Here is a 67,324-nt window from a genome sequence, read left to right as displayed (position 1 = left end):
CATCAATTGCCCAGCCTCCCCTCCTCGCTGACCAGCCATCTCGGCCATCAGCGGCCTCGGCCATTAGCTGGCTCCTGCCTCTGGCCTGCGTTTCTTGAATCTATCTTACCTGGCAGAACCGTGCGGACCAACGGAGCCCTTTCGGGGTCTGCCTGACCCTTTTCTCAAGGGAGTCCAAGGTACCCCGTTGTGTGACCCGCAGCCCATGCCTCAGGGTGACCCCCCTCGGCACACTGCTCAGGCCGTCATTCTTCAATGACCGCTGGCCCAGTGCTCCTGGTAGATCGCGAGGCTGTGTGTTTGAGGGTGTGTATGGAAGCCTGCTTGTAGGTATGTGTGTATGGGTGGTGGGATGGCTACAGCTATGCGGTACATCCAAAAGAGTGTGTGTGTGTGTGTGAATAAGGGGTTAGGATAGCAGCTGTGCTTAAAGTCAAAGAGCATCTGAGTGTCTGGTTGTGCAAATGGGGAGTTAGGACATCAGGGGTTTTGCTCGACATGTGTGTGCATGTGTGTGCACATACGTTTGTGCTTTAATGCAGGTAGCCAGACTGTGGACAGATCTGGTCGGGTGCAGGGGGCCGCCAGAGGCCATTTCTGCCTTTGGCACGCAAGCACTGCTGTACGGGTGCCTGTTTCTCAAGTTGTCATGGGCAAGTGGAGTGTGTCTCTCCCCGACTCTGTTGCCTGTGTTTGTGAAAGTGACAGATGCTGCCTCCCTGGCTCACTGCGGCGGATTAAGTCTGAATGCCACATGAGTCTGCACCCTGGGTGGGGGAGGGTCCCCAGCCTGCTCCTACACTTCTGTGTGGGCCACAGCCCCGGGCATTGCAAGATTCTGGGCATGAGGGCTAAGGCATCCCCCTTGCTGCTTTCTGTGAAGGCGGTTGTGTCTGAGTGGACGGCAGGAGGAAGGTCTCTACGTGTGTGTGTGCATGCACACATGCACACATGAGTCCATGTTGTCCTAGACACATTAGTGCAAAATGCGCATGTGTGCATGTGATTGTACACATGATAGCTCCTGCTGCCAGCCAGACCAAGACCAAACTTCTGCAAGCAGCAGTGAGCTCTCACGGGCTGGACCCCAAATACTATGCCAACCTCTTCTCCTAGGGCCACGCCCCCACCTGGGCAGTGTCCTCCCCGCTCCTTCGGCTATCTTTACATCCTCTCGCCGCACCCCATGTCCTCCCCCCTTGTCTATACCGGAGCCTCCTCAAAGACCCGCTTCTTCAGGAAGCCTTCCCCGTCTAAAACATGCCCTCTGCCTCCAGATGCCTAGTGTAGTGACCCAGGAGCTTCCTTTGTGCTCATAGTCCAAGCACCCCAAATCTTGTCTAAAACTAAGATCAGGTCCACTTCAGAGTCCAGGTCTAAGTCAGTAACTGGTTGGTGACCAATGATCATTTCCAGTCAAGATATGACCATGCCACTATTGCCCGATTTTCTCAGGGAACTTACTACGCTTCATTCGTGTGGGGACTCACAGCACTCAATAAATACTTATTGAATGCAAGGACCTAGTGTGTGGGGCCACCACCTCCAGTCTCTTCTAAATGTGTCAGAGCCAGGATAGCTGTTAGCCCCGGTGATCTAATGAAAGGCGCGGTTTGCCGGCACATGAGGGAAGGTGCACCTGCGTCTCAAGGCCAAGTGCATCCAGAAAGGGGGCTGTGCAGCAAGAGGATCGCCAGAATGAACTAGGGGGGACCAAAAGCTTATCCGTACCTCTGTCTTTGAACAGGCCCAGCCCCTAACATTCACCTGCAGAGCAGGCTTGACCTTGTTCATTTGCTGTCTTTCCCTTCAGGATACAAAGCAAGACCCAGGTCCTCGAAGCCTTCGCCAAGCTACTTAAGGCATCCATCCACCTGACAGGTCCTGGGAGACAGGGCTGTGGATGGTCCTCTCAGGGGGCAGGAAGGAAGTGGGGGAAGGGGCAGAGCAGAGAAAGGAAACGAAGCTGGGACAGCTGAAGAGAGAGAGACGGACCTCTAAGAATAGACAAAGCTCAGTACCAGGAATCCAAAGGCCCTGGTTCTAAGCCCCAGCGTGGTTGCTTACAGGCTGAGAGAATGCTGTGGGCCTCAGAACCCTCACCTGTGAAAGGGGCATGATCAGGGCTCCCTAGAAGAGCTAGGGAGAGCCAAGGAGCATCATCATTATTATTATTAGGTCAGAAAGTGTTAGACCTGAGGGAAAAATGATGAGTGATATGTATTTAGAAGGAAGAACAGACCCAAGTCACGAGGAGACCCCACACCCACTATCTCCTCTAACAATCCTCCACACAGGGGTTTCTCAACCATTTCAATCATGAAAAAAAAGTCCTGGAAATGAACCAGCACATGCCAAAAAGGGAAATGACTCCCTTGCCCCCATCCATCTCCAAGCAGCCCCTGGTGTGGCCGCCAGCGCCCCCACCACCATCACACGGGCCATGCCCCAACCGTGTTATGACTACGCACCAGGGCTCTGACAACCTCTACCCAGCAGGGTGCTGAGGCTGGAACCTCTTGCTTGGCTGTCACCTTGGTGGGGCAAGGGCCTGGCCTGAGGCCCCCGCCAGAAAGGAGGTGACCTGGGGTGGCCACAAATGGACCCACTGGAAAAAAATCTGACCAGCATGTTGTCTAGGATGTATAGGGCAACATCTATCACGCACAGCACCAGTGCGGGCAAGCGAGTGCGCGTGCACAACACACACACACACACACACACACAGAGGCCATTTTTTCCCCCACTCCCACAGCCTCCGCCACAGCCACCCTCCATTTTCCCCCGCAAAGAGTGGCAAAAGGAAGTGAGGGCAACCAAGGCCTCCAAGGATGGCATTGCAACCTGCCAGAGGGATGGACAGCAGCCTCAGGGAAACAGGGATCTGGGCTTCTCTGACGGGCATGGATGGGCCTCCCCGTTCAGCATTACCCATAAATCAGTAGACACGGAGTTGCTGTACCAGCAACCGGAGGTCCTGCCTGCGGCCCTGCTCAACTTCCCTCCTGGCCCACCTGCCACCCCCTGACATGGGATGGTTGTCACTACGAAGGACTGGAAAAGCTTTGCGTGGGCTGGTAGACCTCAGGGAGGGGGTATCTTTTTGTGTTTTGTTTTCTTGAACCCAGTTTCAAGGTTGCTGTCCAAGCATGCTGTCAGGCCCATCCACAACCCCACCCCCGACCTCTGTGCATCAATATACCTCTCATCGCTCGACCCAGGCCCCGCTGACACGTCCGCCCACCCTCTTACTGGGACACACAGAGACACATCCTAGTACTAATGATGATAGCAGTAATAATAGTAATAATAATAGCTCTATGCCGGAAATTGTACTAGACACTTTTACACGCGGGACCTTATTTAGTGTGCACATGCCGCATTCAGACCTAGTACATGCACACCCAGAGCCTCTGCTTCCAACACACGGCACATACAGATTCACGTATCCACCACTGGAGCCTGCCTTGGCACAGAAACCGGCGCACGCGTGTCTGCTTCCACACGCGGCCAGAGAGTGTTTCCTGAGTACGCAGGCGGTGATTTGTACATAAACATCCAAGACGAGGAAAAGGCCCAGTACAAACATACACGCCAGCTCACGCTTGCACGCACATCACCCACACCCGGCCCCCTACTGAAAATCCACCTCCTGGTTCTATACCTTTGGCTCCTCACTCCACCAAGGCTCCCAACCCCTCTGCACACAGTTAGTCCTTACTGTCCGCCTCTCACAGCACACGCAGGCCTTGTACACATACACACACTGCCGCCATGGTCTGACTGTACCCACCAGACCCTACTGCGTACCTACTCTACACTCTCCCCTCATACGAGGTGGGGTGGATTCTCCTGACTGGATGGTAAGAGACTAAAAGCTACTGAGTTGACTGGCCAATTGGGTCTTTCTTGAAGTCCTGGACTGGCACCCAACTCCAAAGGCCCCAGCGTTGAGAGAAAAAGTGGGGAGTGGTCAGCAGGCCAGAGGGTTTCTCTTGGGATCTTTTTCCTGGAACTCAAAAGCTCCCAGGACCCTCTCCAATGGGACCCCCACCCCAGTGTCCTTCCCTATTCACTCCCTGATAGCCATCCCAGTCATTTTCTCCTTGTCCACACCCTTCTGCTCAGTGGGGATGAGTCCAGAGCCAGAAGCCTTCATTAAGACCTTCCCCACCCCCTTCCACAGCCCCCCTGAGCACTCAGCAGGACTTCTCTAGGGGGTTAAAAGGAGATTGGGGTGGTGCTAGGACCCCCGTGCAGACCCAGGCCCCCAGCAGGGAAAGATGAGGGGAGAAATACATGGCAGTTGGGACTAGGGTTGGCTCTGATGGGAACTTAGCCGATTCCTGCCTTTGCACAGAGCCCTTCTGCCCAGCACCCTGTTCGGGGCTGATGCTGCAAAAGTGATGAATAAACGAAACTGGGGGAGGGGGCAGAAAAGACAGGGAAATGGGGAAATGAGTGGCAGGGAGGGAAGAATGAAAGAAAAGGGAAAAAGGAGAAAAAGAAAGGAAGGGAGTGGAGAGAAGGGAAGGAGAAAAAGAAAGAGAAACTGGGGGGGGGGGTAGGAGAAAGCTTTTTTTGAGAGCAGGAAGAGACAGACAAACTGGGAAACAGGGAGAAAGGGAATCCACCAAGGGAGACAGAGATGAGGGAGAAGAGAAAGGACAAGAAAGGGGGAAGAAAAGAGAAGGGAAGACTCAGATTCCAAAAGCAAAGATCTAGGGCAGGAGGGGGCAGCACCAGGGGCTCCCCTAGTTATAGACTTTGCTCAAACAGCTGAGGGGTGTGCCCCAACTCCCCAACATCGCTGGAGCCCTGGAGCTCCGCTTCCCACCTCTCCTCCTGCCCCAGACGACACCGCCTACCTGCGCCCCATCCGGCTGCTCCCCACCGTCCACCCTTCCTCCAGTCCAAGGCACCCCGTTTCCTTCTCTCGCCCCTCATTCCTACCCCAAAGCCCTTTCTCGGTCCCTGTACCCTCTTACCTTTCCCCCCCATGCACCCTGCTTGCTTCGGAGCTTCAGGCAGCACCACCAACCAATATTCTCACCATCATCACACTAAACCAGCCCCCACACCCCCAGGAAAGGAGGGAAAAAAAAAAAAAGGCGGCACCGCCACCAGCCCTGACCCCCCTCTAGCCTCATTTTCTCCACAGTCGCACCTTCCCCAAATACAGAGTCAAAAATGGGGATCCCGCCCAGTCCGGGGAGCCTGTCCAAGGCGCCGCAGCCAGCCGGGAGCCGCTGCCGCCTCGCCTCGCTTCTCCTCCGAGCTCACCCCTTTTTGTGTACGGCGCCCTAGCTGCGATGTGTTTTATTTTCATCGTCTCTTTATTGGCATGATTTTTGTCTCTTTCTTTTTATTTTTTGCCCCGAGGGCGGCAGCGACCAAACGCGCACTCCTGGTCTCCTCGGCCAGCTCCGCGGCGGTTTCCCCGGCTTTCTCTAGTCTCCGCTCCTCTCGCCTCCCTCCTTTCTCTTCTCTGTCTCCGCTCTCGGTCCTGGCTCCTCCGTCCTTTCAGCTCCGTCCTCCGCGCGACTGCCTTCTCCCCTTCCTACCGCCTCCGCCTCCACGCTTCTCCTTTCCCCAGCCTTCTAGCCCCTTCTCCCCTTTTCTGTCCCTCTTCACCTCCACTCCGTCCCCATTTCTTCCTAGCCCTCTCTTCGTCGCCCCCCCCCCACGCACATCTCTCCTTTGGTTGCCTCGCTGCTACCGACAGCAAGCCGACCCCCCTCACCCCCAAATAAGAAAAATACCCAGCCAGGGGGCAAAGCCCCGGCGTTGGGCGCTGGGAGGGAGGCGAGAGGGCCGGGGCCGCAGCGGCGGGCAGCCGCGGAGCGCGGTGCGGAGCAAGCGGCGCCTGCCCGGCTCCTGCCCGGAGAGCTCTCTGCAATAGGCCGAGCCGGCTGCATTAAGCTTCTTGCAATCAATAAAGCGCGGGTCAGATTATGCAAAGCGCAGATATTAATATGCAAAGTTTTAAAGATTTTTAAATGGAAGGGCGAGCGCGGCGCGGGCGGGCGGGCTGGCAGGGGCTGCGAGGGGAGAGGGAGGAAGGGAGGGCGGGCGGGCGGCGCGCAGGCGAGCTGGGGAGAGGAGGAGGCTGCCCGCCGCTCGCCCGCCCGCCCGCCCGGCTGCGCCGCGCCGCCTTGCCTTACCGCTGCTCCCATCGGTAGGCGCCGCTGTCTTCGCCATGCGCGTCAGCTGCACGGCTCCGAGGGGATGGCCGAGGAGGAGCCGCCGCCGCCAACGCTACCCCCGCTCCCGCTCCCGCTCCCGCGCCCGCTCGCTGCCTGCTGCTGGCGCTGCTCTGGCCGCTGCTCCTCGCCTGAGCTGCCGGCGCGAGCCCAGGCGCGCGCCATCCCCGGCTCCCACCTTGTCCCCATGGCAACCCCGGGCCCAAGGATGCTCAGAGAGAGAGCGCGAGCAAGAGAGCGAGGGGGGAGAGAGGGAGAGGGCGGGGAGCGCAGGGGACACGGAGGCAGGGAGAGGCCCCGAGACCCACAGAGACACAGAGACAGAGAGACACAGAGATAGCAGAGACAGAGAGACACAGAGATACGTTCAGATTGAGACGGGGGGAGAGTGAGAGACAGGTGGGAAGTAAAGGGGGATGCAGAGACAAGAAGCCCTGAGACCCACAGAGACACACAGAGATGCAGAGACACACAGAGAGATTCACAGAGAGGAAAGGGAAAGAGGAGGATAGGTGGGGAGTAGAAGGGGGGCTGCAAGGCAGGCGAGGCCCTGAAACCTAGAGACTCACAGAGACACAGAGACACTCAGAGACAAAGAGACAGAGAAAAAAGGTGAGGGGAGAGAATGGGGGCACAGAGGACAGGAGATGGGAAAGACTCGTAGAGACAAGAGCCCAGAGACAGAGAGATACACAGAAATGCAAAAGAGAGCCTCCAAGGTAGGGAGAGGCCCAGAGACTCACAGAGACACCAGAAGCACAGAGATAACAGAGACAAAGAGATGGAGAGGAAAGGGAGAGGGGAGGGGCAGGAAGTAGAGAGCACACAGAGGCAGGGAGAGACAGAGACACAGAGAAACACAGACACAGGGACAGAGATAGCGGGGAAAGAGAGGGAGAAGAGTGGGGATCGGATGGGGACACAAAGGCAGAGAGAGACCCCAAGAGCCACAGAGGCACACAGAGACCAGGGAACCAGAGGGGGCGCATGCAGAGAGACAGATGTCAGGCCAGAGAAGCAGACACACAGAGACGGAGAGAGAGATACAGAGAGGGAGAAGGAAGTTGAACCCTCAGAGAGAGAGAGAGATAACCATGGATACAAGAGAGACAGACATGCAAGAGCCAGAGAGACAGAAGAACTACACACCCAGATAAAGGGGTGTAGAGACAAGACAGAGTTGGAGACATACAGAGATAGGAAGAGAGAGATACAGGCATAGAGAGATAGAAATAAGAGAGACAGACATGCAGAATCAGAGAGATAAGAAGAAAGAGCCATTGAGAGAGAGAGAAGTGCAAACCCAGAAAGACACAGAGACCAAAAAGGTAGAGAGACTGAGAGAGACAGAGAAAGGCACAGAGAAAGTCAGAGCCAGACAGAGAGATAGATGATCAGTGAGATATAGACGGACACACAGAGCAACAGACAGAGAGATTCTGAGAGAGAACCAAAGAAACAGAGACAGGAAGAAAGAAATGTACAGAGGGAGAGACGCAGAGGCCCAGGCAGAAAAAGTGACAAAAAGAAATGCGGAAGCAGAAAGCAAAGGCAGAGACTTAGAGAGGCAAAGTGATGCTGAGAAACCCAGAGACACACAGAGACAGAGTCAAGGACAGAGACTGCAAGAAGAAAGAGACAGGGAGGGAGAAATATGAGGAGGCAGAGGAGCAGACAGACACTGGAAGAGGCTTTCTGGTGGACACAGAAATCCACGGGGACAGACAGAGACAGCAAGAGATAAGTGGAGATAATCAAACAGAGAACAAGATCAGGGAAAAAGACAGGGAGGGGAGACAAAGAGACAGAGCCTAGAGTAGGAAGGGCCGGACTAGAGCAGAGACCAGGAGGGCAACCAGAGGGTATAGGGGGGCACCAAGGGGGAGAGGGCAGGTGGAAGGGGAAAAAAGAACAGCGGAGAGGGGCCAGGAGGGGAGGGAAAGGAGGAGAGCAGTGCCTGGTCACTGCGCGCCTCCCCTGTGCCAGGCATAGGAAGGAAAGGGGGGACAGGGAGAAGAGGCCCTGGGCCAGGGGAAGGTCTGCGCCCGGGTCTGGGGGGGGCACGTGCTCTCGCCCCCTACCGGCCGGGGCGCGGTGGTGCGGGGAGGAGGCTGGGGCTGTGAGTGGTACCCAGTCCGGGAAGGGAGTGTGGGGAGAGGAGCGGAAGAGGAGGGGGGCGCGGGCGCGCGCCTCCGCGGTCTCAGTGCAGCAGCCGAAGCTGCCGGTCGCTTTGTTACCCGCCCGGCTGCCCCGCGCGTACCGAGTGGGTACACGGGACCCTCGCGGCCTGTGCGTGAGAGAAGCACGGGAATCACCAACTGCCCACGTGTACAGAGCAGGCTCTGGGGACCCACACGGCAAGTACGTAACAGACAGAAATTCAGGAAACACCAAGCCCGCGGCCGTACAAAGTAAGTACACGGGACCTGCGCGCAGTGTGCATAAGAGACAGGGAACTACCTACTACCCCATATACAGAGCGAGAGGCCTCTGGGAGCCACGCCGTGTGCACAACACAAACAACTGCAACAAACTCCGACCCCATGTGCATAGCAAGCAAGTGCATCATAGACACGGAACCACTTCATGCCCCCTCTACAGAGCAGGCTTCTGGGACCCGAGCTGGGTGTGCATACCACCAGTCAGTGCCGGAAATACCTGTCCCACATGCTGATAAAGTAGGCACCAGAAACCTAATGAACCTACCTGGTGTGAACATCACAGACATGGAGCCACCATGAGCAGGTTCCTGAGACCCACAAGTGCATGTAACACAAATGAATATAGGAAACACTCACCCTGCTTGCGTACAAAGGCACACATGTCCCACTAGTAGGGAGGGAACTCACAAAGGGTGTGTGTAATGGCAATACAGGAACTGCCCACCCTGGATGGAGCAAGAAGGAACACTGGACCCACAACGAGTGTCTCCAACAGGCTTCGTACTGTATGTGTGCAATAAACCCTGTGTCTCTGCTAGAAAGGAAGTCCAGGACAGGGCAGAGGCCAAGGGCATCCTGTTCCTTGCCTTACTGCAGCACTTAGAAAGGCTTAGCACATGGTGAGGGCTCATCCTTTCTAAGACTGACCAAGTGCATGATAATTATGTATACGGTGCATATACACTAAGCACACAAGTACCAATGCCAAGGACCTCAAAAGTTAGTTGGATCCATGCTAATTCCGTATCAGATGCTTACTAGACAATATGCTGAGTGACAGTGGTAGCAGCCTACGTATTAATTATCCAGAATATACATATTAAGCAGAAGCTCACATCCCTCACATACTTACCAGAGGCAGATCCAGTAGGAGACTCAAGCAAGCCCTGGGTGACAAGTTGTCCTCAGTGATCTCCGGGGCTCCACCCAGCCCTGAAAGTCCATGGCTCCGGGAGGGTTGACACAACACGTGTGTACACATCAGGTACACGCAAAGGTATGTGTGGTACACTGCACACAACCCAGGGAAAACGTGTTTGCTCTCTCTGCTCCTGAGAACCCCACTTCCAGAAGGAACTGATTGTTCTGGGGACCACCTGTGTGCGTGCCTGAGTGGAGGGCCGCTGTCTCCGGGTATGTGTGCGCCCGGCACAGCTCTTCCAATGGGAGTGAACTTGTGTGTTTGGCCTCACTCCCTCCTTGTTCTGCCATTTGCCTTTCAGAAACCTGTGTAATCATAACACCCAAATTAAAGGATTCTGACTCAGAGCGACCCTATAGGACAGAATAGAACTGCCCCATAGGGTTTCCAAGGCTGTAAATCTTTACAGAAGCAGACTGCCACATCTTTCTCCCGTGGAGCGGCTGGTAGGTTCAAGCCGTGGACCTTTTGGTTAGCGGCTGAGCGTTTTAACCACAGCATCACCAGGGCTCCTATGTAATCATAATAGTACCTGCCATATACAAAGTGCAATACATTGTAAGCTATGGATACCCTTATTTGTGTGTGTGCATCTGAACATACCTCGAGCAAATGACCATGTTCACTAAGGCAGTGTGTCTGTTTACCCATCTGTGGCCACCTGTGTGTGTGTGTGTGTGTGTGCACGCACACACAATCTTGTGCATAGGTCAAAAGTCTTGGGTCTCCTTTACAGCTCCTGAAGATAAAGGGGGTGAGATAAGGGAAATGGAGGTGTAGAGAAGGGGCAGGAAGAAACTGGGAGAAGGAGGAGGGAGATGGCACTGGGAGAAATAGAAGAAAGACAAAAAGGAGGGAAGCTGGACCTGGAACTGGGCCTAGAGAGTGAAGAAAGGAGGCCTTGAGGGCAGAGGTGATGGGGAGAGGCCAGGTGAGGAAGGGGAGGACACGGAGAGCAGAAGAATGGGTGGTAAAGAAAGTGGGCGGGGGGGGGAAGAAGGAAGGAAGGTGAGTGAATGGTGACTGCAGAAGGGGAGAAGGGGGCAGGGTGGGGATGTCAAGAGGAGGGAAGGGGACTAGGAACTGGAGAAAGGAGATGGAGGTGGCCGGAAGGAGCTAAGAGGAAGGAACAAGAGAGAGACAGAGGTTTTTCTGGTCTGAACAAAATTTAGAGATTCCCCAAGGGCCTCCCATGGAAAGGTTTGGGGAGAGAGATGGAGAGGAATGGCAGGAAGGGGCAAAGAGGAGGGAGAATGATTTCCAGAAGAGCTCCCCAGGATGGAGCAGAAAGAAGGGGCCCTGAGACACAGAGGGAGAGCACCCCAGGCTGGGGTGTGGAGGCATCTGAAGGAAGACCAGTCCTGGAAGAGGTGGGAGGAGTCCATTGGGAGACTGGCAGAGACTCAGGGAGGAGAGGGTTCGGTGATAGGGAGACTTCCAAAGGACAGAAGGAGGCTGGAATGGGCCATGGAGGGCAGGTTGAGACCAGGATTGGGGAACAGAGGACCAGGTGGAGGGAAGGTTACGAAGGGACAAAGGAGGGAGAGCCCATTGATCAGAAATAGCTGGGGCAGCTGGAGTGCAACGCGAAGGCTGTGGGCATCTTGCAGCCGGGCCTGCTTTATGCACAGCCAGGATGCATAAACTCTCCTAGGTGGGATCCCCAAGGCATTCAGTGGGGTTGCATTTAAGAAGCATGTATTGAGAAGTACTGTAGGCTGGTACTAGGCTGTGAGCTGGAGAAACAAAGGTGAAGGAGACACGGCTCTGCCCTCCCATGACTGCCGTCCAGGGAGGAAACAGCCAATACATAAGCAGTTACTGGTGCACGTGGCAACACGGATGAACTTCACAAGCAAAGTGGAAGAAGCCAGACACAGACGACTACATCTGCAGGACTCCATTTACAGGCAACTCTACACAGGGTAAAGCAATAGTGAGAGAAAAGCACAGCAGGGGTTGCCAGGTGCTGGGGGTGGGAGGAGGGGACTTTGTGGGGTCATGGGAACATTTCCTATCATGATTGTGGTTGTAGCGGTGGTTACACCACTGTGTGTGTGTCTATGATATGCCAAAACTCAGCAAACCGCACGCTTAAAATTGGTGAATTGTCTTGGATGTAAATTATACTGCAATAAAGCTGGCTAAAAATAAATAAACAAGCACATACAAGCCAGAACATTAAAACTCAAGAGCGGGGAACGCGGGGCTCTCTAGGAGCCAAAAGGAAGTGAAGGGGGCAGAGAGGAAAGGCTTCTGGGAGGAGGTAAGGCCTGAGATAAGGCCTGAAGGATAACAGGAGTGCAAGGAGTTTCCACGAAAGAAGAAACTGTACATGGAAGCAGGAGAGAGCTGAAAAAAGTTCAGTGTGTCTTGAACACAGCACGTAAGGTAGGACTACTAAGAAATGAGAGTAGAGAAAAGCAAGGTGCAAAGCACAGGTTCCATGGCTATTGGGAGTACCATGTTGAATAAGGTTCACCTGCCTCACAAAGGCCAAAAAGAGGGAAACTGTAAAATAAGACTGGGTATATTCTAATCTGCCTCTTGTCCGCCTCAGAGAAAGGGCTTCCTTCCCACTGCCCTTCTCAGAACTTCTTCCTTGCTCCCTACAAATGGGGATGTCCCTCCCCACTAGAAAACCCCCTCTGCAATGGGCCATTTCTGAGAATCGGCTCCAAACCCCCAATCCCTGCCCCAAGCTCAGGAGAGCCTGCAGGGCCTCAGTGAATGCTTCCTACCTGGATTTCGTGTGGCTGCTGCCCCCTGGTGGCTGGATCTATGCATTACTAAGGACGAAGGGCCAGTCCCAAGACCAGGCCTGGTCTTCGCCTGGCAGAGCCCAGCTCAGGCCCTCCTATCACCAGCCTCCTCATCACTAAGTAAATCCAATAGGCGCCTTTCAGTCGTATCTGACTTGCCTCCTCTGTGGCACATAGCCACAACCATCTTTTAAAAATCCTCCTGGCATCTAAGGAATGTCACTCTCTTGGTTCTCCTCCTCGGTCTCAGCTGCTCTTCCAGGGTGAACTATTCCCTCCCACAACTGCCTTCTCTGTGCCTGTGACTCCCAAATTTGTCTCCATTTTAACTCTTTCTCCTAAGCTTCAGACCCAGATAGCCAGCTGCCTCCTGGAGGTCCCAACGTCATTGTTGTTGTTAGGTGCTGTCCAGTCGGTTCTAACTCATAGTGACCCTATGTACAACAGAATGAAACACTGCCCAGTCCTGCACCACCCTCACATTTGTTGCTATTTTCGAGCCTACTGTTACTGCTCAAAATCCGTATGTCCCATCTGAACACGCCACCTTCTCCACCATGTCCCCAGACCGGGGGTTCCCTCTCCCCATGGTGACATCTCCACCCAGTCAGGCATTCAAATCAGAAACATGGCCTCCATCCCTGACCTCTTCCTCTTTCTCCACATCCAATCAGGCTCTAAATCCCATCCAGTTTATTTGTGTCCCAATTATTAAATGAGCCATATGAAATTGCCAGCTATCAGTGGGTATTTATCTAGGAAAATGGTGATTTCATAGAGTTCAACCTAATATTTCTCAAATCCATATCCATCTCTTCGTCTCTTCCCTCCTCCCAGTGTCCTAGCTCAAGCCTCCATATCTGCTAATGGGCCAGCTTCTGCTTCCTACCTGGCCTCCCAGCCTCCAGTCTCACTCTTGCTACTCCATCCTCCACAAGCGCCACCAGAATGATCATTCTACAACATGACTCTGACCAAATCACTCCCCAGCTTCCAACTCTTTTGGGGCTCCCATTACCGACAGGACGAAACCCAAACTGCTTAGCCAGCTTTCAGGCCCTTCCCCTCCAGTCACTGCACCCTGTATTCCAACCATACCAGACCACCATCGGTTCCTTGACTCTGCTTCCTCTTACCTCCCGGCCTTTGTACATGCAGTTCCCTGTAACTAGAGTACCCTTCCTGCCCTTCTCCCCCTGCTAACTTCTATTCGACTTTAAGAACCAGCTCATATGCTACAGGAAATCTCCAGTTTATACCTTCACCCGTTCAATAGACATAGCTGGAGTACCTATTTACCTTCCACCTTCATGGAAAGTGCTGGTGACAAAAAGGGGAATAGGGTCCAATCCCTGCCCTCAAGGAGCTCACAGTCCAGTTGGAGACAAATGCATGAATATATCAAAATACAGTGTGCTGGAGCAGCCATCCAAGGCACCGCAATTGCTCTCTATTTGGAGCAAAAGAGGAAGGAGAGTCAGGAATAAGACAAGGATATAGAATGTGTGTGGCTAATTGCCTCCATGAACAACTCCCTTCTTTGCCATGAGACTAGAAAAACAGGATGGTGCCCAGCTACCAATACAGAACATTCAGACAAAAAATTCTATAGAAGAACCCTGATCAAAAGGAGGAAAATGCAGAACAGAACTTCAAATTCTCATGGACTTCACACTTTCTGGAGCCAAGCAGGCTGGATGAACCCCTGAAACTACTGCCCTGAGATAATCTTTAAAACTTAAATCAAAAATGTTCCCTGAGGACTTCTATGTCAATTGGCAAAATAATTCTATTATGAAAACATTCTGCATCCCAGTTTGAAATGTGGCATCTGGGGTCTTAAATGCTAACAAGCAGCCATCTAAGATGCATTAATTGGTCTCAACCCACCTGGATCAAAGGAGGATGAAGAACACCAAGGTCACACGATAACTAGGAGCCCAAGAGACAGAAAGGGCCACATGAAACAGAGACTTACATCATCCTGAGACCAGAAGAACTAGTGGGTGCCCGGCCACAACCGATGACTGCCCTGACAGGGAGCACAACAGAGAACTCCTGAGGGAGCAGGAGATCAGTGGGATGCAGACCACAAATTCTCACAAAAAGACCATACTTAATGGTGTGACTGAGACTAGAGGAATCCCGGCGGTCATGGTCCCCAAACCTTCTGTTGGCCCAGGACAGGAACCATTCCCGAAGACAACTCATCAGACATGGAAGGGACTGGACAGTGGGTAGGAGAGAGATGCTGATGAAGAGTGAGCTAATTATATCAGGTGGACACTTGAGACTGTGTTGGCATCTCCTGTCTGGAGAGGGGATGGGAGGATGGAGAGAGATGGAAGCTGGCAAAATTGTCACGAAAGGAGAGACTGGAAGGGCTGACTCATTAGGGGGAGAGCAAGTGGGAGTATGGAGTAAGGTGTATATAAACTTTTATGTGACAGTCTGACTTGATTTGTAAACGTCCACTTGAAGCTCAATAAGAGTTAAAGAAAAAAAAATAATGAGAGACAATAAAGGCTGTGTACATATATAAAAAAAAAATGTTCCCTGAAGTCTTCTTAAAACCAACAATATTTTAACTAGTAAAAAATATCTGCCTTGAGCATATACTCTTTTAAGAACTATTTATATGGGATCAAAGTGACAACAGCAACTCGAAAGGTTAGATAGTAAACTCAGAGGGCAGTAAGTTTATGTTAATGGGGGAGGAACAACTCAGAAAAGGAGGGTGAGAATGGTTGCACAACTCAAAGAATGTAATCAATGTCACTGAACTGTACATGTAGAAACGAGTGAATTGGTGTATGTTTTACTATGTATATTCTCAACAACAGCAACAAAATAAAATAATTAAAAAAAAAAATACTGTGTGCTGGGACATAAAACTAGTCTGGGAGGATTTAATAAAATTTTCTTGAGTTTTAGGAGTCCCTGAGTGGTGTAAATAGTTAACACGCCCACTGCTAACTGAAAGGTTGGTGGTTGGAGTCCACCTAGAGGCACCTCAGAAGAAAGGCCCGGTGATTTACTTCCAAAAAATGAGCCACTGAAAACATTATGGAGTGCAGTTTTACTCTGACATACATGGGGATAGCCATGAGTCTGAATCGACTCAACTGCAACTGGTTTTGTTTTGTTTTTTGAGTTTTAAAGCGAAAACAGTCCTGCTGAAAGCGGCGGGGGTGGGGGGGCATTCAAATCACAGAGGCCAGCAAGAACAAAAGGATACACAGGAGAAAGGGTAAGCCGTGTGCAGACAGGCAGTGTGGGGTGCTAGAACCTAATCCGGAAGACAGCAATGCTGCTGGAGAGGTTAGATGGGGCCGCATCATTCAGCATCATCTGACCACTGAGGGCTTTCCAGCAAGCGGCAGTTGTGCATTTCTGAGAGAATGTATTTATGGGGCCAAGATTGGAGGCAACAGACGGAGCGGGAGAAAAATGTAGAACAAAGAAACCAAATTCATAAGAAAAGGCCACACTCGCTAGCCTGAAAGAGATGGGAGGAACCCCAGAGATTATGGCCCTAAGATACCCCTCTGACTTGGAACTGCAGCCCTTCCCAGAAACCACCTTCCAGCCAAGCAATAGACAGGCCTGTAAAATAAACAGTAACACCCGAAAAGAGTGTGCTCCATAGAACAACTACACAGGACCAAAAGGGCAACATTTGCCCAGAAGTAAAGATGAGAAGGCAGGAAGGGGTAGGAAAACCCGAAGAAAGGAAACTGGGAACCCAGGGCAGAAATGGGGAGAGTGCTGACACAGTGTGGGGGTTGCAACCAATGTCGTGGAAAACTTTGTGTAAAATTTGTTGAATAGGAAACTAATATGCTCTGTGAATTTTCACCTAAAACACAAAAAATGTTAAAAAAAAAAAAAAAAGAGTAGAGGCAAGAGAAAACAGGAAGCTGTCACAATAGCCTAGGCGAGAAATGTGAAGGCCAATATTATGACATTGATAGTGGGGACACGGAGAAGGCAACCGATTTGAAAACCTTTAAGGTAAGTAGAGTTAGGAGGGCTTTATATTTGGATATGAGGGTGAGGGAAAGGGTGGTGTCAAGGGTGAGGGCAATGCCTCGGTGGATGGAGGTGCCATTCATTGAGCTGGGAGAAAATAGGAGGAAGCACAGAACCTGCTCAACCAAGTTCTTTTCTGAACCTCTTACATCCGAGGTACTGTCATGGAACGAATTGTCTCCACCAAAAATATCTGTCAACTTGGCTTGGCCATGATTCTCAGTATTGTGTGATTGTCCAACATTTTATATGATTTTCCTATATGTTGTAAATCCTAACACTATGATGTAATAAGATGGATTAGCAGCAGTTATATTGATGAGGTCTACAAGATTAGGTAGTGTCTTCAGCCAATCTCTTTTGAGATAGAAAAGAGAAGTGAGCAGAGAGACACGGGGACCTCATACCACCAAGAAAGCAGTGCCGGGAGCAGAGTGAGTCCTTTGGACCTGAGGTTCCTGCACTAAGATGCTCCCAGACCAAGGGAAGACTGATGACAGTGACCTTCCTCCAGAGCTGACAGAGAGAGAAAGCCTTCCCCTGAAGCTGGCGCCCTGAATTTGGACTTCCAGCTTACTGGACTATGAGAGAATAAACTTCTCTTTGTTAAATCCATCCACTTGTGGTATTTCTGTTATAGCAACACTAGATGACTAAGACAGGTGCCTATGGGTTATGCGCAGAATTCAGCAAAGAGCGATCTTAGTTCTGCAGTCTATGTTAGCATAGATCAGCGTGCAGTATCACGCAGAAAGGTCTGTGCTGAAGGTGTGGGCATCATTAGCATGCTGATGGTAGCTGAAATTATGAGAGTGGATTACATCCCCCAGGGAAGAATATGTAGAACTAGAAGCGTTATGGGTCAAGGAAGGAGCCCAGAGGAAGGGCCACATTTCAAAGGTGGGCAGAGGGAATGAAGTCCCTAAATGGACCGGAGGAGATGCTGTCAGGGAGGAAGAAGAACTAAGATGCTTCAAGTGACCCCCATCTCCTGGTTCTCATGCCCATGTGTGACCCCCTACCCTTGAGTGTGGGTTGGACCTAGGGACTCACATCTAAGGAACACAATACAGTGGAAGTGATGGGATACCAATTCCGAAATTAGGTTATAAAAAGACTGGCTTCCGTGTCTCTGTCTCTCTCTGTTGGATCACTCCACTCACCCCAGTGGAAACCCACCCCCTCCCCAACCTGAGCATTCAGAAGAGACATAGCCCCTGTCAGTAGCTTGACTGCAACCTCAGGAGAGTCCTTGAGCCAAAGTACTCAGCTAAAGCCACAGAGACCATGAGATAATAAATGTTTGTTGTGGGTTTTTTTATTATTATTAATTTTTATTGTGCTTTAAGTGAAAGTTTACAAATCATGTCAGTCTCTCATACAAAAATTTATACACACCTTGCTATACACTCCTAATTGCTCTCCCCCTAATGAGACAGCACACGCCTTCCCTCCAATCTCTCTCCTCGTGTCCATTTGGCCAGCTTCTGGCCCCCTCTGCCCTCTCATCTCCCCTCCAGGCAGGAGATGCCAACATAGTCTCATGTGTCTACTTGATCCAAGAAGCTCTTTCTTCACCCATATCACTTTCCATCCCATAGTCCAGTCCAATCCCTGTCTGAAGAGTTGGCTTTGGGAATGGCTCCTGTCCTGGGCTAACAGAAGGTCTGGGGACCATGGCCTCCGGGGTCCTTCTGGTCTCAGCCTGACCATTAAGTCTGGTCTTTTTATGAGAATTTGGGGTCTGCATCCCACTGCTCTCCTGCTCCCTCAGGGGTTCTCTGTTGTGTCCCCTGTCAGGGCAGTCATCGGTCGTGGCCAGGCACTAACTAGTTCTTCTGGTCTCAGGCTGATGTAGTCTCTGGTTTGTGTGGTCCTTTCTGTTTCTTGGGCTCATAATTACCTTGTGTCTTTGGTGTTCTTCATTATTTCTTTCTCCCGGTGGGTTGAGACCAATTGATGCATCTTAGATGGCTGCTTGCTAGCGTTTAAGACCCCAGACACCACTCTCCAAAGTGGGATACAGAATGTCTTCTTAATAGATTTTATTATGCCAGTTGACTTAGATGTCCCCTAAAACCATGGTCCCCAAACCACCGCCCCTTAAATGTTTGTTGTTTTAACATACTAAGTTTTGGGATGATTTGTTACACAGAAGCCAGGGGAGGAAAGATTTTCAAGAAAGACATACTGGTCAGTGGTGTTCAAAACTGCAGATAAAGACTGAGAAATATTCTTGGATTTGGCATTGAGAAGGTCATTAAGCACCTCATTGTGACTGGTCTCAGCGAGTTGAGGATCAAATGGATGGCAAAGGTTGGAGGCGGCAAATAGGAGCGCTCCGTCATCACAGACATCTGTTGTTTCTGCCTGCCCAGCAACCATTTCTCCATCGCCTGTAACAGCTCCCTGATTTTCCTCTGGCCCACCAGATACGTTTCCGTGAGACTGTCCGTCAGGGTGCCCAGCAGTCCACAGGCCAAGGGGTGGCCATGTGACTCCAGATGCACCAATCAGAAGCTCTCCCTGGAATTTGAATTGGGAGCTTACGTGACAGGAGGCCTGAACCTGGCTGCAGCTGATTCATGCTGCAGCCAGGGCCCTGAGGAAATGGCCATTCCTCCCTGCTACCTAGATCCCCGACACTGCCCTGGTTCCAGGCATTTCCAAGACCTGGTTCCAGGCATTTCCAAGACCTGATTCTTCAGTCTCTCCATCCATTGAGCGTTCCATCCTCATTTCCTTCTAATAAATTCCTTTCTTGCTTAAGTGAGCAAGAGTTGGTTTCTGTTGCTTGCAGCCAAAGAACCCTAACCCATTCTTTCAGGAATGTGGGATAAGGAGAACAAAAGGCACTAGAGGGAACACAGAGTAGGGGGAGGCAGAGTGTTTTGGGGAGTTAGTTTTTAGGTGGTAGAAAATTTGGATATATGTATAGGCTGAGGAGGAGGAAAGAGAAAAGGAAGGACTGTCAAAACAGAGAAAGGAAAGGTGATGAAATAATATTCTGGGGAGTCGTGACGGGCTGGGCTAGAACACAGCCTGTAGTAGTGCGGTAAACTGTGTGTGGATACATGTAGGTTTGAATAGGAAGCTGATGGAAATCATGACTGGCCTCAATTTTATTTGTTGAGTCTGAAGGGGTAGGATTGGGGGGACACTTAGGGAGGGGGACTGACCAAGAAGATGGAGTGGTACCCTTCTGCACCACTACAATATCATTTTTCTCTGAGCTAGGCTCAACCGTCTGAACCAGGATTAGGGATATGCTGGTAGACAAGGCAGAAGGCCATGTGTGTAAGGGAATCTAGAGTGTGTGCTGGTCATTTTCCATTGAGATCTTCCATCCACACGAACTGCATCACCCGAACTTCCTTGCCCTCTGACTTCTCATTGCATTCACCCTAAGGGAAGCACCAGGAGGACACTGTTGTTTGTTTTTGTTGTGTGCCATCGAGTCAATTCCGACTCATAGAAACACTATAGGACACAGTAGAGCTGCCCCATAGCATTTCCAAGGAGCAGCTGGTGGATTCGAACTGCCGACCTTTTGGTTAGCGGCCGAAAGCTTAACCACTTCATCACCAGGGCTCCGTAGGAGGACATGAGAGAGTAGGAGAAGAAAGCATTCTGGACACTTCTACTCCCAGCTCTGTCTCAGTACCTTGGTTCCTGCAGTGGCTGTACCCCTTCATGGCACCGGCTCCTCTCAGGCATGTCGCACAGCTCCAGTAATGCCATTTCCTTTCCTTACCCCTGAGACCGAAGGGTGGTCACAGCTTCCCGCTGCCTTAACCTCCCTTGTTAGTTCCCTCAACCCTACCCACACCTCTGCAAACAGTCCTTCATTAAATTATCTGCAAAATCCCAGCTGTGGTGCCTTCTGCTTCCTGCCAGAGTGCTGTTAAGAGAGATCAGATGGCCTACTACGAGGCTCTGGCTGGGCAGGGAAGGGAGAGGAGCCAGGAGGGGTCTGGCAGACTGGCAGGAAACAGAGAGATCAAGGGAGCAGAGCTCTCTATGCATTGATGCTACAGGTGTGATGGCAGTAAGGACCTGCCAGACCTGGAAGGCAGGTGCTGGGACCACAGAGCAGGATACTGGGCTTTCATGGTGGAAGACAGTACTGTGTTGTGGTTAAAACCAGGGATTTTGAATTTAGGACTGAAAATCCTGTTAGAATCGTAGCTCTGCCACTTTACTAAATGTGTCACCTAGGCATGTGACATCTACTCTCTGAATATGACTCCTTACCTGTAAAACGAGGACACTAATACCCACCTTGCAGGTTCGTGTGAGGAGGTAAATGCACGCAAGGTGTTTGGCCCAGTGCCTGGCATGTGGCTGAAGTGCTCAATAAATGTTCACAATGTATGCTACTCTTCCGGGTAGTGACTAAGTCCAAGGTGTGGTCATGGGAGTAGACAACTGGAGTGGGATAAAGATCACCAAAGATGAGGTGGAAACAGCGTGTGAGGCTAGATAATTGGAAGGATGGATCATCATATGGAAGTTAAGTATTCTAGCAGGATGGCAGGGTTTGGGGTGGAGAAGTCTGACCAAGTGCTAAAGTCTTCAGGAATGGGAGAAGTGACGAAGGAGTCAACAGATGTCAATGAGGAAGTGGGACAGAGGGTAGGAGAACCTGAGGTCATAAAAGCCTCAAGGAAGCCAGGGCTCTGTGACGCCAGGGTAGAGTCGGTGTCTGCCTCACCTGAGCATCCCCAGTGCCTCATGTGTCCCTTTGAACTACCCCCAGTGGCCATCTCCCCCACTAAGCCAGAGCTTGTCTAGTGAAAAAGTGGATCTGACCCATCCTTTAGGACCTGGAATCGGAGCATATGTTGGTAAATATTTGGTGAATGATTTACTGGGAGTAGGAAGGTGTCTATTTTGATTTACCCTTGACTTTGTTCCATTTATCTCTGTATTCTGTTTACTTTTAATGACCTAATGATTAAAAAAAAAAAACCTCTCACTCGACTCAAACAAATGGTTCCTGAAACCTTCATACATGCTGTTCCACCTGCCTGCAATACCCTTGCCAGGCAGCTATCAAGGCACAGCAACTGGTCTCTATTCACCTGGAGCAACAAAGGAAGAAAGAATCAGGAATAGGAGAAGAATATGGAATGTGCGACTAATTGCCTCCAGGAACAACTGCCTCCTTTGCCACGAGACCAGAAGAACTGGATGGCGCCCAGGTACCATTACTGAACATTTTGATCAGAGTCTATAGAAGAATCCTGATCAAAAGGGGGAAAATGCAGAACAGAATTTATAATTTTCATGGACTCCACACTTTCTGGAGTCAAGTGGGCTGGATGAACCCCCGAAACTATTGCCCTGAGATAATCTTTAAAATTAAACCAAAAATATTCCCTGAAGTCTTCTTAAAACCAAACAATAATTTAGCTTAACTATTAAAAAATGTCTGCCTTGAGAATATGATCTCTTAAGAATTATCTATATGGGATCAAAGTGACAACAGCAACTTGAAAGATTAGATAGGAATCGTAGGGGGCAGTGAGTTCATGTTAATGGGAGAGGAACAACTCAGAAAAAGAGGGTGAGAATGGTTGCACAACTCGAAGAATGTAATCAGTGTCACTGAACTGTACATGTAGAAACGGTTGAGCTGGTGTATGTTTTGCTGTGTATACTCCCAACAAAAACAACAACAAAAAAATACCCTTGCCACTTGAAGAATTCCTACTTCTCATTCAACAATGAGCAGGATGTACCTATACAATGAAATATTAACCAGCTATAAAAAGAATGAAGTGCCGTTACATGCTACAACATGGATGAACCTAGAAAACATTACACTTGTGGAAGAAGCCAACACAAAATGCCATATATTCTAGGATTCCATTTATTTGAAATGTCCAGAACAGGCAAATCCACAGGGACAGAAAGTAGGTGAGTGGTTTCCAGGGGCTGGGAGGAAGAGAGAATTGGGACTAACTGTTTATAAACCCACCGCTGTCAAGTTGATTCCCACTCATAGCAATCCTGTAGGACAGAGCAGAACTGCCCTGTAGGGTTTCCAAGGCTGTAAGTCTTTACAGAAGCAGATTGCCACATCTTTCTCCCACAGTGCAACTTGTGGGTTCGAACTACCAACTTTTCGAGCAGCCGAGTTCTTAACCACTGTGCCACCAGGGCTCCAACTGTTTATAGGCATAGGGTTTCTTTTTGGGGTGATGGAAATGTTCTAGAATTAGAAACAATGGCTGCAGAACATAGTGAATATACTAAAAACCACTGAAGTATATGCTTTAGAATGGTGAATTTTGTTATGTGAATTATATCTCAATAAAAAATGCTAAAATAAAGAAAATGAGCAGGAATTAACAGTGGAATAACAATGACATCACCACACATCCATCAGACTCACGGAATTAGAGAGGCTGACAATGCCAAACATCGGCAAGGTTATGAAGCAAAGAGAACACTCATTCAGTGTTGGTGGGAAGGTAAATTGGTACAACTTTACAAAAATAGTTAGGCTGAAAAATACTACCCCAAAGATGTCCACATCCTAATCCCTGCAGCCTACGGAAGTTACCTTATATGCCAAATAAAGGACTTTGCAGATGTGATTAAATTCAGACTCTTGGATTATCCAGGTGGGTCCTAAATGCAATCACATGTATGCGCATAAGAGGGAGGCAGAGGGAGATATGACAGAAGTGGAGAGGCAATGTGACCACGGCGGCAGACATTGGAGTGATTCAGCCACAAGCTAAGAAATGCCTGGAGCCACCAGAAACTGGAAGAGACAAGGTACAGATTCTCCCCCAGAGCTTGGAGGGAGCTCAACCGTGCTGACATCTTGATTTCAGCCCAGTGAAACTGACTTTGGACTGTGATTTTGGAAACTGATTCTGGCCTCCAGAACTGTGAGAGAAGAAGATTTTGTTGTTTTTAAGCAACCAAGTTTGTGGTAATTTGTTACCACAGCCATAGAAACTAATACGGGCAGAATTGACTAAAACTGAATGTACCCAGACCCACATCCTGAAATTCCACTTTTAGGTGTATCCCAATAGAAATATAAACATTTGTTCACCAAAAAAACATGCACAAGAATGTTCATAGCATTATTCATAATAGCCTCAAACTGGAATTCTCCAACTATGCATCAACAGTGCAATGCACAAAGCGATTGTGGAATATTCACATAAAGGAATACTACAAAAAAAAAAAAAAAACCATTGCCGTAAAGTCGATTTCAACTCAGAGCAACCCTATAAAGGAATACTATACAACAATAAAGAAGGAGTCAACTACAGATAAGTGCACCATGGAACAATCTCACCAACACCATGCTGAGCAAAAGAAACCAGACACAACAGAAAACATACTGTATGATTCCGTTTATGCCAAGGTCAAATAGAAAATTAACTATATCAGTGTGGTGGGATGGATGACTTTTTTGTGGTCTTTCTAGCCATGGTCTCGTAACTTCCACCCAAGTGAGTGAGTGGGACTGCAGGTATGGTAATTGTGGCCCACCAAAGGGATTGGTCAGTTTTGCCATCCCTCTGGGCTTGAAATGAACCATTCCAGAGATAGGAAAGAGAAGAGTCCACTACTGCCAAGGAAGGAGAGACCCGCAGGAGACAGTGCAGTGGGCTTCCTGGCCTGTGCAGCGAGAAAGCTGAGTGCCTTTGGGCAGAGACTGAGGGCCAGGGAGAGGTGTGCCTGCAAGCATGGCTGGGAAGAGGCTGTCCTGATGGGAGAACTATATCCTTGAGTGTTCCTGAGCCTGAATTGTAACCTGTTACTTCCCTAATAAACCCCATAATCATGAGTATGGTCTGTGAGTTCTGTGTAGCCATTGCAATGAATTATAGAACCCAGCAGAGAAGTACAGAGAGCCGTGGGAGGGATGGTTGGTATCAGAATTGGTACAGATGGTGGAGAGAGGAGGCATATCTGACCTCCAACTCAAAGGAATCAGGCTTGGGCTCTTAATCTTGACTCTCCTTCCCCCTTGTGAAGTTAGAGGAGGTCAGACACTCCCTCGTGCCATTTTTACAATGAGTCGATGTAAAACTAGAAAGTTAAAGAAAAAGGAATGGCCATAATTACTGTAAAAGTCAGGATAATGGTCCCAGTTAGGGAAACAGGGGGGTTGTGATCAGTAAGGAGTCTCATGACAGAAAAGTGAGTGGGTGGCTTCTGGGGTGCTGTCATGTATTTATGTGGGTGGCACAAGTGTTTTCCAACTTATCGACTGTACATTTATGTTTCACGTACTTTGCTGAATGTTATATTTCACAAATAAAATGTATCTTGGTGATGGTGGTGGTGGTATTTTTTAACAGAATGAGAAGGGAGCTTCCCAATCCATGAAGCCTTCCTGGGTCCCTCTACCCAGTGTCCTCTGGGCTCCTCCAGCCTCTGCCCCTTGTGTAGTCAAGGCTCTGACCACTCTAGGCTGTGACCCCTGTGTCCCAGTCTGGCTCACACACCAGAACAGGGGTTTTCCAGGGGGCAGTACCCTGGCTGGGGTCATCTCACAGAGCCCGGCTCAGCACCTAGCACACAGGAGGCCTCGAGGAATGTTTGCTGCCACACCCTACACACCAGGACCGCCCTCAGTTTCAACACATTATCTTGTACTGTAATTGTCAGGGCTTGGGTCTGTCACCCCCTCCCCCAGCTCCCTATGAAGAAGCAGTGGGTAGTAGCAGATGATTGCTGATAGGGGATGGCTGGCTCTGCATTGCCACTTCGTTCTCCGTCTCTCTACATCCCATTCTGGAATGTTCCCTGAGGCTTTCACAAGGGCTGTTCTCTGCCTGGAATGCCCTGTCATCCTACTCATACTTCAAGAGCCAGCCCCTGGCTCCTCTCCTGTTTGATGCCCTGGCCCTCCTTCCTCTGAGCTCCCACAGGCCCGTATCTCCCTTAGCTGTGGTCCGTCCACACCCTGCCCCACAGAATCCTGTTTCCAGACTTTTTACGCTCTTTGATCTCCGTAGGCTCTCCTCACGGCCTGGGTCTGACCCACTTCTGGCCTCGAGGGTCGATCTATTGGCAAGCCCAGGCAAGCTCCCTGGCGCATGCGCTAAGGGAAGCTCTGGCGGCTCCGCGTCCCGGCGCTGCTTCAAGGGTTCCTGCCATCAACGTTTTGGCACTCCTGTGCAGGCACGGGGGTTCCCTTGCCCTCAAGGTAAAGCTTTCTTACTTCGGGCTGGAAAGTGCTAGAGAAAAAGGCCCACCCAGCGCTGAAAGGGTGGAGGCCACAAGTGGGGTGGAGAGTTGGGGGCGCTGAGGTAGGGTTCAGGCCCGTGTTGTGGAGCTGAAGCAGGGGGAGGAGCCTGAAACTGGTCCAATAAAGAGGCGGGGCTTATGCTTGTCAGGCAGAGAGACAAGCCCCAGGGCTTGAGGAAGAGAGACGGGTTCTAGAATTTGGCAAGTAGCGGAGAGCCCAGGAGAGGCGAGGATAAGCAACAACCCCAACCCGAAGGGCAGTAAACCCCAAGTAGAGAAGAGCCCCAAATCTTGGAAGATGGTAAAAACAAAACCCACTCCGCACCAAGGGCAAGAGAGCCTCCCAGTTTGAGGGAAAGGACAGAAGGGTGCCTGGATAGGTGACAAGGGAATGCAAGCTCCTCCTCCCTCCCCACTGCAACTGCTGTCCTCCTTTTATGACAGGAGTCACTAGGGAAGAGATGCTCTCCATCAACACTTCTTCATTCTTCATGGAAGTCACTTCCTCTCTCTGAGCCCATTTCCTGTCAAAAATGGAGATAAAATTCCTGCTTCACACAGAGTGGCTAAATATTGCTGTTAATTGAGGTGGAGTCCATGGCGATCCCACGTGTGCAGAGAACTGCTCTGTAGAGTTTTCAAGGCTATGTTTCAGAAGCAGATTGCCAGGCCTATCTTCTGAGGCACTTCTGTTTGGGTTTGAACTGCCAACCTTTCGGCTGTTGTCAGGTGCCGTCAAGTTGGTTCTGACTCATAGCTTCCCCTATATACAACACTGCCCGGTCCTGTGCCATCCTCACAACTGTTATGTTTGAGCCCATTATTGCAGCCACTGTGTCCATTCATCTTGCTGAGGATCTTCCTCTTTTTTCACTGGCCTTCCACTTTCCCAAGCATGATGTCCTTTTCCAGGGACTGGTCCCTCCTGATAATATGTCCAAAGTGAGAGGAAGTCTTGCCATTCTTGCTTCCAAGGAGCACTCTGGCTGTACTTCTTCCAAGACAGATTTGTTCATTCTTCTGGCAGCCCATGGTATAGTCAGTATTCTTCACCAACACCATAATTCAAAGGCATCAATTCTTCTTCAGTTTTCCTTCACTGTCCAGCTTTTACATGCATATGAACTGACTGAAAACACCATGGGTTGGGTCACATGCACCTTAGTCCTCTAGGTGACATCTTTGCTTTTAAACACTCTAAAAAGGTCTTTTGAAACAGATTTGCCCGATGTAAAACGTCATTTTTTTTTATAATTTCTATTTTTTATTGTACTTTAGATGGCTTACAGAGCAAACTAGCTTCTTATTAAACAAATAGTACACATATTGTTTTGTGACACTGGTTACCAACCCGACAACATGTCAATGCTCTCCTTTTCTTGACCTTGGGTTCCCTATTACCAGCTTTCCTGTCCCTTCCTGCCTCTGGTCCTTGCCCCTGGGCTGGTGTGTCCCTTTAGTCTCGTTTTGTCTTATGGGCCTTGTCTAATCTTTGGCGGAAAGATGAACCTCAGGAGTGACTTCATTACTGAGCTAAAAGCATGCCGGGGGCCATACTCTCGGGGTTTCTCCAGTCTCTGTCAGGCCAGTAAGTCTGGTCTTTTTTTGGGACTTAGAATCTTGCTCTGCATTTTTCTCCAGATCTCTCTGGGACTCTCTATTGTGATCCCTGTCAGAGCGGTCAGAGGTGGTAGCTGGGCACCAGCTAGTTGTGCTGGACTCAGTCTGGTGGAAGCTGTGGTAGTTGTGATCCAGTAGTCCCTTGGACTAATCTTTCCCTTGTGTCTTTGGTTTTCTTCATTCTCCCTTACTCCAGACAGGGTGGGACCAGTGGAGTATCTTAGATGGCTGCTCACAAGCTTTTAAGACCCCAGACGCTACTCACAAAAGTAGAAATGTAGAACATTTTCTTTATAAACTATGTCGGTTGAGCTAGATGTTCCTTGAGACCATGGTCCCCACAGCCCTCAGCCCAGTAATTCGGTCCCTCAGTTATTTCTTGACTGCTGCTTCCATGGAATTTGACTGTGGCTCCAAACACTAAAGATGAAGAAACTGAAGATTTTTACCAACTTCTGTAGTCCGGAATTGATCAAACATGTCATCAAGATGCACTGATAATTACTGGTGATTGGAATGCAAAAGTTGGCAATGAACGAGGATCTGTAGTTAGAAAATATGGCCTTTGGTAATAGAAGTTATGCCAGAGACAGGATGATAAAATTTTGCAAGACGAATGACTTATTCATTAGAAATGTATTTTTTCAACAACTTTCAGCTAAAAAAGCCAAACCCATTGCTGCCCAGTCAATTCCAACCCATAGCAACCCTACGGGGCAGAGTAGAACTGCCCCATAGGGTTTCCAAGGAGTGGCTGGTGGATTCAAACTGATGACTTTTTGGTTAGCAGCCTAGCTCTTAACCATTGCACCACTAGGGCTCCACCTTTCGGCTAGTAGCTGAATGTGGAACAGATCTTGAGTAGGTGTCCAACAGAACTTAGCTCCCTCCCCAGACAAGATAAACAGTCTTGACCACACAGCAACTGGCTGGATCAGGACTTGACTCCTAGACAGGACTCAACTCTTAGACTTCCCGCTCCACCTTGTACACCACGGAATAGGTCAAGGGACCATGACAGGTGCTGAGGTGGGGACAGGATCATCCTTTCTCCCAGGCAGAGACCAGCAGTTGAGAATCTCTGCCCACCCCACCCCCAACTCCTAAGCCTGGTACACTTCCCCTTCAGGAAAGAAAATCTGGGTATTGTGTAACAAACGAGTTCCTGTGCCCTTAAACACAGCGTGGGGAAAGAGCAGGAGGTCACCTCAGCAGTAGACACACGGCAGTACAAAGCACAGAGAAGATGCAGGTTAGAAGGTGAATGTCCCATCGTGAGGGTCGGGAGCCAACTGGAGAGGGACTCTGAACAGGGAGCCCCCGATGGCCTATCCTTTCTGCGCTCTGTCAGCCTTGGGTGTAGCTGGCCCACCTCACTGCACTAAAGATACTGGGACCCCCAAAAACGTATATGAGCAAAGCATGTATGCACAGGGTTGGGAGAGTTCATGAATCTAAGCCAGTATTTCCTCCTTTGACGGACGAGAAGACAGACCCAGACAGGGCCAGCCTGGGATGGCGGCTAGCAGATGATTTACCCAGCATCCTGTCCACCCTCCAGCCGCTAACGCTGGGCCAGGAATACTCTGAGATTGGTTCTCGGCCCAGGCTCTCATCATATCCTTCCCCACCCCATAAAGAAAGAGCCTTACAGGTTCTTGGTGCCCAATTATGCCCCTTCCAGGACAGTTTTATTGGTGCCATTTGTTAAAGGCCTTTCCCATCAGTCCCCGAGCTTTGCCTTCCTTTCTTGAGAAGGCAATTGTTTTCTGATCCTGGCCCCAAGGGCAGCAGCAGACCTCGGTCTGATGCTGCTGCAACACATCTGGGTCTAGCTCTGAGGAACCAGAGGAGGCAGGAGGGCCAGGTTTGTGTGTGGAAGGCAGGCAGGGCCCCGGCTGGCTAGAAATGTGTGGGCAAGGTGAGGCAGCCCTGTGTGCACCCCAGTGCCGGTGCCCAGGGTCAGGGCGGTAAAATCAGAGATCCTGAGAGAGAAGCCCTTAGGCCAAAGAACTGTATGGGGGAGGCCAGGGCAGAGCCCAGGGAGGCTGCAGAGGGGCAGTGTGTGTGCAGATAGCCCAAGGTGGGGATCCACATGTGCGGGGGCCTTTGGTGAGTGTGTGGCTATGCCTCCTTCCCTGCGTTGATCTGCATGCCTGTGCCCCTGGCCTCCAGAGGCTGAGGAAACACACCTGGTGGGGGGCAGGGAGAGGATGGGAAGGAAACTCAACTGGAAGTGGTGGAGGCCTCAGAGCCCACATCCTGTGGGAGGGGCTGTCAAGAGGCCCGGCTGTCCTGTCAGCTGTCCTCACAGCTGCTGGAGTGACAGTCCTCTAGGGGCAGATGGTCCTCTGGGAGAAGGTGGCCCGGAGGCTAGGAGGTGGGATTGGTCTTGCCAAATCCAGGATCAGGAGGCCTGGGTTGGGCGCCGCCCCCCCTCCTCCTCCATCAGCAACAGGCGGCGCCGACCAGCCTCATAGTCGGCCTCGTCCACGCTGACCAGCAGGCGGACCGCCTCCCGGCCCACAGCCTCGCGCAGGGCCTCAGTCAGGAACACGCCCCGCAGGGCCTGCAGCAGGGCGCCACTCAGGTAGTCACCCCAGAAGGCGTCCAGATAGGAGAGCTCCGAGAACTTGATGTCACACACCACAGAGCCCAGGTCCCGTGAGCGCAGCACTGCGGTGGCCTGCCCAAACACATCCAGCTGCCGCGCCAGCGCCTGGGGCCTCCGGGACGCCACACCCTGCTCCAGGGCTGGCCCGTGCTCACAGTACTCTGCTCGCACCCGGAGCCGGATGTCTGCAGGGCAAAGAGGGACTCGTCAGGGAGGGGGTCGAGAACCCACAGACACACTGTGCAGGGGGACTGGCACCCTTCCTCCCGCAGGCTCCACCCGTGGGCTCCTCCCTCTGCCCCGTGGATTCAGCCTGCCCCCGTTGGTTCCCCCTTCCACTAACCACACCTAAGTAAGGGTGAAGACCTCCCCAAGGCCTCTGTCACCTCCCTGACCTCCCGTCCTCCTCCCCCCAGAGTGCTCCACAGCAGCCTCAGTGGCTCCTGGCTGCTCCTCCCACCACCAGGCAGGTGCAGCCTCAGCCCTGTGCCCCACCCCCACCAGGGACGCTCTTTCTCCAGGTCTCACAAGACTCTCACTCCCTCACTTCCTTCAGGTCTTTGCTCAAATGCCACCTTCCCAACCAGCCTATTTAAAGCTTTACACCGCCCTCTCCAGCATCCCCAGTTCCCTACACCCTGCTCTATTTTTCTCCAAGGTGTTTATCACCTTCGAACCTACTCTAGCCTTCGTTACTATCACGCTCATCATCTGTCTCCCCTCCTCCCCACCTCCGTGAGCTTCCTGAAGGAAGGGGTTTGGTCTGTTTTATTCACTTGTGTAACCTGTGACACACAGCAGGTGCTGAATGCATAGTTGCTCAAAGAACCAGTGAATGAACAAATAGACTTGCCTTTAGGCAACCAGTCTCACAGCCCTCCAACAATGAATTCATGTGGGGTCAACCACATCCACCCACCTACCCAAGCAAGCCCCAGTGGATGAGGGTCCCCACCAGGCCCAGGAGACTGGAACTGTGCTGGTTCTACTGGGAACCAAACACTCTCTTTCCACAGAGGCTGTTAAGATGGCGGGACATAAGCTTGGAGCTGCTGGGGGCCATTGTGCCACCAGGAGGGGAGAGAATGAAGTCTACAAAGGGTCAAGGGCAGAGGGAAAAAGGTTCCTGCATTCATTCCATGAGCCTGGATCACACCATGCCTGCATGAGTTAGAATCAATTCTCTTTTTTGCATAGGTCAGTTTGAGTGGGATTTCTATCACTTGCAACCAAATGTTCTGCCCAATACAACCCTGACCACAGCTGCCCAAATGGGGTGGCAACTCTGCACGGGGGGCAGGACGTAAGATTTCTGAGGCTACCCCTGCAGATGTGACCTGGGGCCTATCACCTCCCCTCAGGGATTACTGAGTTCCTGCCTGTGAAGTCAGGCTAGTAACAGTACCTCCTCCCGACACACAAGGCTGCCCTAAGGATCACCTGGAATGGAAACAGCAGCCAGCACTCAGAGCACTGACTACCTGCCCGGCACGATGCCCCGTGCTTGACTCAGGTGACATTTAATCCACCAGCAACCCTGTGAGGCAGGCCTGTTATCATACCCAATTTATAGATGACGAAATTACAGAGAAGTGAAGTGACTTGCCCAAGGTCACATGGCCAGGCAGTGCTTGATAAAGGTCATTTCATCTCCCATGGCCCAAAGAGCTGGCTTCTGGGTCAGAGCTGATTCCCACCCAGGAGGCTTCGGGTGCTAGCTGCGTGACCTAAGACATGACCTCTCAGAGCCAGGTCCCTGCCTAAACCTGGACAATCCCTGTTGCAGAGAGCTGCTAGGAGGATTATAGAGAACAGCTAAAAAGGAACCAGGTAGCACTGTGCCTGGCGTCCAGTGGGACCCCAAGAATGACAGCCACCAACAGCTCAGATGTGCCAAGTGTCTGAGCCTCGGGGATTCAGCAGGATCACCCAACAACCTGCGGGGCAGTGGTCACCTTCAACTCATCTGTCAGATGAGGAAACTGCAGCTCTGGGAGGGAAAGTCAGGTGTCCTGGACTCCCCTCACCTTTCACAGGTGTTAGCAGCAAAGTCCCTGCTTCCCCAGAACAATGTCTCCACACCACCCACTTCCTCCTCCCCAACTCAAACCCCAAACCCTTCCTTTTCCTGCCTCAAGGGGAGCCCCGCCCTCTCCACTTGAGGCCCAGGGAAGCCTGCCAGTCTTGGCCCCCAGGTTCTCCATCTTGAAGACAACATGACACCTCCAGGCCCACCTCCTTGACTCCTACAGTGTCTGACCACGCACGCCCTCCCTCGGGTGTGGGCCAGGGAGCAGGGGGCCGGGAGAAGCAGCACCTGTCCAAGGCCACACAGGGGCTGGGCAGCGGCAGAGGCACAGAGCCAGGTGGTGGAGTCCACAGACCTCGAGGTGAGTCCCGGCTCTGCCACTCTCTAGCTGTGGGGCCTTGGGCATGTGACCTCACCTGTCTGAGCCTCAGTTTTCCCATCTGAAAAACATAAACAGACAAACAAGAGGTCCCTGCTGCACTGTGGGGTCATGAAGATTAAATGAGGCAACTTGTAAAGTGACCCAGGGCCTATGACACAAAAAACACCCAGAAACAGGAACTGTGGTTTCAACACCCACCTCTCCCCCACAGCCCCTACCCAGGCCTTGCTCTCTCTTGCCTGGGCCCAAGCCAACCTCCTCCCTCAATCCCCACTATGTCCTCCCATAGCCTGCCCTCTAGCCACAATGGAGGTGCTTCTCTGCACAAGCCTTACTCAGGCAAGAAATGGTCTGTCCTGACAGAGACTGGAGAAACCCTGAGAATATGGCCCCTGGACACCCTTTCAGCTCCGTAATAAGGCCACTCCTGAGGTTCACCCTTCAGCCAAAGATTGAACAGGCCCATGGAACAAAACAAGACTAAGGGGTGCGCCAGCCCTGGGGCAGGGACTGGAGGCAGGAGGGAACAGAAAAGCTGGTAATAGGAAACCCAGAGTTGAGAAGGGAAAGTGTTGACATGTCATGGGGTTAAGTGATATCATACAACAATGGACATACTAATTGTTCGATGAGAAATTAGTTTGTTTTGTAAACCTGCATTTAAAGTTCGATTTAAAAAAAAGAAATGGCCTATCTACCTTCTCTGCCCAGAACGCCCTATTCACCCAAGGCCCAGCCCACAAAAGCCCACATCTCTGCCCAGCTTGCCCCTCTCAGCACAGATCCCTGTGGTCCTGTGAAGTGAACGATCTAACTGTTCACCCAGAGCGCCCACCACATGGGAGAAGGATAGATGGCAGGTGCCAGGGCAGTCATGTGCATCTCACGCTTCCATTCAATGGGTATTTACTGCACACTGAGCACACAGGGGTGGGAGGAGAAGGAGGCACATGACCCGTAGTTATGGAGTACTCCCCACACTGGGCCCCACTCAAGGCTGCCCCTCTGTGCCCACCTGATCCTCAGAGCATTTTCATTATCCCCATATTACATGTGAGGAAATCCTGTGCCGCACCACAGTCCAATCTCCCATCTGGAAACACAATCATGGTTCAGAAAGAGGACCGACAGGCTGCAATGGGGAGAGGAGAGTACGTGCCGTGTCTGACCCAGTGCTCCATCCCTGGCCCTGGATCACCTGCTTTGCACACACTCTCCCCCGCCCCTACTCCACACCATGAATTAACGACGGCTGACACTTATGCTACCCTCGCCACGGGCTGGCACAGCACTACACACGTCACAGGTACTGGCCCCCTTTTGATCCTCCCAGCAGCCTTAAGAGATGATGCTGTTATTATCCCCTTTTGGCAGATGGGGAAAAGGAAGTATGGAGATTGAGTCACCTGCCCAACGCTATACGGGTAGAAGTGGCAAAGCTGGAGTTCTGACCAAGGTGCTGGCTCCAGGGCCCGGCTCTTAAGCACCCCTATCCTGTTGGCTGCCTCTCACATACAACACGTGTACATGAAAATACATACGTACACAAACACATAATTAAGGACTTCCTGAGGGCCAGGAGAGAAAATTACACAGAGCAAGCTATGATTTAGATTGAAAGGATCAGAGACGACCTGAGGAAATGACATTTACAACGAAGCATGAAGGATACGGTTTAGACAGGAAGACACGGAAGAAGGGAAGAGCAGCATTCCCAGAAAAGAGAACAGCACATGAGAAAAGTCCAGAAGCAGAAAATGAACTTGGGCGCTCAGACTTGAGGGGCTAGTGTAGCCGGAACGTGCAGGAAGAGGAGGACACAGAAGGGCAGGGGCCAGGCCACACCCTGGTGGGCCAGGTCAGGGTCTGGTCTCAGGCAGTGGTAGGGCACCAGTTTGGAGTCTGGGGCCTCTGGAGGTTGCAACTCCCTGTACCCCAAAGGCTGCCCCTGAGGCTGCTGGATAAAGGATAACCAGTGGGGCTGTGGTGAGGATTACAGGATTGAATGCAAGTAAAGAGCTTAGGCTCTTAGTGCATCCTCCAGGTGTAGCAGCAAGGACACTACCTTCTGACTTTACCGGACATAGCTCTAGCCACTCTGCAGAAGCAGCAGGTTGATCAGGACCAAGGCCATGGCAGTCGTCGGGGAGAGCAGAAGGATGGTGGCAGCAGAGACAGAAGCAAAGGGACTGGTCCAGGAGTGGCAGTGAGGGGGAGGCAGGAAGAACGCCCAGCACCCTGTGACATGGGCTGGGAAAGCCTGAATTGTTTTCTTGGGCCAGGAACACCAAGCATCTGCTGACATCCTACTCCACTCTGGCAGCTGTGGGGAAATGCTCCTGCCCTTGGGTCACGGGTGAAGGGTCTATGCATTCATGGAGGAGGAGGGTCCTGCTTTCTGCACTCAGAGGGGCCCCAACATTCTCTTTCCCCCAGCCCCATTCCCTGTCATTCCCTCTTAGGGGTCACAATGGGATGCAGAAGGAAGGTGGGGGAGGTTCCCAAAAGGGGCCTGAAGTGCAATTAATCACTTTCGTGTATGGCCTTTCCAGCCATGGGCTTGTAACTCCCACCGAAGTGCTTGTGTGATAGGGTAACTGTGGCCTAATAAGGAGATTGGTCAGTTTTGTCTTAAAAGAGGGCCAATTTCAGAGAAGGGAGAAGGAGCCCACCACCAAGGAAGGAGAGACCAGCAGGGGAGACGCTGCAGCAGAAGACAGCGAGGCAGGCTTCCACACCCACAGAGAGAGAAAGCTGAGTGCCTTTGGGCAGGGACTGAAGCACAGTACCCAGTGAATGGGGAGAGGCTAGCCTGATGGAAGAGCTGTACCCTGAGTATTCTTGAGCCTGAATTTTAACTGTTACTTCCTTAGCAAACCCCATAATTTAGAGTTCGGTGTGGCCACTGTAATGAATTATCAAACCCCAGCAGAAAAGTAGAGAGTGCTGTGTGAGGGACGGTTGGTGTCAGAATTGGTAAAGATGGCAGAGAAAGGAGGCATGTCTGACCTCTGCCTGTAGGAATCAGCCGTGGGCTGTTGATTTTGGTTCTCCTTCCCCCTTGTGGGGTTGAAGGAGGTCAGATAACTCCCGCAAGCCATTTTCACAGGGACTATGAGCAAGATATGAGGGTGCAGGCGCTAGGCCTGGTGAGCAACCTTGTGTGTTAGATCTTGTGCTGGGTGTGGCCAGGGACTCAGTGAAGAACCTCACTCACACCTGCCCTCCAGAAGTTCCTAGTAAGGTGGGCTGGGTACAAGGAGGAACCATGTTCCCCACAGCGCTGCTGGGGAGTTTCCGGCCTTGGGATTGAGGGCAGCATGTGCTTCCACAGTAAGACATCTGCTCCTCTGCTACCACCCTAGGACCAGCTGCCACCCTCCTCTGGGCCCCTGTGGGAGCGCCTTCCTTCCCAGCCTCCTGCCTCCACTCTTGCCTTGCTCCTGTCTCTTCCTAATGGAAGAAGACAGTACTTCCTAGAAAGTGATCTTGGGGAAAAAAAGTAAAATAAAACATCACAGCTGAATCTGATCAAGCCTCTCTAGATCCAGCTACCAATTTTCAGGAAAGAGAGAGGCAGCCAGGGGAACACGTTCAATCAATCCTACTGCAGGACGCAATCAGCAAAATCCAGTTTTTGGGAAACTCCACAGGACAAGGGAAACTCCGCAGGACACCTGGTTTCAAGAAATACAATGACGATGCAGAGGAGAAAAAGCTGAGAAAAAGAGGGTAGGAGAATTCTACAGATCAGGTGAGAATAAAAGACAATATTTATGAGACAATTTCAACACTGACTAGGTATTTGATAGCAAGGGGTTGTTAATTTTTTTTTTTTTTTTGGTGTGATAATGGTTTTGTTTTGCTTTTTTCAAAAGTTTTTATCTGTTAGTGATATACAGTGAATATAGGGATGAAATAAGAAAACACCAGGAATTGACTCCCAAATGATGATCCCAAAACATGGCCAGCGGAACGAGATCAGCCCCGAGTTGACAGTTATTAAAGCATGATGATGAGACATGGGGGTTAACTATACCAGTCTATCTAGATGCTTCTGGGTATTTTCCAGAGGAAAAAAGTTGGAAGAAGGAAAAAAAAAAAAAGGAAAGCTGATCCTGTCATTCAAACCCTCCAATTGCTTTCCATCATTTAAAACAAATAGTAAACCTCTTGCCCAGGGGACAAGGCCCTGTAGGACCTGCCCCTGGCTGCTGCTCCCATTCTTACCTCCTATGAGTCACCCCCATGTTCAACTCGCTCCACTCCAGCCTCCTGGCTGTTCCCTGACCACCACTGGCCCACCCCGACCTCGGGCCTTTGCTCGGCTGGTCCCTCTATCTAGAACACTCTGCTCAGCCATCCACATAGCTTGTTCCCTCCCTTTAGGCAGTTCTCTTCCCTGGGAGGCCTTCCTAGATCATCCTAACATGAAAGCTGGGTGCACATAAAATAGCATTTTCCACCACTCCCTACTCCTGCCCTGCTTTGTCTTCTCCACAGCCGACCTCTGAAATATCTGTCTCCTGGCTTTCTCCTCTCACCAGAACACACGCTCCAGGAGGGCAGGGGCCTCTTATCCCTGCAGTGCTCAGCACATAGTAAAACCAAAACAAAACCAAACCCGCTGCCATTGAGACGATTCTGACTCATAGCGACCCTACAAGACAGAGTAGAACTGCCCCATAGGGTTTCCCAGGAATGACTGGTTAGCTGCCAAGCTCTTAAGCACCGTGCCACCAGGGCTCCAGCACATAATAGGTGCTCTATAAATACAGATGGAATGAACGCAAAAACAAAAATGGACTTTGGAAGACGAGTTTCAGCCCAGCTCTGCCTCAGCCACTCATCATCACTCAAGACTAGCAACTTCCTTTCCCTCAGCCTGTTTCCTCCTTTGCACAATGGGGACGTCACTTCTACATCAATGGCTGTCTTGAGAACTCAGTGCGGAACACACCCAAGCACAGTACCCGGTGGACGGCCCTGTGCCCAAGCCTGGTATCCCCCAACCCCCCCTTCCTCACACACTCGGGAGCTTAGTCTAGAGTTCTGTCCCCCAAGAGTGCAGCTAGCTGACACTCCCAGCTGTCACAGGTGAAGCAGGGGAAGAACAGCAGGCCCCTTTAGAGTCAGGTCAGGAGGGGCTCCTTCCAGCCTGGGGACTAGGCCTCACTAAGGGTGAGCCATCCCCACTTGTCAGAGGGGAAAACTGAGGTCCAAATGGGAGAGCCTCCCTCTAGCCCCACCCTGCCTGGTGAGTCAGCAGTCAGACCTGCTCGTCTTCCCTCCCTGCCACAAGACGCAGCCACACCCCAGTGAACCACCTCCCTGCCCCGACCCAGCCCTCAGAAAAGAGACCTGAACTCTCAGCTTGGCAGGCACTGACTCCCTTTACCCATCCAGCAGCACAGCCAACCTGGTGGCTCTGGCAATTACCGCCTGAATTGGGGAGTGTCACAATCAGGCAGCCACCCAGGAGCTGTCTGAGGACACGGGGCTAGCCCCATTGGTCTCATCCATAAAGAGGGTGTGACAATGGAAGGAGGCAGGTATGCATGCTTTGTGGGCTGGGGACTTCTGCAGATGGTCAAGGTCTTCCAGGGGACCCAAGCTGTCCACAGCCTACATCTTCCAGGCTCTAGTTAGGCATACCCCGGCCTAAGCATCCCACCTGAGCATCCCACCAGCTCTTCCTTGGTCTCCTGACCACCAGCTTCCAGGTGGGCCTCCTCCCCAGAACCCTTTCCACCTCTGCACTTACTGCTCCCTCTGCCTTCCTCCCTCTTCCCCCAAGGTGACCCCACATGCCCACCCCCACATCCTTCAGTCTCAGTCCTCCTAGAGGTGCCTTCCCAGATCTGACAGGGCACACAACTCAGTCCCCTTCCCTGGCTTCGTCTGTCTTTAGCGCACTCATCCTTGACATCACATATTGGTTCTTTTGCGGGCGATCTGCCTCCCCAACCGTAAAATGCAAACTCTTCAAGGTCAGACCAATTGTGGGTCCTCAATGCCTAGAACAATGCCTGGCACAGGCTGTTACTCCATAATAAAAATCAGGTGAAGAAACAAGTGACCCCTTCCCTGCTCCCCAGCACCCCAGAATAAAGTCCAAACTTCCACCCAGTGTTCAGGGCTGCTACCTGCCTCATCTGCCCCTTACCCCACCCACAAAGCTTGTGTTCCCAACAGACTAAACCCTGAGCACATCCTACTACCTACACTTTGCATGTGTAGCTCCCTCGGCCGGGAATGCCCTTCCCCACATCCTCATCCAGCTTCCTCCAGCAGTCCTTGAGATCACTGCTCAGGGGGTACCTCCACAGAGAAACTGAGGCTGGCCAGAGATCTCCCCTGCACACGCCAAAGCCCGCAAGCTCACACCACTCATGGCACCCATTGCCACAATGGCCCAGCCACCACTTTCCTCGTCTGTCTCCCCTGCAGCCTGGGAGCTCTGAAAGCAGGGGGACCAGATGTGATCTGTATCCCTGGGCTTGCTCAACACAAAGGAGGGGGCACCGGAAATGTGTGTGTGAGAGGAGGGGATGCAGAGAGGGGAGGAATGAGGTAGGAGGATGGAGGGAGAAGCCCAGGCATGCCTGTATCCATCCCACAAAACCAGGTGAAATTTCTTGAAGGCAAGGTCTGAGCTCCCCCACAACCCAACCCTACCTATCTGTCTGCAGCTCCAGTCAGCCCAGTATCCAAAACAGTTCCTTATTTCCTTAGTCCACTCCCGTCACCCCCTCCAATACGGCTACCCCAAGCCTGGCCTCTGTCCTCTCCTTCCTGTTGAGCTGCACGGCCTCTTCACTCATTGTCCTGCTTCCACATTATTTAACCTACCCCACACACACCTAGCTGAGCAGGTTTTATACACCAGGCACTGTTCTAAACATGTTACAAATCTTAATCACTTACTAACTAGCTTTTTAGATAGTATCACAATTCCTTTAAAAGCACGTATCAGAGCACGTCACTCCCCTGCTTTATAGTGCTTCCTGTTGCACCTGAAATAAAATTCAAACTCCCACACACGCCAGGCCTGCCAGGCCCAGCTGCTTGGTGCCTGGTCCTCTCCACCTGCTCCCTGGCCCCTCCCCACACCACTGCCCACTGGCCACACTGATCCATGTCCTTCCCCTATTCAGTCACAGTCTCCCTCCCAGGGAGGCCCTCCCTGGCCACCCACTTTTAAGGAGCACTTATTCACTCTCTCCCCCATCACCCTGTTTTATCTCCCTCACTTCACTTAGCGTTTTCTAAGTGCTCTGCTGCACAGGTCCTGTCACCCAACTACAGGCAGAAGCCTTGCCTGTGCTCTTGCTGCTGTGTCCCCTGCCCCACGTGCACTGCATGGTAACAGCGAGAATAGGAGCAAACTTTTACAGGGCACATGCCCCCTGCCAGGCACTGTCCCAAGGTTACTAGATGAGTTTTTTCTCACAACCTAGTTGAGAGGTACTGTTATCAGTCTCATTTTACAGATGTGGCAGCTCAGAGAGGTTGAGTCACTCGCCCAAGGTCAGGGAGCTTGGAAGGGCCCAGGCCAGGATGTGACTAGGCAGCCTGGTCCCAGAGTCCTCGTTCTTTACCACACCATACTCCACCATTGCAGAAGAGGTGACTGCTGAAGAGTGAGCCTCTGCAATGTTTGCTGAATAAACAAATGACACTGGAGGCAAGTGATGGTCAGAGAAAGCTTTGTAGAGAAGGTGGCACACAAATTGATCCTTCAACTATGGACAGGATGTGGACCAGCAAGATGGCAACAGAAAGGACAGGTATTCCACTGCACCATATGGGTGGGTGAGAGCTGCTGCCCACCCCCTACATGAGTCATACCCCAAACACCAGTTTCCCCCACCCTCTGACTCCACGGCCTGCCCTGGGTACTATGAATGAACTTCTCAAGACCCCCAGACACCTACCACAGGTCACTTTGCCTTCTGAGGTGGGCTGGGCCGGCTCTCGCTGCTCTTGGGAGGCAGCTGGCGGCCCTCTCCGCCGCCGTCTGGCACCACCACTGGGCCGGCCCCGACTCCGCCGCTGCCGCTTGGTTGGGGGAGAGCCTGAGGAGAGAAAGGTGGGATGGGACAGAATGAGGAGCAAGTGACAGATGGGTGCCCAGAAAAGAGCTTGAGGCTGGTCTAGGTGCTGTGAGACCACGTTAGATGAGTTCCTCTGCCTCTCTGGGCCCCAGTGGCCCTGTTACAAGATGAGGAGTGCAACCTAGCATCATCTAGAAGGGCAAAGGAGCACGCTCAACCACCCCGCAGTTCCAGTCCCAGGGCTGAGCCTAGAAAAATCCTTGCACGCTCACACCAGGAACCAGCAGGACAACAGCCACTGGGGTACCAATTATAATCACAACAACTTAAAAACAATGTAAATGTCTGACAAGAGGAATCAGCACTCTAGAGTGATTTCCAGGATAGGTTGTCTAGTGAAATAAAGCAAAAAACAAAACAAGTATCTATAGTCTGCTACACTTTGTGCAACACAGAAAGGGAAATAAGAATATATACATATATTCTGTTATTTTTGCAAAACGAAACACCGGGAAGATAAGTTAGAAGTGGGGGGCAGGGGCGGTCAATGATAAAAATGAGGCTTCTCAGAACACCTTGAAACATAGTTTAGTCTTGACTCCTGTAACTGTTTTCCATGTTAGAAAAAAATTAAAAAGAAACCATAAAACTAAACACAAAGAAAAACAAACAAACCTAATTAGATATAATTGGCAACAAGAGAAAAGAATTTTCACGTAACTTGGAAAAACATTCTGACTGTACACATTCAGTGGGATACCCTCTGAGAACAAGAAGAACCACAGAGAAATCCTAACTTTAGCTCAGATGTAGTCAACAACAATATTGAGATTGCAATTTTGAAGCTATGCTATTACACTCTAAGACAAAGCAAGTAAATATCAATGTTATTAAAAACCAGTATTTCCGGTCTACAAAGAAAATATTCTAAATTCTATTTTGATAAGGAGCATCCGCAGTCTTAAAAGCTTGTAAGTGGCCATCTAAGACACTCCACTGGTCTCACCCCCTCTGGAGCAAGGGAGAATGAAGAAAACCAAAGGCACAAGGGTAAGATTAGTCCGTAGGACTAACGGACCACAACTACCATAGCCTCCACCAGACTAAGTCCAGCACGACTAGATGATGCCTGGCTATCACCACCCCGACTACTCTGACAGGCATCACAATAGAGGGTCCAGGACTGAGCTAGAGAAAAATATAGAAAAATCTAACTCATAAAAAAAGACCACACTTACTAGCCTGACAGACACTGGAGGAACCCTGACAAAATGGCACAGGACACCATTTCAGCTCAGTGATGAAGACACTCCTGAGGTTTACCCTTCAGCCAAAGATTAGAACAGGCCCATAAAACAAAATGAAGCTAAATGGAGACACCAGCCCAGGGGTTGGGATGAGAAAGCAGGAAGGGACACGAAAGCTAGTAACAGGGAACCCCAGGTCAAGAAGGGAGAGTGCTGACATGCCATGGGGTTGGTAACCAACGTCACAGAACAGTATGTGTGCTGTTTAATGAGAAGCTAGTGTGTTCTGTAAACCTTCATCTAAATTACAATACGGTTAAAAAAGGATCTTAATAAATGTAATTCTAAGTCTTAACACTGTGTACGTTTTGTCATTAAATGTCCACCCACACTCAAAAGGAAAAAAAAAATGGTATTTTCAGCGTAACAGGAGAAAGTCCCTGAAGTGTTCATTTTGACTTGAAAATACCAATATGAACTTCTTAAAAAGCACAGTTCCTTTCTTTCACTGAGAGAATCTAGAAATAATGTGCACACTCAGCACCCAGCTCTTGGCCTCCAGAAGAAACCAGAGGTCCTCGAGAAACAGCTGGTTCTAGGGCTGGGGAAGGGAAAGTACGAGGCAAGCCCAGGACACCTTGCTGTGCCACAATGCAGGAAGCACTCAAAGAACAAGACCCAGAAGTAGCCCATTTGAACATAACAAAGAATGACTAATAAACTACAGCATAGTAAACAAACGTGGAAGTCCATAGTGATACTCAAAATGAGAGAAAAAAGGAAAACTCTTGAAAGAATTCTAGCTAATACAGGTAGAAGAAGAAATAAGAATTAGAAAATCTGTATTTTGCAAACACCAGACTGCATCACCAACAGATGTTTAACCCACTGGGTGAACAGCTGTTGGGAAACAGGATGTGCCAAAATTATCACCCCATAGATGATTTACTAATGGTTAACGGAAAGAACGTTCTTTTAAATGGACAAACATGGCAGACACCACCTTAACCAAGTGATTACACTTTCCCTCTCCCAGTGGGAAAACCAGATCTTATGTGGCTCCTGATTTCCTCCGATATGAAGTACATGGCACCTCCGATGGCGATTCCTGCCACAATGTGTAACCAGGATCTAATCAAGTCTCTAGACCCCATACCCACTTACAGGAAATACCAGGGACAGAGGAACAAGTTAAAGGACACTGTTAGGAAACAATCAGACACAGAACAATCAGGACATTCTACAAAACCACCAGCTGGTTGGATCAGTAAACAGAGGTCAAGGCGGAAAAAAAAAAAGGTACTGGGAAGCAGAGTTCTGTCCCATATTAAGAAATTATACAGACATTAACAACTGACTCAACGGCATTGGGTTTGGTTTTTTTTTGGTAACAACTGACTGCAATACACGAACTATGAATGCACTCTGAAGTTGAGACACTCTCGGGGAGACCTGAAAATAGACCATTATGATACTAAAGAATTAATACTTCTTTTCTTAGGTATGATAATGGTCTTGTGATGGTATTAGACAATATCCTTCCTCTCAAGAGTTGCCTACCGCTGATTTAGGAGTAAAGTGTCCTGATGTCTACAGCTTACTTTCAAAAAGTTCAACAGGAAAACAAAACAACAAAAATCATCCATACGTACATACACGTGTAAAGCGTTAAGTGGCAAAATGTTAAAAATTGCTGAAACTAAGCAGAAGAGATGAGCCTGTTCGCTGTACCAAACTTTCAATTTCTCTGTATGTTTGAAAGTTTTACGTTAAAAAACTGGGTGGGGGGGGAGATTGGATAAACTAATTGCGGCACAGCAATTAAAGGAAACCAATTAGAGCTACTCACATCAACATGGTAAATCTCAGAAATATGGGGAGCAAAGACAACCAAGGGCAAAATAATATCCAAAATCTGTCATTTATAAGACTATAAAACCACATGAAACAATGTTACAAGTCGCTTCGGGACACAATAAAAAACATACTTGCCCACGCACATACACACATCAATAATGAGGCAGAAGGACTCCTGGGAGCCCTTCCCTAATAGGCCAGTATGGGTGCAGATGGAGGAAGGTTCACCCGGGTTCAGAAGGAAGAGAGAGGCACTGCCCTCACGCCCAACCCACTGGGCTCACCTGTCTCCCACTGGCCCTGCTGAGAATCTGAAGAACTGTTTGATTGGCGGCGGCGGCGGCGGCAGCGGCGACGACGGCAGCTGCTCTCTGTCCTCTTTGAAGAGCTGGAGGTGCCGTAGCTGTATCGTTCTGGAGACACTGGGGAAAGAGAAGGGAAAGAAGCATTCACAGCCTCCTCCCCTCCCAAGCCCAGCCCCCAGAATTGCACCTGACTCAGTGTCTACATTCCCCCAAGAGGCCAGAGTTCAGCTACCCACTTCCTCTCAAACACCTCCTGCCCAGCCCTCGCTCAAATGCCTTCTGAGATAGAAGACTCATCACCTCTTGAGGCTATCCAACCCGTCTCTACAGGAGCTTGAACTATCAAGGTTATTCTGAAGGCAGAATCACGGTCAGGATCCCTGCTATGGCCTTCACTGATTACCCAATCTCCCAATCTAAAGTGGCCTCCCCTCACTGTGCTGTACTCCCTACTCTCTGTCTCTTCCATTACTCTATTTTAGTTTTTCCATATGCGCCTTAAAAACAAGGATGATGAGATTACATCTCACATGCTTTGAATAGGTGATCAGGAGGTATCGGTCCCTGGAGAAGGACATCATGCTTGGTAAAGTGGAGGGTCAGTGAAAAAGAGGAAGACCCTCAACAAGATGGATTGACACAGTGGCTGCAATAATGGGCTCAAGGGTAACAACTGTGAGGATGGCGCAGAACCAGGCAGTGTTTTGTTCTGTCGTACACAGGGTCCCTATGAATCAGAGCTAGCTCAATGGCACCTAACAACAACGTGGTTATCTGCTGTCAAGTCGATTCCGACTCATGGCAACCCCATGTGTTTCAGAGCAGAAATGCTCCACAGGGTTTTCAAGGATGTGACCTTTCAGAAGCAGATTACCAGGCCTGTCTTCTGAAGTGCCTTTGGTGGGTTTGAACCACCAACCTTTTGGTAACCATATCTTACAACACAATACACGTTTATCCGTTTGTCTGATTCCCCCACTACACGCAAACTTAATAGAACACCTCATCTGTCAGCCTCCCACCCTGTATCCCCATTGCCTGGAAAACAGAAAGAGCTCAATTTTTACAGGCAGGCAAGCTGTTTAACTTCTCTAAACCTGCCACTTCCCCTGTAGAGGAGTGAAGATAACAGGACTTCTTCATGGGGTTATTAGGAGAATATAAAATAATTCACATGAAAAGCTTTTTAATATATCTGGCATGAAAAAAGCCCTCTGTAAGCAGTGGCCAGGAGCCCTTGTGGTGCAGTGGTTAAGCGTTCAGCTGCTAACCAAAAGGTCAGCAGTTCGAATCCACCAGTTGCTCCTTGGAAACCCTATGGGGCAGTTCTATTCTGTCCTATAGGGTTGCTATAGGTCAGAATCAACTCCAAGGCAATGGGTTTTTTTAATAAGCAGTAGCCATAATCATTGTTACTGATGCGGCAAAATCCTACAAGCTCACCTGTTCCAGAAACATACCTCTTTCCTCTAGTGTCCTGCTGATGCTCTGGGAGGAGAAAGGAGTGGGATGGGACATAAGCTGCCTGATATGACAGGGTCCATATCAGAGCACCATGGGAACCCAGCGGGGGCGGGGCAAAGCCCTCTTCTCAACCGAAGCCAGGCAGGCCCATCTGTCACCCTCCCATTCCGCTGTACCTGGCCGGCGCCTCTTGCGTGCCAGGTGCGGCAGCAGATCGTGGCGGGCCAGCACGCGCAGGAGGTGCCTCAGCAGTCGCAGGTTGCTCTCGTCGCACTGGCCGCGGCGCTCCAGCTCCAGCAGCAGCTCCAGGCCGCTGCGCGCGCAGGACAGGCCACCGGCGGCGCCAGGAGCCTCGTCCAGCAGAAAGGCCAGCAGCTCCAGCTCGCACTCGGTCAGCTGCCCGCCCACCACCTCGAACATGCGGTGCAGCGACAGCATCCCATAGTAGTCCAGACACTCATCCTCTTCCCAGCTCGGGACCGGGGTCGGCCCGGGCAGCTCCATACCCGGGGGAGGGGACGGGAACAAGCACGGAACTCAGGCCTAGAACCCACACCGGGGGCAGAGGGCAATGGTCAGCGGCGCGGGGTCCGGACCCCACCCTGACCAGTACGCCGGCTTCACTGCGCGCAGCTCAGCAGGGCCACCCCCACACCCCAACCGTTTCAGCCTCCCCCCTCCCTCGAAAAGAAATGGTATCGCCCGAGGTCCCCTAGTAACAAGTCGAGACGCCGAACCCTACAAGTGCTCCGACCACTGGGGCCAGGTAACCCTGGACGCCCCTCCCCAGGTGGTACGTTCCAAACCAACCTCCGGAACCCACTGAGTGCTTCCGTCCGGGCACGCCTCGGGACCTCCTGGGACACCCTGCCCACTGCCTTTGACTCTGGGTACTGCTGACCGGATGTGCCCCTTGGGGTCCGTCGAGTGGTACCGTCCGACCGTGCCCCACGGCCTCACTCAAGTGGTACTATCCGAAAGTAACCCTCCGCACCCTACAAATGGGACCGACCAAGCAGCCCTTTGCTCCACACCAAGTGGTACTGTCCGAACCCGAACCCTCGCCCTGTAGGGGCCGCACCGCCTCTCCCTGGAGCCCAGGTTGGTTCCCTCTACCACCCACCTATCTCCCTTAGGCCTGTCTGGCTCCTCACCGGACTCAGCCGTCAAGACGACTCCTGGGCGACGGCCGCAGCCACTTGTTTTGGACCTTTCTGGCACCTTCTCTATTATTACGCCTGCGTCACCTCGCCCCTCCTCCTGCCCCAACTCGCGCAGGTGCGACCGCCACGCCCCTTCGGCGCACGCGCAGAGCAAGGCCCCAAGCCCCGCCCCTGCCGAGCCTCCGCCCCACCGCGAACGGAAGCGTCTTTGCCTGCCAGTGCTACGCCTGCGCAGAGCGAGAGCAGCGCCGCAACTGGGCTGGTTTTGGTATCCTGCTGCAAAGGCGCTGGATCCCTGGCGGTGCAGTGGTTACGAGCTCGGCTGCTACCCAAAAGGTCGGCAGTTCAAACCCACCGGCCATTCCTTAGAAATCCTATGGGTCAGTTCTACTCAGTTCTTGAGGGTCGCTTGAGTCGTAATAGACTGGACGGCAACGGGTTTGCAGAGGCGCTACTGCCCGCCCATGACTTAAGCCTCCGGGTCTGTATCACCCCACACAACGACCTGCTGGGAATACTCATCTCACGGACTACAACCGCCTCCTGATCCCGACCTAGACGCCCACGTTACCACTGCCCCCAGCTGCCCACTGCAGAAGACCACAATTACGATCGTTTCGGCTCCAGTAACGCTTTATAATCGGTACTAGGACACCCTTCCGTTCACCCCTCTGTTAGATTATCTCCACTCCTAATGGCAACCAGGAACCGACATCTCAGCTGTGCCTTCTCATGATGGCGACCTGAACACCTCCCACCCAACAGATATCTTCCACCTATACGTTCCTTCCCCTGATTGATACCAAGATACCCCCATCACATGTTAGGAACAGAAACCCCTCTCGATACGTCCTTCCTGATCGCAATAGGCCACTACATCCCGACTGTGCCCCTCCAGATGGCGTCTATCACCACCCATTAACGTGTTCCAATCTCTGCCCTCCAGGATCACAGGGCCACCTAGACGCCCACACCCTAACCTGCACCTACGAGTCACACTCTGGCAGGAGCGGGTTCCTGTCAGGGGAGCCGGCGTCAAGGCTCTAACGTCTGCGAATCTCCCCGCGGCCGGACCTTGGGCGTGGCGGTCGTACCGCCTCTGTCTTAGGTGACTCAAGATCAGAGCCGGCACGTGCCTTACAACAAGTCTCCTCCTCGGATCAGTTCCCACCCCCGGAGTCATCTAACCCCGAGAGGTAGAAGACGCGGGTCCTGGCACTGGCTCTGGTTGCTCTCCCTTGGCTGCAGCAGTGAGCTTGCGAGAGTCCCCTTCCCTGTCTTGGCCTCAGTTTCCCCGTCTGTAAAACACAAGGATGGCAATGATCACCTACTGGACGCACAGAAGGTGCCCAACAGCAACCATTCTTAAGTCGACTGAACAGAAAATAGAAAGCAGTTTTACAAATTGGGATTATGTCCATATTAGATAGGTTATATACTCATGGTGTATCAGGCCCTGTGCTGAGCGCTTATACGTGTGTGATCTCAACTCCTCAACAGCTTTTCAGATGGATGTGATTCAAGCCCATTTTACTGACGAGTAAAGCTGAAGCCCAGAGAAGGGAAGTATCCCAAGGATATCTGGCTCCAAAACTGTGCTCTCAGGAAGTCTGTCTCTCCAACTGTGAAATGACACGTCCGTCAAGGTCTCCCGCAGTTCGGTCCACTCCATGCGCCCTAGCACTCCAAAGGTGCCCACTTCTGTCTACGTAACTTCCAGACTTGGCAGGTAGGGAACGGCCCGGGAGAACTGCGCAGGCGCATCTCCACTCCCCGAGCCCCGACCCTGCGGGTACATTTGCATTCGTGGAGGAACTTGCCGAGCCCCTCCTGAGCGTCAACGCGCAGGCGCAAGGGCGCGTGCCCTCCGCTCCCTGCTCTGATTGGTCGTTACGGTCAAGGGCGCCGCCCAATGGGAGGTGTAGATAGTGAGGGGTCTCGCACGCCTAGGGTGGAGGGTCGGTGTCAAGAGCGCCCGGGGTCTGCAGGAGGTAAGAGTGTCCCTTGAGGGTGCTGCTGGGCGGGCGGGGGAAGAGATCGCTGGGCGTACAGGGAGCGGAGGGAGCACGAAGTGGGCTCCAGGGGTTGAAGAGCGTTGGGGCCTGCGCTAGAGTGGGAGCGGCGCGGGTTGGAACGAGAGCGCGCCTTCCTGCGTGCCCTGAGCATTGGTTGAGCGCCTGTGGTATGCAGGAACCTACTCTTGAGCTGTCTCTCACCGCCTGCTGGAAGTTCTCCCGGCTACCGAGTAGATGAGCCTGGTAGGAGAAAAAGGGTGTGCAGCGGCATAGCTTAACTTCCAGGCCCCTGGTGGAGTCTTTCCTGAAGGACTTTTATTGATCTACTTACTGTACGAAAAGCCCACATGGTCGCCAGTAGTTCACAAGCCAAGATTGGCAAGGGGGGGAATGTAGACGAAGAAATTCCAAATTTCAGGCCTCTAGGAGCAGCTTCGAGAGGATGCTTACTTTGTGCAAGCCCTGCACCAGGCACCGGGCCTGGCCCTTGGGGAGTTCTCTGATCGGAGTGGAGCTGTGAACAAGGAAAAACTGAACTCTCAGGCCCCTGGTTGGCTGTTTCCAGGAAGATCCTTTACTGAATGGCTGTTGTTGTGTGCAGGGTGGTGGCAACTCGCAAATTTTGAGGGAGTTGGAATATCATGAATAAGGGAAGTTTAACTCCTAGGCTTTTAGTGAATCATGCACTCAAGGGGCATATAATGGGCACCAGTTGAAAGCAGGGTCCTATGCTGATTGTAATTCACAGTCTAATGGAAGAATTAGGTTTGGTAGGAGAAGTGGAATGTGCACAGGACAGTTAAACTTCCAGAGCCTTGCAGGACACTTCCTGGAGGAAGCATTATTCATCCAGTAAATATCTACTGAGTGCCTACTGTGTGCTAGGCGTTGTTCTTGGCTCTAGAAATACATCAGAGATGAACAGACAAATCCTGCCCTCTGGGAACTTAATATGAGTGACTCTTGTGTGCGCAGGGCTGTAGGTTGGATTCCACCTGCCCTCTGGCACTAACAGAGAAAGAGGTGGAGAAGGTGGGGTTGGATTCAGAAGGTTAGCCCCCAGGCCTGGGAGTGGGGGAGGTATTTGCTGAAGGGCTTCTGAGCCCCTGTTGTGTGAAGGGTCCTGGGTTGAGTTGAGCCAACACTTGTAGAAGGGGAGCTGGGATGCAAAGAGAGAAGTTTGAAAGTTAAAATCCCTGTCCCTAGTCAGCGGTTGTGTTGGTCACAGTGATCCCCCACAGTGAATTGGACCAGCTCTGCCTGCGAACTGTCAATCCACTGGGGAGCACAAACAGACACCATCCCAATCCCATGATATTTGCCATAAAAGAGGGGGTATGATATACCATAGGAACTCCAAGGAGAAGGGAGTGGCCACCTCCCTGAGGATATAGAAATGTTGTCAGAGAAGGCTTCCCAAAGGAGATGCTGGGTAGAAGTTTGCCATACAAAAAGAGGAGAAAACTTTCCTGGCAGAGGGAATAGCCTCATCAAAGACTTAGGATCCAAAAATGTTTCTAGAAAACTGCAATCATAGTTATAGCTAACCTTTACCAAGTACCAGGGATTTTGTGGTCAGTACTACTTTTAGCCCCAATGTGCAGTTGAGGAAATGGTATCAGAGAGAGTAAGTAGGTGCGACAGCTCAGATCCAGGCACGGGCAGTCTCATTCCAGGGTCCGTGCTCCCAAACATCGCGATGCATCTCTGTGTGTGCACCTAGAGGGAGAAGGAAGGGTGTGGCACATAGAGAAAACTGCACAGGCCAAGGCCGGGGGCCCAAAAAGGCATGCTGTGTTCTCGGAAGGGGTGCGACTGGCACTTTGGGTAAGGAGGGCAGCATCAGAGGCCAGACTGAGGAGTGCTGTCTCCTGCAGATGCCTGGCTGCCATTGGGCACATGTAGGTTTTGGTGTGACAGGGTCGTTGAAGACTGAGGCCTAAGCATTGGGTTCAGAGTTGCTGATTGGCAGAAGCTGGTGAGTGACGGGATGCAAGGGAACTCCTGAGCTTCCCCGCTCCCTCCAGTTCCTGGTCTCTCACCAGCCCCTGCCCTTCTCTCTCCAGGCGCTGCCTTCCCCACAATGGCGGAGGTGGTGGTAGAAATGGCAGAGGTGGCCGAGGTACCAACACAGGTGTCACCAGAGGTGCTGGAGACGTCGACACAAATGTCAGGGGAGGTGATGGAGATGTCAACACAGATGTCAGCAGAGGTGACTGAGATGACACCTGGGGAGGCCCTTGCCTCGTCCCTCTTCTTCCAGCACCACCAGTTCATGTGCTCTGAGTGTGGCAGCCTCTACAACACACTGGAGGAGGTCCTCTCCCACCAGGAGCAGCATGTGCCCCCTGCCACAGAGGAGGAGGCGCTGACCACCCAGGACGAGGGCCTGGGGCCAGGTGCTGAAGATGGACCTTTCCAGTGTGGTGAGTGTAGCCAACTCATCCTCTCCCCCGGCGAGCTTCTGGCCCACCAGGATGCCCACCTCCGGGAGTCTGCAAGCCAGATCCAGTACCAGTGTGGGGACTGCCAGGAGCTGTTCCCCTCGCCTGAGCTGTGGGTGGCTCATCGCAAGGCCCAGCACCTTTCTGCAGCAGCTGCAGAGCCTCCAGCACCACCTCCTCCCCCTCCTCCACCTGAAGTCAAGATGGAGCCCTATGAGTGTCCTGAGTGCTCGACCCTCTGTGCCACCCCTGAGGAGTTCCTGGAGCATCAGGGCACCCACTTTGACTCTCTCGAGAAAGAAGAGCGCAACGGGCTAGAAGAGGAGGAGCAAGAGGAGGAAGATGAAGAAGATGAAGTCGAGACAGAGGATGAGGAGGAGGAGGCAGCAGAGGTTGGTGACGATGCTGTGGGGCACACTAAGTCCACAGCCAGCCGGGCCCAGGACTGTGGGGACTGTCCCCAACACTGGCCCTCAGCAGGGGCCCATCGGCAGCACCGGCGGGCATCTCGTGGCCCAGCGTCATCAGCGGGCCACCCCTTCCGCTGCAGCCAGTGCCAGCGCAGCTTCAGCTCAGCAAACCGGCTGCTGGCTCACGGGCGGGCCCACGTAGGCGGCACACATGAGTGCACCACCTGCTCCAAGGTCTTCAAGAAAGCCGCCTCACTAGAGCAGCACCTACAGCTGCATCGTGGCGAAGCCCGCTACCTCTGTGTGGACTGCGGCCGCGGCTTTGGCACAGAACTCACACTGGTGGCCCACCGGCGGGCCCACACTGCCAACCCACTGCATCGCTGCCGCTGTGGCAAGACTTTCAGCAACATGACCAAGTTCCTCTACCACCGGCGCACACACGCTGGCAAGAGTGGTGCCCCCCACGCAGCAGCCACGGCACCTCCAGTTCCAGCAGAGCCATCGTCCCCTGCGCCACCCCCAGCCCCACCTGCCCAGCTGCCCTGCCCACAGTGCTCCAAGTCCTTTGCCTCTGCTTCCCGACTCTCCCGGCACCGCCGGGCGGTACACGGGCCACCTGAGCGGCGGCACCGCTGCGGCGTTTGTGGCAAGGGCTTCAAGAAGCTGGTTCATGTGCGCAACCACCTGCGGACACACACGGGTGAGAGGCCCTTTCAGTGTCACTCGTGTGGCAAAACCTTTGCCTCCTTGGCCAACCTCAGCCGCCACCAGCTGACCCACACGGGCGTGCGTCCTTACCAGTGCCTGGACTGTGGCAAGCGCTTCACGCAGAGCTCCAACCTGCAGCAGCACCGGCGGCTGCACCTTCGGCCGGTGGCCTTTGCCCGCGCCCCCCGCCTCTCCATCTCCGGGCTCTACAACAAGAGCCCCTACTACTGTGGGACCTGTGGTCGCTGGTTCCGCGCCATGGCTGGCCTGCGACTGCATCAGCGGGTCCATGCCCGAGCCCGGACTGCCACTCTCCAGCCGCCCAGATCACCACCCTCCACCCCGCCACTGCCCCCCGAGCCTCAGCAGACCATCATGTGCACGGAGCTGGGGGAGACCATTGCCATCATTGAGACGTCACAGCCTCTGGCCCTTGAGGACACACTGCAGCTGTGCCAGGCTGCACTGGGGGCCAGTGAGGCAAGCGGGCTACTGCAGCTGGACACGACCTTTGTGTGACACAGCTCAAGAGCAGCAATAAAAGGGTTTGGTCACAACATCAAGTGTAGGTACTTTTGGGGGAGAAAGTTTGCCACCCCTCTGGCAAGCTGATTTGGCACCTACCATGTATCAGGGACCACCCTGGCCTCTGACCCACTGACTCCTCTGAACAGGTTTCTGTGTCACCTTGCTCTGCCTGAGGAGAAACTGAAGCTCTGAGCTGTGATTTGATCTGCCCTGGGTCACACTGCTGAGTTGCAAAGTGGGGTTTGCCAAGGCTCTTTGCGTGCATCACTCTGGTGCCCGGCAACATCAGGTAATCTTTACTGAGGACCTACTGTGCCAGGTTTGTGCTGGGCAGCCTCACATACCTCTTCAGATCCTCTATCTGCTTGCTTCCCGGCCCTAGCCTACCCTAGACTTTGGGTGCCCAAGACATGGTTCTGCCTGCTGGGGGAAGCACCTGACTGCTCTGGGGCTTCTCATTCTCAATTTTGACCACGTGGAAAGAGATCTATAGGCCCAGGGACTCGGCTCCATACTAGGTGATGCTAGAGACCCAGGAATGAGGAGACATGGCTCTTCCCTCAGGAAGCATGCATGGTCTGGTGAGAGGAACACACACAAGTACAGATGGCCTTGGTCTCTGAGTGCGTCTCATTTATTCATCCAGCCCGTGTGTTCCAAGGCTGCCCGCCCTCGTGCTGGGCAGTGCTGGGGGCAAGAGACAGTCAGGCCTGTGCCCTGCCCTGAGGGGCCGACAGACCTCGGCTTCCAGGATTCTCGGGGCCACAATGGGGAGGTGCAGAGGCAGTGGGGCCCCAGAGCAGGAAAGCAAGCTTTGTTGGGAGGTCAGGAGTCAGAGAAGACTTCGTAGAGGAGGTAGTCATTGGAGAAAAAGGATTCTGCTAGTGGAAGAGGAAAAGGACAGCACTACCTGAGGGGGAGTTGCAGTACATACAGAGACCGTCCAGTTATTCATAGCTATGAAGGAGCCCTGGTGGTACGGTACAGTGGTGCAGCGTTCAGCTGCTAACCAAAAGATCAGCAGTTTGAACCCAACAGCTGCTCCACAACAGAAAGATGTGGTAGTCTGCTTCCATAAAGATTATGGCCTTGGAAACCCTGTGGGGCAGTTCTATTCTGTCCTGTAGGGTTGCTGTGAGTCACAATCAACTGGACAGCAATGGGTTTGGGTGTGACAGTGGCCTGCCTAGCTGTGACAGACACCACACTTAGCATTGTACATGTATTAGGATCCCAACACCGAAGTAGAGCTTAGCATTATCCATGTTGTACAGATGAGGAAACAGACAGATAATGAAACCCAGGGTCTCACAGTGAGGCAGAGACGTTGCTGAGCTTCGAACCCAGGCAGCCCCTTAAGCCCATGTTCGCAACCAGTATCGTCCTGAGTGATTGAGACCTGAAACCAGTGCTGGGGCAGGTGGTCAGAGGAGCATTCCTTCTAACTGGGGTAACAGTGAGGCAACGTCATAGAGCCTTGAAGGATCAAAGGTCCCCTGGGGATGACAGTCCCTGCCTCCCTAAGCGGAAGCAGATGATTATGTCGGGCTTATGGGGCAGGCTCCTCCCAAGCCACCTGCAGTCCAAGGTGCTCAACCAGATGAGGCAGAATGTGGCCAGGGCTGTGAGTTGTCTGGGTGGGAGGCGAGGAGGCAGGAGACAGCAGAAAGCCTTGAATGCCGGGCTAAGAAGTTGAGGGCAGTGGGAGCCTAGAAGGAGATTAGAGTTGGGGTAGCAGGGTCATTACTGGGTGTTAGGTCCCTCTGGGGTCAGGGTGGGGGCAGCAGGAGGCCGGAGATGGTCCAGGAGGGAGCGGACAGGGCCAGATCTGGGGAAGAGGTTGGTGAGGGTGGGAGGAGGGTGAGGCCACCTCGGTGATTAAAGTGGCAGGACCTGATGACCAACTAGATGTGAGACAAAGGGGTCCCACAGGAGCCCGAGGCCCGCCCCCCCCCAGGACCAGTACCCCACTGTGCTTGCCTGCAGCATTCATTTTACAAGCAGCATGAAATCTGATGGTTCTGGGCAGCGTAGACGCCCCTGGGCTGCTGTAAGCACGTTGGAGGATGCAGGGGCCTCACAGGAACAGGCCCTGAACTCCCTCTGCTACAGGTTAGAAACACCACTCCCGTTTTTCTTCACAAGGGGAATCCAGTGAAGGATACATCCCCTGCTTCTCTCCAGACCCCCTGCCACTTCTGTGGCCTGCCGCTGAGCCTACTGCTTGGCACACATGTGGAGCAAATACCAGTTCCCTCTGCCTAGTGGCTTTGACCATCTGACCCCGGCATGTTTTAAGAGTGAGGGACAAACCCAAGCTCTCTGCCGAAACCTTCCCAGGGTTCCTATAACGTTCCTAAGAGGAAGGCAAAGAAATGAAGGCTTAGGGGTCTGCTGGGTTAGGGAATGCAGCTCCTCTGCCTGCAGTCCATGTCCACGTAGAGTCTATAGCCAGGCTAAGTTTGGCCTGAGTGACCCCTCAGTGCCCTATGTCCCCTCTGGCCCCTGCAGAGGCAGGCAGCTTGAGCTTTGGGACAGACAACCCTTTGTTCAAGTCTTGGCTGCCACGTACCACTGTGGCCTCTAGCTCTCTGATTCCCATTTTTCTCGGGGACCACAGGCCCTCCCTCGGCGGAAGCAGGTGACCTGTGCTAGATTTGTGGGGGAGGCTCTTCTCAAGCCTCCTGTAGCCTAAGGCTGACCCAGAGCATCCTCCTCATATTTTGCAGAGGTAAAAGCTCAGACACAGAGAAGCAGAGCCCCTGAGCCAGGGCTGGGACAGAGGCCTCTTGCTGGTCCAGCCTGGTTTCTCTGCACCCTGTCCCCTGCCTGCGATGCAGCACCCACCCTGGCCCAGACAGCCCCCTGGGCACCCCTCACCTCAGCAAAAACAGGCTGTCAGAGAGGAAGCAGGTTTTCATGCCAATAATTTATTGAACGGAGGTCTGTACACAGGCAAACCTTACAGTGGAAACTAGGACAATCAGGAGCCCTCCCTACTCCCCTGGCCCTCCAGGGTGGGCAGAGCGGGGAGGAGACCTTAAGGGCAAATGACAAGAGGGGAGACACAGCTGGGGGAGGGGGGCAGGTTGGATGGTGCGAATCAACGTTTTCTTTAAGAAAAAAATTATAACAATCTATTTACATCTGGGGGCCAGGGAAGAGCAAAGGAGGTAGGGGCTGGTCTGGTTCTATTTACAAGGGACACAGAAGGGGAGGGGGTTGGAGGAGGTGGAGACCTGGGGGCAGGAGGGGGGCCCAAGGGGTAGGAGGTCCTCATGCCCCCAACCCCGTCCTTCCTTCCTTCTCTTCCCTCCCCACAGCCAGTTAAAATCCTCTTAAAAAGCCCACCGCAGGGGTGAAGCTGGTGAGGGCGAGACTGGAGGTGAGGACAGGGATTCGTTTATCTCTGCCCCCTAGTTTAGGGGCCCAGCCAGGGCAGGAGCATGGTGGGCTGTGGTCCCCCGTCCCAGGCCCCCTTGGGGCTCCCAGTTGGGAAGGTAGCTGGTGGGCCCCTCAGGAAGAGTTAGTGAGGGTAGCTGTGGCATCGGGCGGCTGCCGGTCTGAGCCCAGCCGAGGCTCACCTAAAGCTGAAGGAGGAAAAGGTAGACAGTCAGGCTTTGCCTTTCAGACCCTCGAAGAGTAAGAATTCCATGTGAAATGCTACACTAAAAGGTAAAAGCTGTCGCTTTAGGTCCAGGGTTGCAAACTTAAATGTCAAAGGGCCAAAGGGCCTGCTTGGTAATTGAATAAATGACATCCCAGAGCCAGGACCCATAAGGGGGGGGGTTGGGGACTGGAGCTCAGCTTCAGCTGACTGCCGTCATGGGGAAAGGCAGGCCTATTGTTGCCAGATCTGATTTTCTTCCCCCAAGAGGAACAGGAAATCTAGATTTTTAGAGGAAATGGTTCCAATTTTTAAATGTACACAATTCCAACTCTTTTTGTGTGGGCCAGACACGTTTCTTCGGTTTTTCCAGGTTGCATCTTAGACACAGATGTAGGCAATACCACCTGATAAAAGTGGTCACTCGCATACTGTAAAATGTATGTATGCGTACGTAAAACCTTCACATGTATGTAAAACTAATATAGACCATCCAAATGTAAGTAACTAAAAAATACCTACAGGAGACTCAGCCTGGGAACAGCCCCACAAACCCTCAGCAGATGGCTCCAACTTACCTTGTGAGGACGGGGTGAGGGTGGCAGAGCCCGCCGGGGATCTCAAGTGAGGAGGGATGAGAATGGCATTGAGAGATGGTTGGATGGAGAGTTCTAGAGACAGGAATGGACACGTCCAGTCAGGGTAGCCTCAGGACAAGGCATCTGGAGACTCAGGGTTAGGAAGGGGCACCAGATGGGGACCCAGTTACTGGCAAGGCCAATTATTTGAACCTTTTTTAGCCACGCACCTCTTTACATAAGCCCAGCACAAGGCAGATCAGAGGAGAGTGCTGTCGTAGCAGCTTCAATTCTCCCTGAGCCCAGGCCTTCCCTACACCCCACCCTCAGCTCCCCACTCCCATCTGCACCACCAAGCCCTTCTCTACAGTCTCTGGATCCCATGCTGTGCCCTCACCACCAGGACTGAAATTGAAGAGTGGGGGAAGCGGGCGGTTGTTGGGGAGCTGGGTTCCGGGACATCTCAGTTCATCAAAGAAGCTGTGGGCGCAGGCTTCCAGCGGGGAGAGCCTCGAGGACGGTGTGTACTCCAGCAGGCTAGAGCAGAGCGCAATGGCCTCGGGTGGCGTTCGAGATTTGAACACCTGGGGGAGGAGGTACGAGGGGTCACAAGGGTAACAGATGGCAATGTTAGAACCCCGTACCTCACTCTGCCAAGGTGCCCACTACAGATATGACTGCCTGCTTCCCACAAACCCACTTTCAAAATGAGGAAACTGAGGCACAACCACTGAGGAGAGATCAGTTTGTATCCAGAGAACAGCGAGGCTGGGTTCCGTGACTTTATCATATCGACCCTGCTATAAGCCTGTTGCCTCACCACAAAAGCATGAATTCTGAATTTACTTGTGGGTCCTCAAAAACTTTAAAACCTGATGAAAGTTATTAACCCGTTCCCTAAAAAACCGTTCAAATCCTTCAAAGCCATGATTCTTTACTAGGCCCCTTAGACCAGCAGGCCTCTCAGGGCCACCCACCCCCAGCCATGCTACCTGAGCCCTTAGCCCTGCCCTACCTTTGTCCAGGGGTGGGCTTTAATCTGAGGGAACTTGAACTCTGTGTAGTTGGGGTTCATCTCTCGGATCTGTTCCCGGGTTGGTGTTCCCAGCACCTGCAGGGACAGAGCAGGGTCTGAGACAAGGCCCCTACTCCTCGACCCCGCCCCCTGCCCACCCTGGCCACACCCTCACCTTGATGATCTCCACCAGTTGGTCTACCCCGCTGTCCCCAGGAAAGATGGGCTGGCCCAGGAGGAGCTCAGCCAGTACACAGCCTGCTGACCACACATCTGAAGGGGAATGGGGAGGGTCAGGCCTAGATGAGCACAGCCACCACACCCATCCCCTCTTGGCTTTTGTTCCTCATGGCCAGCCTAAGAGGTGTCAGGAACCTCATCTAGGCTCAGGGGAAGCACCCTGCCCGAGGTCACATACAGCTCAGGAACCTGGGGGCCTAAACTTCGAACCTCCTATGCCCAACCTCACTGTACTCTCCTGTCTCCTGGCTCGGGGACCGGACATGCCCTCCTCTGGCTCTAGCCTCAGCAGACAGACTAAACCTGGCCCAAACCTGCCAACAGGCCTAGAACAGGTACCTACGGTCTCTGGATCACAGAAAGGTGAAGCTGTAAGTCCCAGGCTACCTTTCTCACCTCCTGGCCTCTGTCCTGCCCATAGGATGGATGAGCTTAGCCCGGCTTCCTTGCACTGCTGATGAATGTTCTCTCCCAAACCCTTTCACACTCACCCCCCTCATCCCTAGGAGGTGGCACTGTCATCCTCACCCGAAGGGAATAAAACGACCTGTGAGCAGGTCATGAGGGAAGCTGGTGGCAAAGCCTTCCCCTCTCAATTTCCCCCCAAGGTCACCGCCAGCCCCTCCTTGCTGGCTGAGAAGAGAGGGCTGACTGGGAGGACCCTGAGCCAGTGTGGACTCTGAAGTCAGGTCAGCTTTCAATTCCCAGCCCTGCCAAGACCCAGCTGTGTGACTATGGGCAGGTGGCCTCACCGCTCTAAGCTTTAGATTGCTTATCTGTAAAACGACATACCAGCATCAGCCTCCCAAGTTTGTGAGGACTGAGTAAAACAACAGATGTTAAGCTCTCATCTCCGAGCCTGGCATACAACGCACAGAAAGCACACTGACCCGGCCATGACTGTCAGCCCACACCCCCACCCGCCCACGACTCTGACCGATGGACGAGGTATAATCAGTGGCTCCAAAGATGAGCTCTGGGGCCCGGTAGTAGCGAGAACAGATGTAGGAGACGTTGGGCTCCCCCCGGACCAATTGCTTTGCACTGTGGGAAGAGAAGGGCAAGGGTAAATACAGACAAGGGATGGGGTTCCCCCTCACCCCTTCAGCCACCCAGCATGCCCTAAGTCAGGACTACCTACCTGCCAAAGTCGCAGAGCTTTAGAACAGCAGTGTCAGGGTCCACCAGCAGGTTCTGGGGCTTGATGTCGCGGTGACACACGCCCTGGGAGTGGATGTAGGCCAAGCTCCGGAAGAGCTGGTACATGTACACCTGGGGCAGACAGGGGACAGCAGAACTCCAGCCCACCTCTCTCCACAGCACACGCCACTGCTCCACCTTCCCGGCCTGCTCTCCCTGACTAAAACCCTCCTGCCACCCCACAGCCTCAGGGAACCCTTGATTTAAACCCTTGCTTCTCAAACTTTAGGGGACACCAGAGTCACTTGGAGGGCTTGTTAGAATAGGCACTGCTGGGCCCCACCCCCGGAGTTTCTGACTCAGCAGATTGAGGGTGGGGCCTGAGAGTGCATTTGCAACGACTTCCGGGTAAGTAGATGCTGATGCTGGTCCCCGACCCACATTTTGAGAACTATTGCTTTAATCACACATGTCAGCAGAAGCTTAATGAATAAGGAGGGCCTTGTTAAAAAGCAGGCTGGGGAGCCAGGCACTCAGTTTCCCTCACCAAAACCCACTGAATAGAGGAAGGGCTCAGTCAAAACCACCTGCAACCCAGCCCCTCTCCAGCTGGATTTTCCTGCCACTCTCCTTCCCACTGACCATGAAGGAATCTGCCAAGAGAGCAGGGACCTTTGTGTTTTGAATAGTGCTGGATCTATCAGACCCTACAACAAGGACTGGCATGCAATAATTGCTCTGTGTGTTTCTCCACCACACGCTGGGCTGCTTCTGGACCCCTCCTCCTCTTCATATCCCCCTCAGCCAAATGCCGTTTCCTTGCCACGCACCCGGTCTCCTCTGGAAGCCCTCCTTGGTCCTTCTCAACTTCAAACCAGGCAGGGCTGAATACATCCTGTTTCCACAATTTCCAGGGCTCACCTCCAGTATGGAGATTGCTAAACATTTTATAGTCCCCTGTGATGGTGCCTTTCTACCCCACCAAACTGAGTGCACACTAAGGGCACAGCCTGAATCTGGGTCAACTCAAGCCCTGGCATTGCTGAGCACTGGACCTGACACAGGCAGCCCCTGGGCATGTTCACCAACCCAGAGAACAACCTGCCCAGGAGGTGAGATCCAACAGCTGGGCCCACATCAGCTTGCCCAAGTGTGGGGTGCTTAGAGCCACCAGGAAAAGCAGCTGGCCCCCAGGCAAACCTCCAGCAAACTGGACCCACCCACACAGCTCATCATCCCTAGGCTTCGCTCATACACTCATTCATTCATTCATCCACTCAAACACTACCGGGGGTACCAGGGGATGAGACCTCACAAGCCATGGATGAAGATGCACTCCTGCCTCTGTGGGCCCGAAACCTTTCTCCAACCCTACCTTCCTTCCCACACCCCTCTGCCAAGCCCCAGAAGGCCTGGACTGTGACCTCAGTGTCTCCCTGTCTACATTTTTGGCCCCCAAGCAGGTACTGTGCAACCTCCTTGGACTCATGGTCAACCCACCTCCCTGATTCAGCCAAGCCTTGGGTTGGGCCACTCTGGTCCGTGCTAGGCAAGCTTCGCCTCTGAGGGGAATGGGGGTAAGGGCAAGGACTACAAAGCCTGTAGAGACCAACATAAACTTGGAGGACAAGGGAACCTGTAGAAGGCAGGAGGGTCCAGAGCCCCTGGCTTTGTGGGCCTGAGCCTCAGAACCTGCCTGCCTGCCCACCTTGACATAGATGATAGGGATGGTCAACTTGGCCTTGGTGAAATGGCGGGCCACCCGGTACACCGTCTCGGGCACGTATTCCAGCACCAGATTTAGGTAAAGCTCATCTTTCTGTAGAGAGTGAAGAAGTATGAGGCACCGGGAGAACAGAGAGAGGGAGGAGGAGGGGAAGGTTTGTGGGGAGTAGTGGGGGAAGGACTGGCTGTCATGGGAAAGAGAGGCAGAATAATAGGTGGGGTCAAGTGGAGGGCACGCCCCCCAGGTCTCACCTTCTCCCCACCGGAGTAGAAGAAGTATCTCAGCCTCACAATATTGCAGTGATCCAGCTTACGCATAATCTGCAGCTCTCGGTTCTTGAGGGCAAAGGGAGAGAGCCTCAGAGTACAATCAACTCTCTCTGCTTCCCTTCCCTAGCAGCACTTCACCACAGCCCCACTCCCCAACTCTGGCCACTAGATCTAGACAGCTGCTTCCTCTGTCCCAGTCCTAAGGCCCCTTTGGGGCATCCCCTAACTCCTCATCCCCAGCTCATTCCCCTCACACACAAGGTGGAGGCCTGTGGGCCAAACCTGGACCAGAGGTGTTTTCTTTGGCCACTTTTTTAAAAACTTTTAATTTATTGCTCACATTTAAAAGTCGAAAGACTTCCACACATAAACTCAGATTTCCAGCTTCTCTTGAAAAATCAGAAGATCTAGCCATACAGGGCCAACCTCTACCACGGCATAAAGCAACAGTTAACAAGTAGTAACCGTTCAGTTCACTCGGGTCCCCACCACTCCCTACTGCCTCCCTTGGAGGCATCTGGGTCTTTGAATCCTCATTTGGATCCCAAGTTCCAGACTTCAGACTTAAAATCCTCACCTCTCCAAAGGGGATCCAGGTCTCAGCTTCCTCCCAAAAAGGCCATCTCTGCATTCTCCCCCTTTCTCTAGTCCCCTCTGTGGGTCTCAGAACTCCCTGCCTCCAAATATCTCTCATTCAGGGAATCAACTCTTAGCAAATTCTGATCGACACCCTGCCCAAGAAATCCTAGGCCTTGACCATGTTCCCCTCCTAACCTACATCCAGACTAGACCAGACTCCAAAATGCCAGTCCTTTGCACACCAGTTATTCCTCTACTTTCTTCTTCTCCATCTTCTTCTAGTGCCCTGGGCCTCCACTAGCCCATTGGGCACCTTCACATGAATGAGAGAAGGGCATCCGGCAGCAAAGTGCAGGGTTTGGTGAGCGCAACTCGCCAAGCACCTGGGGCAGAGTGGACCTCCATGGCCCTGCCAGTGTCCTTTCTCCTCTGGGAAGAAATGTAACTAGAAGTTAAGGTGCAGGGCCTGGCAATCAGACAGGCCAGACTCCAACCTTAACGTAGACGCTTCCTATGCAATTCGCTTATCTGAGTCTCAGTTTCTGCCTGCTTAGAACGGGAATAAGGACAGTACCAACCCTCAGAGAATATGTAAATTAGCTAAAAGCTTGCCTATGAAGCATACGTTACACGTGTCACAGAGTAGAACAAAGCTCTGCAGGATCTTCTTGGCTGTGATCTTTAGGGAAGCAGATTGTTCGGTCTTTCTTTCTGAGGCACTGCTTAGATGGGTTCAACCACCAACCTTTCTGTTGGTAGCTGAGCGCAAACCGTTTGCACCACCCAGGAACCTCATAAAGCACTTACGCAGAATGAACGCTCAACAAATGTCAGCTCTGGTATCTCCAGGATTCAACACTTCCTGTCTTCCCTACACCTCGTTCCCTTCTTTACCCCTTTCTCCTCTGGGCCATGATTGGATCTCCTGTGGAACCCAGGCTCCATCTGTTTTGCTAGGGCTCTCGCACCAGGTTACGTCCAATGCCCAACTCTCCTCTTCCCATTCCCCCCTAAGTACCTTGAACCTCTTGTCCTGGAGAACCTTCTTGATGGCCACCAGCTCCCCGGTCTCGGCCAGCCGTGCCTGGTACACGACCCCAAAAGAGCCATTGCCAATCACCTTGATGTCTGTGTAAGCCACCTCCTGGGAGCGCTCTGGGCCCTGGCCTAGGGTGGCTACCACTGTGGTCACTTTCCCGCTGTCACCTGGGGGACAATGGGGACAGATGATCCACTGACATTTCCCCTCTGGCCACCACCCCATCCCAGGGCTGTGGGGAGGGGGCCTCTTTGTTCCTTCCCCCTCCTTGAGGCAAGGTGGATGCTGGAACCCTCCCAGTGAAACCCTAAATCCTGCCTCTTTCCATAGGGGAGCATGTTGACACCTAAATCTCTTCACTGTTCAAGAGCTGATAATACAACTTCCATTCTAGAAAGCAATAAATGGCTGGTCACTCTTGGTTGAATCCATCTACTCTGGGTTTATTGACTTTTAACGGAACGATAACCCTGAGATACTCCTATTTTGAGAAAACGCCTGCGGGGCTAGTAATTTCTAAGTTTCTCAGGTAGAGCTAGTAACTTGGTGACAAAAACGAACGACCTCTCCTCATAGAGTGGTGGTACCCTGACTCTCACTTTTGGAGGAGTTACCCCTTACCCAATTACTACGGGGTTAGAAAAGGCACTGACCTGACCTCCTCATCTGGGTAGTCCAGGGCCCCAGACTCCTACCTGACAGACAAGCACCAAATTGTGAGAATGATGAACTTAATCCCTATCATCAGGGGGCTCTCCCAGCCTCAGTTCTTTAAAGAAAAACTATGACTCCCAATCCCCATTCTCTGAAGAGCAGCAAACTTTGGAACCATTCTTAGAGAATAGTGACCCCTTTTCTTTTGAGAACTGAGGACCCAGTAACAGCGATTCTCTTTTGGAGAGAGATGACCCTACATCACTTTTTCAGACCCAGTGGCACCATACTCCAGAAAAATTACTAAGAGAATTACGACTTCAAATCCACATTCTAGGGAGGACTCTTCCCCCCCCCCATTCCATTTTTGTGAAAAAACACCCACCGATCCATGTTCTTTAAATAACAGTGGATTTGAAAGGCATGGTGACTCTCAATTCCTGTTCTGTGGGGGGCTGGTGACACCTGTCCTTATTGCTCAGATGCAATAATCAATAATTTCCACCATTGGGGGTTTAGTACTACATATTTTGGGCCGGTGATGACGCCCGACCAGGTGTTTTAAAAGGGAAGATGACCTGGTTATCAGGTTTAGAAAACCCTTGCCCTGTTCTTTGGGACACAATAACCCCAAATCCCCGTTTGTAAATGATACTGAATCCAGATCCCCAGTCTTTGAGAGACAACAAATTCGGATCTCCCTTTTTGGAGGATGGCGATCTTATTCTTGTTTTCTTAGAACACAATAATCTTAGGCCCCCATTTGCAAAGGACAGTGACCCCAAAACCTGTTCTTTAAGGGATACGAATATCCAAACTTGTTTTTAAAACTCAAAAACGCGAGACATTGGTAATGGAAGAGCACGGACTGTAGCCCGCTTCTCTAAAAGTTAATAATTCTGACTGTAAACTCTAAATAATGGTGACCCCAAAATTCATTTCTCTGAAAAGTAAAAAGCTCAAACGCCAGTTTTGGGAGGCACAATGACCTCAGGCTCTTATCTGGGTATATGAAAGAACCTGATCGACATTTGAGGGACCCCGGGAATCCCAATCTCCACCTCCCACGGGAGCAGCCAGTACTCACGGCCCAGCTTCACTCCGGGCGGCGGGAAGCTGGTGCCCGCGCCTGGGCCGCCGCTGCCTCCTCCGCCGCTGCTGTTGGGGCCACCCCCGGAGCTCGAGGTCCCCACGCCCGCACCCATGGCCCCGACCGACGCCTTCCCGCCGCCACTGCCGCCTGGACCGGAGGCCGAGCCCCCGGGGCCGCCACCGCCGCCTCCGCCTCCGCCGCCCGGTTCCGCGAACGAGCTGGTCCGCGCCCGGCCCGAGCCCCCAGGGCCGCCCCCCGAAGGCGCGCCACCGCTCATGGCGCCGAGCGCAGACCCAGGCCAAGGGGCTCGGGCTCCCCGGGCTGCCCCCGCCGCCGCTGCTGCTGCCGCCGCCTCCTCAGTGCTCCGGCCTCCTTCAGGCCGCGCCGCTCGGGCTCCGGCCCAGCGCCCGCCGCGGAGCACGTCGGGAGATGCAGTCCGCTTGCTTTGCGCGTCGGTGTCACCGCCGTCGGCCCGTAGAGAAAGCCGCGTGGTACGCCGGGAAATGGAGTTCGCAAAGGCCACAGGGAAGATGGCGGGGGACGACGGGTCGCACTGCACGCTGGGAAATAAATTCCTGGGCAATCCATCGGTGAACTGCAGACGGCGGAACGCGAAGCACTTTGGAACATAGTCAGGGCCCCACACTTATTACACTGCGGCAACGGCGAGCCCCGAGAGGTGCTTCAGAAAAGTAGTCGCAGGCACTCCGTCAATGAGCAGTGTCTGGTGCATGCCGGGAATTGGAGTCCGGTAACCAGTGAATACCGGCTCCAGGTGCACACTGGGAAATTGAGTCGGTCCGTAGACTTGAAGATATCGAACCGTGGGGCAAACTGGGAAATGGAGTCGTGGCCGCGCCCACACCGCATTGCGGATGTAAAGGAGTTCCCAAAGCAAGCCGGGAAATGGAGTCCTGTGAGGTTCCTCAGCCCCAGGGGGTACTGCAGTTCCGGAGATAGGCTAGGAAATGGAGTTGGAACCTCGTCCCCCCTCCCTTGTACGCTCCGCCGCACTTCCTGTCGGGAAATGTAGTCGACACCAAGGCGTCAGCGCAGTTGCTACACGAGGAGTGGTGGCTTCTGGGGATTGAAGTTCAAGGTAGCCTCCCCATTGGCGGGGGGAGGGGTGAGGAGAAGAGGAAGGTTGTCACTTTGAGCCTGAAGCACGCTGGGGAATAGTCCAGGGTCCAGGCCGGATTCTGACCCCCCCTCTGTGAAACGAGACCGCAGGGGCTTGCCGGGAAATGGAGTCCAATGACTACCACTGAGCCAGATGGCACTCCCCTTGAGATACTGAAATGTGTTTCAACGCCTCCTTTTTTGTCCCCCAGGACCCAAGAAAGTGCCGAAGTCGATCGGGGGATGTTGAAAAATTGAGTCCGAGCACTCAAGTTCCAGGTGTCCTTACATTAGGCAGAAAAAGAAAAACATCCCTCCTCTAAAAGATTTGGGAAACAGTCTTTCAGAACACAGTTTTCGGATACGGTCTATCTTTTTCTAACATGTGTCGCACTACGAGGCTGAGCCAAGCGTTAAAAGAAATGAAAATAGAATTTGTCTTGAACCCCCACTCAGCTCTTTGCGTCCGCCCGCATCCTAAGTTACAGGATCCTGGAGGGCTCACAGGAGCTCGAGTGGCACAGTGATTAAGCCTTCGGCTTCTACCCAAAGGTCAGTGGTTGGGAATCCACCAGCTGCTCTGCGGTAGAAAGATGGGGCACTCTGCTTCCGAAAAGATGTAAAAAAAAAAAAAAAAAAAACAGCCTTGGAAACCCTGGGGGCAGTTCTGATCTGTCCTACAGGGTCGCTATGAGTCAGAATTGAATGCACGGCATTGCGTTTTGTTTGAGGTTCGGAGCGCTCAAAACAGCGAAGCCAGCTGCAAGCTGTAGCCTAGGGTTGGTGTTCGTTGAGTCGCCTCATCAATTAAACGAGAAGGAGCGTAACCCCAAAGTGCGCTGGGAAACAGAGTTCGTCTGTGCGTGCATGCGTGCGTGCGTGCGTGCGTGCGTGCGTGCGTGCGTCTCACCCCCAACACTTGAAACTAGAGCGAAAGCGCTCTTGGCTCCTCCTGCCTCGTGGAATGGTGGGAAATGGAGTCTTTGGACGCTAATCCAAGCCTCAGGTAGCAGAACTGTTCTGCTCTTTTCTGAGGCCTAAAGAAAATCCCGTCCACTCAGTGTGTTTCTAACTGCAATTCCCAGCAGACACAGCGCCCTGGGGCGAGATTGGCTTTAGCGCTAAAACCTTTTCGGACTACATCATCCAGAAGGCAAAACGCGGGCACGCTCCGTTTCTTTCTCACGGCATGAGGCTGTATCACGCATAGCTTGAAGCAGGTGTTTCTGGGAGTTGTAGTTTCTCGCTAAGCGGCGCCTGCTGCCCTCTGACGGCAGCTTGGAGCAGGAAAGTAAAAATCTGAGCCAAGCGCCAGGGCCTGGAGACCACACTGGACAGGACGGAGGTCGACAAGGCCGGCAGAGCGGGGCAGGGTAGCGGCGGTTACTTAACGGCCAGAACATACGCAGTGGGCTCCGCGTAGGCAACCGCTGCTGAGGTTATTGGGGCCCATGGGAGTCTGAGGGCGACGATCTAAGGGCATCTGTCAGGATGTTTGTAGGGGCTGAAAACATTCATAGACAGGTGCTAGGGATGGGTTGTGTCTATGAGGGGCCTAACGGTGTCAGGAGGGTTTGAGGGTTTGAAGAGGTGAAGGGATCTTTGATGGGCTGTAGGCACCTGAGAGCAATTATTGGGGACAAGCAGAGAAGTCTGAGGGGACGTAAAAGGCTTTTGGGAGATGGAGAATCTACTGGTGTCTAAGGGATCTCTGAGGGACCTGAAGGGTTGAGGGATGGTTGAGAAGCATCAGGAAGGGGCTATAGGGATCTGTCGGGGTGCTGGGGGCTATTAGATGTGAAGAGGGTCTCTGATGAGGTAAGTGAATATG

At 52.3% G+C, this 67,324-nt stretch overlaps 3 protein-coding genes across 10 annotated transcripts; 1 reads left to right on the top strand and 2 right to left on the bottom strand.

Moving 5' to 3' along the window:
• Positions 1-28,791: 28,791 nt before the first annotated feature.
• On the bottom strand, positions 28,792-46,453 carry DEDD2 (death effector domain containing 2). Of its 5 annotated transcripts, none has more exons than XM_049901215.1 (7): positions 46,287-46,453; positions 45,340-45,706; positions 45,143-45,187; positions 43,679-43,816; positions 40,171-40,311; positions 32,268-32,291; positions 28,792-30,007 (listed from the first exon to the last, which is right to left on the bottom strand). In XM_049901215.1, the coding sequence occupies exons 2-7, from the start codon at positions 45,665-45,667 to the stop codon at positions 29,616-29,618; spliced, it is 1,068 nt and encodes a 355-aa protein (XP_049757172.1). In that variant the 5' UTR covers positions 45,668-45,706; positions 46,287-46,453; the 3' UTR covers positions 28,792-29,615. The 5 variants fall into 5 exon arrangements, with proteins under 5 accessions (XP_049757172.1, XP_049757171.1, XP_049757173.1 ...); XM_049901214.1 differs by having other exon boundaries at positions 28,794-30,007; positions 46,318-46,453; XM_049901216.1 differs by lacking the exon at positions 32,268-32,291 and having other exon boundaries at positions 28,798-30,007; positions 46,318-46,453.
• Positions 46,454-48,001: 1,548 nt separating this feature from the next.
• Positions 48,002-54,399, top strand: ZNF526 (zinc finger protein 526). 3 transcript variants are annotated; one of them, XM_049900804.1, is made up of 2 exons: positions 48,002-48,055; positions 50,408-54,399. In XM_049900804.1, the coding sequence occupies exon 2, from the start codon at positions 50,425-50,427 to the stop codon at positions 52,423-52,425; it is 2,001 nt and encodes a 666-aa protein (XP_049756761.1). In that variant the 5' UTR covers positions 48,002-48,055; positions 50,408-50,424; the 3' UTR covers positions 52,426-54,399. The 3 variants fall into 3 exon arrangements, with proteins under 3 accessions (XP_049756761.1, XP_049756759.1, XP_049756760.1); XM_049900802.1 differs by lacking the exon at positions 48,002-48,055 and adding an exon at positions 48,065-48,317; XM_049900803.1 differs by lacking the exon at positions 48,002-48,055 and adding an exon at positions 49,969-50,319.
• Positions 54,400-55,344: 945 nt separating this feature from the next.
• Positions 55,345-64,836, bottom strand: GSK3A (glycogen synthase kinase 3 alpha). Of its 2 annotated transcripts, XM_049900814.1 has the most exons (12): positions 64,369-64,836; positions 63,281-63,322; positions 62,607-62,794; positions 60,992-61,075; positions 60,723-60,833; positions 59,016-59,146; positions 58,812-58,918; positions 57,810-57,907; positions 57,635-57,730; positions 57,017-57,203; positions 56,620-56,712; positions 55,345-56,024 (listed from the first exon to the last, which is right to left on the bottom strand). In XM_049900814.1, the coding sequence occupies exons 1-12, from the start codon at positions 64,649-64,651 to the stop codon at positions 55,951-55,953; spliced, it is 1,494 nt and encodes a 497-aa protein (XP_049756771.1). In that variant the 5' UTR covers positions 64,652-64,836; the 3' UTR covers positions 55,345-55,950. The 2 variants fall into 2 exon arrangements, with proteins under 2 accessions (XP_049756771.1, XP_049756772.1); XM_049900815.1 differs by lacking the exon at positions 63,281-63,322 and having other exon boundaries at positions 64,369-64,833.
• Between the last annotated feature and the right edge of the window lie 2,488 nt (positions 64,837-67,324).

The sequence above is a fragment of the Elephas maximus genome, chromosome 11 (assembly GCF_024166365.1).
Source record: "Elephas maximus indicus isolate mEleMax1 chromosome 11, mEleMax1 primary haplotype, whole genome shotgun sequence".
In the NCBI taxonomy this organism is placed as follows: Eukaryota; Metazoa; Chordata; class Mammalia; order Proboscidea; family Elephantidae; genus Elephas; species Elephas maximus.
This window is presented reverse-complemented; position numbering and strand designations above follow the sequence as displayed.

What these genes read in the sequence shown, in the direction of transcription:
- ZNF526 (XM_049900802.1), top strand. Translation starts at nt 48,239, where the DNA reads ATGGGAGGTGTAGATAGTGAGGGGTCTCGCACGCCTAGGGTGGAGGGT. An exon ending in GCGCCCGGGGTCTGCAGGAG is followed by an intron (nt 48,318 to 50,407) that starts GTAAGAGTGTCC and finishes TTCTCTCTCCAG; the next exon opens with GCGCTGCCTTCCCCACAATG.
- DEDD2 (XM_049901215.1), bottom strand. Translation starts at nt 45,667, where the DNA reads ATGGAGCTGCCCGGGCCGACCCCGGTCCCGAGCTGGGAAGAGGATGAG. An exon ending in GCAGGGCCAGTGGGAGACAG is followed by an intron (nt 40,312 to 43,678) that starts GTGAGCCCAGTG and finishes TTCTCTCCTCAG; the next exon opens with GCTCTCCCCCAACCAAGCGG. An exon ending in GAAAACTGAGGCTCAGACAG is followed by an intron (nt 30,008 to 32,267) that starts GTGAGGTCACAT and finishes TTTGCCCTGCAG; the next exon opens with ACATCCGGCTCCGGGTGCGA.
- GSK3A (XM_049900814.1), bottom strand. Translation starts at nt 64,651, where the DNA reads ATGAGCGGTGGCGCGCCTTCGGGGGGCGGCCCTGGGGGCTCGGGCCGG. An exon ending in TCTACTCCGGTGGGGAGAAG is followed by an intron (nt 60,834 to 60,991) that starts GTGAGACCTGGG and finishes CACTCTCTACAG; the next exon opens with AAAGATGAGCTTTACCTAAA. An exon ending in CTTCAATTTCAGTCCTGGTG is followed by an intron (nt 56,713 to 57,016) that starts GTGAGGGCACAG and finishes TCCTGTCTCTAG; the next exon opens with AACTCTCCATCCAACCATCT.